Source organism: Triturus cristatus, chromosome 1_2, assembly GCF_964204655.1.
Source record: "Triturus cristatus chromosome 1_2, aTriCri1.1, whole genome shotgun sequence".
NCBI lineage: Eukaryota > Metazoa > Chordata > Amphibia > Caudata > Salamandridae > Triturus > Triturus cristatus.
Window position 1 is genome coordinate 200,392,733 of NC_140580.1, and position 72,089 is coordinate 200,464,821.

Below are 72,089 nucleotides of genomic sequence, written 5' to 3' on the forward strand. Positions count from 1 at the left end.
CCCCAAATGCCCTGCCAGAGGCACATCACGAGCCAGACCCAGTAGGAAGGCTCTGAAGCGCCGGGTACCACCAGCACATGGGCTGACCCAGGCTCACTATACAGGAGACCATTCTCCCATCAAATCCAATGTGACCCAGACTGATCACCTGCTGCCTGGCTCGTTGTCTGCTGCCACAAACCAACAAGAGAGGGGTATTCCTGCTGCTCCTTGGAGAATTCCTCCCGGGAGGGGCCCCCTTCCTGCTGCCAATGGCTCAGTTCAATCAGGCCCCCAGTTTGACCACTTGCTCCCCTGTGGGCTCCAGGGCATCCCCCTCAAGGTCTGCCTCATCCTGGACAGTGGGAATTTGGGGCCAGTTTCCCGCACCCCGTCTCCTCTCTTTTTGGCAGGCAGCTGGGCCATTCTTCCAGGCTCCAGGTCCTCTTGATTGACCTTACTGGCTGTCATAGACCGAGACGCCCACTCAAGCAGACCCAAAATCTCCAAATGAGACTTACGCTCTACCTTCTCCCAAGGGGAACTCTCCAGATCATTTCCTAGCAGACAGTCAGCAAGCATGGCTGGCCTCACAACTACTTTCACGGTACCGTAGACTTTCCTCACTCAAAGGGAACCTGTGCCAATTTGCAGAGGCACTCTGAGTTGTCAGCTGCAACTACTGGGTAAAGTACGTTGGGACAACCTGCACTTCAGACACTAGCCAACAACTGGCAGCTGTCACACTGGCCCCAGTGTCTCTCAGAGCCTGCACCCTATGGCCATTTATGGTCACCCAACGCCTGTATTTCTTAGTGTTAGCGAACAGATGGGTCCTTGGGACCATCTCACTGTCTCCTAGTGAGACCAGGGTCAATTCTGCTGGCTCCCAACCCTCCTGGAAAACCAACTCTTTCCCCAAGGCTACACTAGTCAACCCACAGGGCGGTGCGCCTGTTGATGCATTGGTGGTCTTTTTAGGATACGTTGGATCCCCTATGAAGTAACCCCCCGATCACAAGCCTTGCACTTACGGGGGCCCTTCTCTGCAGGCTTACCTGAAGAGACCCATTGCTTCTTACCACACGGGGCTGGGAACCTTTCCCTTGGTTCCCTTGGGAATTACTTTGGGGCCCTTTTTTGGAACTCCTTCTGTTTACCCTTGCCCCCCCCACTCTTCTGCTGGGGACCCTGTCCACCTTTGGAGGAGTCTCCCACATGACCTTTGTGGACCCTGGTACTGACCCAGTGGTTCGCCGCCACAGTAAGCTTCCTGGGATCAGTCAGCTTACTCTCAAGCAAATGCTGGTGTAGCTCTGGTACACATCTACCATACACGTGTTCCCATGCAACCAAATCATAGAGCCCCTGAAAATCATTTACCTTCCTACTCTTCACCCACCCATCCAGTGATCTGCAAAAATAGGAAACATACTCCACCCAAGTGCTTGAATCAAGCTTTTTACAGGCCCTCAACCTCTGCCTGTACAGTTCTGGGGTTAAGCCATATCCCCTGATCAAGGCTTCCTTCATAGGAGCATAAGACATCCGCCCCTCACCTGGTCAGGCTAGCAGAGTTTCCCTACTTTCTGTGAGGAAACAGCTCCACAACCCCACTCCCTAGTCTCTCTCAGGGTTTCTATGGGACATCATTGCTACCTCATACCCCTTGAACCACTGACCAATATCCTCACTTTTCACGTAATGCTTGATTACTTCCTTGGGGATGTACACTCTCCCTTCTCCAGACACTAATGGAATTCGTCCACCATTGGAACTGGACTCTGCATTCTTGGCCTTGATGTTCAGCTCCTTCAAAACTCTTTCATGCTCTAAGAGTATCCTCTTTTCCTCTAGAGCCAATTTCTTCCTTTCCAACTCCTATTCCTTATCATCCTTTCCCAGCCTGAGCTTAACAAGCTCCCTCTCATGCACTCTATTTCTCTCTCGGTCTTCCAGCTCCTCCGGAGACAGACCTCTTGAAGACACATTGCTGCCCTCTGTGGAAGGTGCCCTCCCCCCTGGTAGATTAAAAAACCCTTTCCTGCTGCCCATCCAAATTCTCCACTTCCACCAAAGGAACCTCATCCTGCACACTGGCATTTCTGGATTCCTAACAGGCCCTCAGCGCCTTTTGGTATTCCTCCTTTCTGGTGAGGCCTCTCAGAGAGATTTTAAATTTCTTGCAGATGGCTTTCCGTTGAGACATAGAGTAGCTTTCCACCCTATCGTCTTCAAATTTGATGTCAATAGATGCTGGCTTGGTCATGATGAGCAAATTGGCAGTCCTCAAGTTGCAGAAAATTCCAAAAGAAAAGTTCACCAATAGTATGTGGTTGCGTAATGGCCTGCACTATACTAGTAGTGTACACCAATTACTGAAGGTAAATCACAAATGCAAGTCCAGATTCTCACTGCTGACCCCCAATGATAGAAATAGGGGTCTCTAGTTGGCAATGGTTTGCACTGTTGTCCAAGTAGGGACCATTCATCCTAGTCAGGGTAAGGGAGGTACACTTCTAAAACAACCCCTGCTCACCCCCTTGGTAACTTGGCACGAGAAGACAAGCTTATCTCAGATGCAGTGTGTAAAGTATTTGTGCACACATACAGTAGCACAGTGTAAACACTACAAATTGGCACCATACCAGTTTAGAAAAATAACCAATTCTTTATCTAAACTAAACAAGAGCAAAAATGACAAAAATCCACAATACAGTTCTGAAAAATATGCAGTTTGCAAGAAAACCTTAAAATTGTAGAAATATCGCCAAAACACAGTTCGTCTGAGTCTGAAGCTCCGTCCGGGGCTACTGCGATGCTGAAAACAACAGAGTCTAACAGTTCCAGCGGACCGCATCGGTACGGGCAAGCGAAAGCGCTGACAGAACCGCGAACAGTACCTTTCTCGTTGGGGCCGATATGGTGCGAGTCGGTTGGGGCAACCATTGTGGTTGCATTGCAAAATAGAAGCGATACGGGTTGCGGTGCCTTCACAACATGGTGCATCATCCAGATGGTGTCAGTGAGACCAAGGCTTATGGTGTGGGGTGAGGCGGTGTTTGATGAGGTGGTGGCAGGTTGTGGTGCCGGTGATGGAGCTGGTCGCTGTTAGTGTCATGCAGTAATGGTGTCGGTGACGTCCAAGCAGGGTGAGGCAAGGCGGTGCAGAGTGTGGTGCTCACAGGATGTAGTGCAAACAACGGCTCGGTGACAATCGTCCAGACGGCATCGGTGAGACCAAGGATGCGGTGCAAAGAGCGGCGGGCCTTCTGCGGTGCCTTCATGACACAGAACCTGTGATGGACTCAGTGACAGAGTCAGCTGCTCCTTTCTTCTGCAGCAGCTGAAACCAGCGGTTCCAGAGACGGTGCCCAGAAGAATGGTGAGGTCTTTGCTGTTCCTGAGACCTCTTGAACAAGGGGCAAGCTCCACTTCAAGCTCTTGGAGACACTTTACAAGTAGGATACGCACACAGTCCTCTCCTTGGCAGCAAACAGCCACAGCAAGCCCACCCCAGACAGCACACAGCAAAGGGGCAGTACTTCTCCTTCAACGTTTCCCAGCTCTTCTCCATGGCAGAGGTTCCTCTTGAATTCCAGAAGTAGTCTAAAAGTCTGTGGTCTGGGCCCACTTTTTACAGCACAAATTCCTTTGTTCTCTGGAGGTATAGAAGCTCTTTGCACAGCCAAACCAGTTATATCTTCTCTGGTGCAGCTTCCTAGAAGGAGGTGGAGACAGCATCATCCAAAGCAGACCAGGCCCATTCAGGTGTGAAAGAAATCTCCTCCCCCTACTCTGAATGCAGCCCAGGTCTTTTCAGCTCAGCCCTGACTCACCCTGGAAAGGCAGGACACACCTCACCCACCCAAGTGGCTGTCTGAGCAGAATGCACATCCCCAGCCCCTGTCACTCTAAAGCCAGACAGTGAATACATAAACCTAGCAGGGGTACACAGGATGGCTAAGCAACAAACTACCTACTTTCTAAAAGTGGTATTTTCAAACACAGAATGTAAAAATCACCCTTTCTAAAAGATGCATCTTTATATTCTGAGTTCAGGCATACTAAACTTTATTTTCCAATCGTGTCCCCATGGAAAGTTATATTTATAAGATGTTATAAATAAACTCCCATTCTATCCTATGGGACAGATAGCCTTTGAATAGTGAAAAACGAAATTAGCAGTATTTCACAATAAGGATATGCAACACACACATCAGGGCATGTAGTACCTTTCACATACACTGCAACCTGCCCAGATGGGTATCTTGGGCCTACCTTAGAGGTGACTCACATGTAAGAAAAGAGAAGGTTAGGGCCTGGGTAGTGAGTGCACTTGCCAGGTCGACATGGCAGTACCAAACTGCGCACAGACACTGCAGTGTTAGTTCTGAGTTACATTTACAGGCTGCTCATGTGGGTGGCACAATCAGTGCTGAAGGCCCACTATCAGCATTTGATTTACAGGCCCTGGGCACACACAGTGCGCTGTACTAGGGATTTACCGGTAAATCAAATATTGCCAATTATGGAATCACCAATCCAGAACATCAATTTAAAGAGGGAGCACTTCCACTTTGGCACTGAACAGCAATGGCAAAGTGCCCAAAGCATCTAGACCAGCAAAAACGAATCCCAACACACAGTAAAAACACAGGAGGCAAAGGCACAAATACAGGGGAAACCCACACCAAGGATGGCAGGTCTAATTGGCAGAATTACAAGAAGAGTATGTAGCTTAATTAAAGCTTGGCGGACCAGATTCCATCATATTTAGAGATCTTCACCATGGCGGTAAAGATGACACAGCCTTTGGAGGAGAGCTGGCATGGCTGCTCCGTTGAAAGCACTGAAGATTTGCAGGCACCATATTCAATGCTTCTGCATAGCATTTTATTTTTCAAACACAAACTCCCTAAGCAGGAGTCTGTCACTAAAAGATTTAAAAAAATCCATTAGCCCTTCTACCCTGATTGTTTCCTCTAAACGTAGGGAGGCCATTTCTGTTTTTCAGAAAGTCCTCCCTCAACAGGGCTAACAGTCTGACATATATTGACGACAACCGATTTTCCAAGTAGCCATCGGTCAAGGGTTTCCACACGCAAAGCCAATGGAGGCTCCTTTGACAGAAGCATGGCAGTTCCCCTGACTCTAAATAGCACGAGGGCAGCACAAGTTGTGGGACATGGTACTCTGCCACGTTTAAGGCATCCCCCCCTGTCCACCAGATTGAGGGCAGCACAAGTTGTGGGACATGGTACTCTGCCACGTTTAAGGCATCCCCCCCGTCCACCAGATTTTAATAAGCCCCTTATGTATTTTTAAAAGAAACAATGTGCATGGAAATTGTGATAGCGTAAATACAGCTAGTTTTATTGTTTACATTATATTGACAGATTATATATTGACAGATTAATGTTTAAAGAAAGTGTCCCATTTTTTAAGTCAGCTGTATCCATACACCCTAACTTCTACACGTTCCTTTTGGCGTTCAAGCAGACATCTATTGAAATTCAGTCCCAGGGTCTCCTTAAGGGAATACTAAGTTAGTACATACAGCTCAAGGTCTTAAAAATATATATTTTCTTCCATTCTTCTTCCCCGAACTGGCAAACCGACTGGAAGTGACAAACCATTCCAGAGCCACCCTGAGGCAGGGAGCCGCTGCAGTAATGTCTGTAGGAGGACAAAATAAACTTCAATTAGAGCCTAAATCACATAGTCCGACTCATTACCTTAAAGAGCCTCATATATCAAACTCTAGGACCTAAATGAACTGCACAGTTGCAAATTGATTGAAAATATAAAAGCAATCTGGAGAAAGCTGTATTTACGGGTATTTTTTCCCTCCGTTCAGACATGCAAATTTCATATTGAAAATGGTACTCAGATTTCGTTGCAAGACATACAGGCGTGGAACACGACGATGATGACTATTTTTGTTTAATAAAGTTCTCTTTTGCTATCATTAAATTACGGCTGATTGGCTCTCAGTAAGTAAAGGCTTTACATTAAAGCTTCATTATTTCTGAAGGCGCGGAGCTGACCTTCATCAAAAGATCTATACTCCATGTGGAAACCGTGATTGTGAACACTGAGCGAGGCCGTTAACTTTACAAGTCTATATTTTCACATCTTTTCATTAAAGCAGCCATGGAGCCAAAGTGACGAATGCAAAGAGCAATCTAGAAGGGCTAATGACTATGCAGCTATCCTGCCCTTTTCCTGAAGTACAGTCACAGAAATGGATGTCAAAAAGAGCCCAATTTGTGCGATCTTATAATATGTGCCCTGGTGTCACCAACCCATGGCTAGAACCCATTCCAGTTCACGTCCAGCCAGCCCAACACCATCCAACGTTCCCTAAAGTCTGTCTCGGTGGCAACGCTTTTCCAATTTGTTCACATCAAAATGATGCACTATTTTCTTACGATTATTGCGTAACAGGTTAATTACTGTGAAACAGCTGAAGAAAATCTCCTGTACCCTTACACCTACTCACTTCCTCCTTCTTTCAATCCCATCTTTATCATTTCTTAACTATCCTCCCGCCTCATCCAGAAGTTTAGTTTTCCCTCGTTCTTCTGGCACTAGCTGTATGCTCATCTGTATTTCCTCCACCGGCTCGGACTCTACCAATCTTTCACCCCCTCTCTACACATGCTCCACCTACTCCCAGCAACCTTATTTCCTCCCCACATTTCTCTCCTGTTTATGTAAATCTCACACATTCATACATACATAGGAGCTGAAGTAATGTAGTTGTTTTGAATGTATTTTCTCCTAGAAGCTTAGGCAAAATCTCAAATTGGTACATCTTAAAAGTAAAGTCCATAAATTGATCACATAAATATAAAATACATTGTAAACCAGATAGATGCAGAGGTCTATTCTTAAACTGCACTTTTTAGTACATTAAGTAGTATTACAGTAGTAGTACTCATGTACTACAAAATTATGTTCACAAGCCTACATGCGAGACATCCGAGTCTGCCTCCCCTATCTTTTCTATGTGGAGAACTGCAAATTTGGCATAGACCTCAGCATATGCAAGTATACTATTTTGGTATAAATAAGGGAGGGGCCAGAAAAAGATGTAGAAACATTTAAAATGTTTACTCAAAAATAATGGGAGGGAATGTAAGGAGTAGTTTAGGGAGGAACATGCTAGTACACACACACACACTAACAAAAGTGTAAGACCATTGCTATTCACACAGTACACTTCCAAAGTTACCACATCACTAAGTGACACAAATAGGTATAAATATGCTACAGCCCAGCCTTTGGGGTGAGAAAGTCTAGCATCATATACGACCACTGACAGTTACTAAAAACACACACCCAGAGAAAATAATGGAGGCAGCGAATTTTATATGTATGATGAAAAAAAGTGTAAAGTAACTTTATAGCTAGGTGATAGGTGCTGAAATAACACAAAAACTAAAAAACTGAAATTCATGAGTTATAATTTACTGAGCTGACTATAATTTTCATCCACAACATGAACTGATTATCACCTAACATATTATATTACTCATGACATGTTAAATTACATAATTTGAAATAATATCTCAAATTACATCATTTATGACATCACTGAAAACACCATAGTGACATACAGCATAGAGTTACTGTGAAAACTAATGGATGTATAGTGGAACTAGTGTAGGTCCTGGAGGCAAGTGTGGTTGTGCATGTTGAAAGTTATAGGGCGCACCGTTTACAAATCACTAACGTTTGTGGTGCAAGTATCACTCCATGTTAAACAAGATAAAGGTTGAGCGGTCCGGCTGTGGGTTGTAGAGGTATCTTTCAAGGTACGTTGTGGCTTAAAGTCAAATCCTGTACTAAAAAATTGAGGGAAAGTTCAAAACGTCTGTTAAAAACATATTATCCACAAGTGGACATCCCAATAGGAGCCCATTTTAAATAGTTGTAAAACAGTGTTTTTAGACAAGTTCTAAAAGCAAGGATGTTTATTAGCTGTGGATACTTATTTCCAGCACTTCACTGCAGATTTTGAAGCATTGCAGATTGTTGAATAATGTAAAATGTAGTGGTGTTCCACTTAAAGGTAGTTTATCTTACACTGGCATCATAAGCATTGCTTTATGGCTGTATGCCATTGTGCCCATTTCATGAATGTGTGTGTTGTGTATTTAATCAAACTATGGAATGCAGTCCATAGGGCCTGACAGAAAGTGTCTTTTTAGTGGAAAATACAGGCCTGTCCATCTCTTGACTTAAAGCTGCACATCATGTGAAGCCTTTAAGAGGGTAATTCCCTTAAGGACAGTAGAAAAATGGCCATGGGTGTAGCATGTTGAATTACTTCAAGTGTTCAAATCTGATAGGTTGGTAAATAAATATTGGATGATGTAATCAGTGATGGTGCCAATGATGTCATTTGAGATGTCATCACGGATGTTGTTATTGATGTAATTTAAGATGTCATGAGTGATGTAATACGTGATGTGATAAGGAGTGCTAGGCAGGGGTGCAAGTTATATTTAACTCAGCAGATTATAACTTGCACATTTTCGTTTTCTTTGTTCTTTAAACCTTAATTTTTGGGGTGCACCCCAGCCCACTGCAAACACCCTACACCCCTCTATGTACAGCTTTTGGCTATGTGCAGCAGAGTATTGGATGTAGGGCAGGGCTTAGGCTTAACCTCCCCCACAGATGAACAACCTCTCACTGTCCCTGGCCTACCACCATGCTCAGCAGTGGGTTGGTAGTAGGGGCTGGCCTCTGGCCAGGCCCAGTGCCCAACACCTTATGAGCAGCCAACCCACCTTCTGTGCACAGCCTTTAGCTGTGAGCAGCAGGGGGTTGGCAGTAGGGGCTGCACTCAACCTCCAGGGATGCCAACACCCCCCTGCCTACTGTTCAGGGCCTTACTCTGTGCACAGTAGGTGGTTAGATGCAGGGCCTACACCCAACCGTCTGCTTACTGCCATCCACCTGCAGACCCCAAATCACATTTCATATATTATTATTTTTTTTTAAATTGTAGGTACTGTGTTACCCCTCAAATAATGGCACTCAAGCTTCATCCAAATTTGTCAAAATTCTCCGCCTTTGTTAGGTAAGTCCATTGCTGCACGAACCTCACTTTCTATACAGTCGTAGTATGAGGATCACTTTTTAAAAATCACACCTCACTTGTGCAGCTTTCACTTGCCATCGATTTCTGATCACTACTGTAAAACCAGGGGTACCGTTCAGGTGGAAGAAGCACACAGAAAGAGACACGATGATGATGCTGTCACGTACCTAACAAAGGCGGAGAATCAAGATAAACCGTCATACGACCTGCCTACGTGAATGAGCGTTTTTTAAGTACTTCTTCAAGTACTGACGGATAAAACACAGTGGACCCTGGTTGCAGGTACAAGTGATCCATTCCCTTTGATTTTGACTGACTAATTGGAAGCTGAATGGATCACAGCTTCTTCTAATTCCCCCTTCCCTGATTTGAATAAATAAAATAAATACTCAAGCTTCACCTCCATGGTCCCGTGGTACTGTGCACGCAACCCCCTCAGAAAGACTTCCACACTACTGCGGTACCATGGATGTGAAACTTGAGCAGCGGCCCCCGCTGCAGTATCGAAGTTCCTCATGGAAGGGCTATGCTGGGTCCCCTGAGAGTATTTTGGTACCTACAATAGAAAGTTTTTGTTTTTGTTTTTGACCCCTGAGGTAGGTCCTGCTGGGTCCTCCCTACACAGTGTCAGGAGGTCGGAGTGTCCATTCCCTGCCCCCTTATACTACTTTTTAGAAACAAATTCAGGAAACAGGGACCAAGTCCCAGAGTCCTGTAATGGTGGTTGCAGCATTTTTCTCGGAGTAGCATCCCACCAATCAGATCACTCTGGACAATGGACTGGTACAGGCCCCAGGTGCCAAAATGGCCAATGGGAGAAAATGCTTATGGTAATCATTAATTGTGGAGATGTGTTGTGCTGTGTCATTCTATTTTATTAATTATAGGGTCAAAATAATTCTGTTAATTTCTTTCTCATTTATATTTTACATCTATCTATCTATCTATCTATCTATCTATCTATCTATCTATCTATCTATCTATCTATCTATCTATCTATCTATCTATCTATCTATCTATCTATCTATCTATCTATCTATCTATCTATCTATCTATCTATCTACAGAGAGATAGATATATGTATGTATATATTCAATAAGAAACTTTATTAGTTTTCCCTATACCTACCGATATCTAGGGAGATCCACACCTACATGTGGAAAGTTATTTCCAGTAACCTTACACTCATAAATTCAGCCATATATTACCCCAGCCCCTGAACTGATGGGGTGAAGATAAGTATGTCTGTCTACCCTTAGGAGTAAATCTATACTCAGAACTAGATGGTGAATAGAGAGAAAGCGTTGATTTACACACGCAGGAGTAGATTATCACATGATTATCTACACGTGTACATTAACCTATGTGAGCAGGGCCGATGAATTTCAATGTACTACTGACAAATACTTTGTCAAAGCAAGGCAGATTTTCAGAAATCATCAGGGAATTTATTGTGTTGTGTCTTCCAAACAGGCATCCGTGTTACATTCTTAAATTACTTCTTTCCCCTCTATAGTAAAACCAATACGCTTTTTAGAGAAGCAATTGCAAATTGAGATTTCAGAAAAGAGGAGCAAAACACCCTTTGTTTAATTGTCTTCTGACATAGTAGCCATTCTGAAATCGGCAGATGTCTAATGTGTATGTTCGGCGAGGCATATACACACTATAATAGCTTTGCATGCATGATAATGGGTATGTAATGTTGACAGAATCCTGACAATTGGTCTTGTTGAATGCCTCACTGCATTTTGCTTGATCACAATTTGTTTCTAACTGAAATTGGAATAGAATAGCCAAAGAGATTACAAATTAAAGAGAGACAATTAAATAATAAGGCCATTGATTAAGCGTTCTATAGCAAAAACATACAAATGTATGATTCTCCTTGCCAACACTGTAAATGTTCATTGCAATATGAGAATAGTTTGAGAGCCAAAGAAGGTTTCGGATATATGTAATTTATATATGTATTTGCTCAACTAAACCAAAAGAGAGGTTTAACAATAATGATTGGCAAAGCCAACAATTCTGGCCTTTGCAAATCTACATTTTCTAAGTTTATATTGTGATGGCAAAATATGCAATGTGCAAAAAATGGCAAAAATATAAATGCATATAAAAACAAAGAAGTGCACCAGCAGCCAAGGCATCTTCCCCCAAACTGAAGTGCACTCCTTTTCAGGTGACTGGGAATATGTGATGGAGGAACAAAGTTGTCACTCATAGTGCAAGGCAGCCAACACATGCAGTGGGTTGTCCATTGACATGTGCTATGTAATATTGTAGGTGGAAGCGAATTGTGAATGACACTTGAAAAGACCAATGAATGATGAGGGATGACTGGAAGCCCCTGTATGAAAGTATGCATGCTCGAATAAATTTTATTACGTTGTTGGAAAACATGAGGCTCGTAAGACAGCTAAAGCTGCCTCTAAATAAGACCTAAAAAAAGTTTGCTGTCTTTTTAGGAAGTTTCACCCATACTTTATGAAACTAGAATCTAAATTTAGCAACTGCAATGTATTCTGCTACATTAAAGAGGCAGAACGGAATATTTGCAGAAGCTTTCTTTCGGCGATAAATAAAGATATGAAATAGTTTATGTGCAAAAAATTAGCTCATGCTGCCTCAGGTAAATAATCTTAATAAAGCAAAAACCAAAGGAAATGATGGACGGAGTGTTGAACATTGCAAGCACTCACCCCCAGTCAACTTATCTGGTTTTAATCCATCACCATTCTTTAGCCCACTCTGCCACCCCAGTTCAGACATGGCCATATGCAAATCAGTCTGACCCTGTGCCTCATGGAAACAGTCCAGCCCGAACTGCCAAGCCATGTCTTCCCTAGACCGGAAACAAGCTTCCTAGGACCGGTTACTGGCATTTCAGCCATCTTCAGCCAGGCTTGCTTGAATCCAGTGGCAAAGTGAGCAAGGGACTCACGTCTGAGCATACCCTGCCAACTTATGGCGAACAAAGCAAAAACCAAAGGAAATGATGGACGGAGTGTTGAACATTGCAAGCACTCACCCCCAGTCAACTAATCTGGGTTTAATCCATCACCATTCTTTAGCCCACTCTGCCACCCCAGTTCAGACATGGCCATATGCAAATCAGTCTGACCCTGTGCCTCATGGGAACAGTCCAGCCCGAACTGCCAAGCCATGTCTTCCCTAGACCGGAAACAAGCTTCCTAGGACCGGTTTCTGGCATTTCAGCCGTCTTCAGCCAGGCTTGCTTGAATCCAGTGGCAAAGTGAGCAAGGGACTCACGTCTGAGCATACCCTGCCAACTTATGGCGAACAAAGCAAAAACCAAAGGAAATGATGGACGGAGTGTTGAACATTGCAAGCACTCACCCCCAGTCAACTGATCTGGGTTTAATCCATCACCATTCTTTAGCCCACTCTGCCACCCCAGTTCAGACATGGCCATATGCAAATCAGTCTGACCCTGTGCCTCATGGGAACAGTCCAGCTCGAACTGCCAAGCCATGTCTTCCCTAGACCGGAAACAAGCTTCCTAGGACCGGTTTCTGGCATTTCAGCCGTCTTCAGCCAGGCTTGCTTGAATCCAGTGGCAAAGTGAGCAAGGGACTCACGTCTGAGCATACCCTGCCAACTTAATCTTAATAGACAAGTAGCAGCACTGTGTTAGCATTCTTTTGTAACCAAATACATTTAAACGATTTCCCGGCTAAAAGTTAGGGGTCAAATCATTGATTAGGCAGTGGTGGGCCAAGTCCAACCAATTTCACAGCTGTCACTGTCACAGTAACAAAGTTGTAGGCATAAATCAAATAACTGCCTTCTTTTTACTTGACATGGATTTGACTGGCATTTGTGGAGGAATATGGGCACATGCTGGCATATTCAGGAGAACTGGACTGTCATGGTGGGCCTGACATGGGGGGAAGTGCTGCATAGTGTGAGAAGTTGGCACATGGAGGTAACTTACACATTTTTGCATGGCTGTCATGTGGAGTGAAAAACAAGAAGTGCAATTGGTATTGGCGGCAACTCTGTCGGGCAAATGGTAGAACAAGGTCACATGAAAGTGAAAATAGGAATTAATATCATGGCCTACCTGAGGGGAAAACAGACACTTAATTGCAAAGCTGTATTTGGGAATGGGCCCATGGTGTCAAAGCACGGTTGGCCCATGGGCAAAAGGCCACATGGCATGTGTAGTGTCATCCCCAGTCCTAGAGCATGTGAATGAAATATGCCACATGGGAGCTGCTGTCAAATACTTCTTTATTCCTCAACATACACTGACACACTTTGCATTATCTCCAACTCAACATTAACCATACCCTAACACCTCCCAGCATGAGACATAGTTCCTGTTCAGAGTCTGCCCCAGAACCACTGGTTCTAGTGCATATCACATCAATATGCTCCATCTCCCCATTTGTTAAATAAAAAGTGGCAGACATCACTAAAATCACATTTAGTAGTAGACGAAGTGCTCTCACTTGTCCGCTGGCTTGGAGCTATGAGATGATCGAGTTCAACCCTGATTGGACAACAGCAACATAAGCTCAGGCGCTTCAGCCGAACCTGCTGGCCGAATAGACTCACACATGGTTTCAGGGCTCAAAAAGTGTTGCAGTATGTGTTTAAAATATGATGTGTCCCGAGTGATGGATTGTCCAGGACTATGTGCTGTCACCATATGTCCCTTGCACGCTAAAATCTGGAGTTTATCAGCGGCAAAAGAAGTGTCCATTTTCCATCTTCATCTGTGCTCAACCAATAACCAGTCTCAAGTGTCAAAGACTGTCTGCTGGGCATGGCGATATTGATCTGCATGCGCTTTCATTTTTCTTTTCTGAGTGGCATCTCGAACCGTGTCATCATTTACTGATTGATCCGGGGTCCATTGGGGTAGTTTTGTTCTGATCGCTTTCCCAAATAGCAAGGTGGCTAGACTCTCACCAGTTGTGGAGTGAGGGGTTAATCGATAGGCGGGGCACAGGGCATGGTGTAGATTGATTCCCTCCATGGATGCATGTTGAATGACCCTCTTGAGGGTGTCCATGAATCGTTCAGCTACAGCATTGGCCTGGGACTGGAGGGGTGTAAAGGTTAGTTAACTCCACTCCACCAGTGGCGTTTACAGAATTTTAGACCTCCACACTCCGTTTGAAGTTTTCAAAAACTCAGCATTCGCAGCGGAGCGGAGTTTACCAGTGCCGAGGACAGGAGTCTAGGACTTACCTACGGCTCCCAAATGGTGTCCTGCTCCTGCTGCTGGGTGCACTCGGCTTCCTCTGCCCCAGGTCGAAGAATTCAATTAAAAGGAATAACTGCAGTGCGCATGGTGTATTACGTGAAGGCATGCCTGACCTCCCATAATAGCATCAGGCATGCCTTCATGCAATACACCATGTGCACTGCAGTTCTTCCTGTTAATTGAATTCTCGGACCTGGAGCAGCGGAAGCTGAGGGCAGCCAGTAGCAGGAGAAGGAAGGAATCAGGAAGGAAGGCAGTGGCGGGCTGCAGCTAGGAGACTGGCGTCGGCCGGCCTACATTGCCATGGACAGCCGGCGCTGCCATAACCACCCACCAAGGAGGAGGCTCAGGACAGGTAAGGTCAGGCTTTACTTTGAAGGAGGGCATGCGGGGGCAGGGGAGGCAATGCATGATGCAGGTAACTCCCCCAGGCTACGGAACTCCACGGAATTTCTCTGAGTTTTTCAGTAACCCCATGAAATTCCGCAGAGTACAACTCCGTAAGCACCACCCAGGGTTACGCTTTTGGAATTTAACGTAAAGTCGGACAAGAAATTCTTTGAACTCTTTGCTGCTAAAGGGCAGGCTGTTCTCAGATTTGAGGATTTCAGGGATATTCCATGTTGCAAAGATGTCATCAAACCATTCTATGACTTTGTCATGGGCTGTGGAAGATAGGTCTTCCAAAGAAAAACGTGAATACTTGTCCATGACTACTATGAGATGATGTCCATTTTCTAAAGGCCTGAAAAGTAAACGCTCTTCCAAGCATGGTCAGGAAGGTCAGACATTGTCACTGTGTGCTGCATAACCTTGGGAGATAAACAATTGCAAATGTGGTATGCCTTCAGTTTCCCTCTAAACTCGCTCATCTACCCGAGGGAAACACACTCAATCTCTAAAGGCTCTTTTGGTGGCGACAGTACCACAGTATACTTCATGGGCCAGGTCAAAGACCCGCTGTCTTAGGTTTCCAGGATGAGGATTCTGGATCTTCACAGTCTTACACCTTCTTGGGTGAGTGTTAAAACTCATTCTGTACATTTTTGAACTATTGAAATTCAACATCATCTGCAAGATCTCCTCCAAGACTGGGTAGCAGTAAATTCTTTAATGATGATCATGTCTTTATCAGCATTGGTGGCAGCAATGATTTGTTCCTTTGTGCTACTGATAGAGCTGCTGGTGTGCTGGATCTTGCTATAAAGTTGAGATATGGTTTATCCGTTTTGGAAGTAAGACTGTGGCACTATAGCACCTCTCATGAAAAGTAATCTGCTGGGTTTTGATCCTTCCCCGGATTGTTCACAATCTCATAGTCATGTTCTTGTAGTCTCAAACTCCTCCTCTCGATGTGAGGGGGCATCTTAGCCTCCGGGTACCCAAAAATTGGGAGTAACGCCTGGTATTCTGTGAATGCAGTGAATCATTTTCTGTAGAGGAATACATGAAAATGTTCACAGGCCCATACCACACCCAGACTCTGCTTTTCTGGCGGAGAGTTAGCTTGTTCTTTGCCAAGCTCCGACTGGCAAAGGCTACAATGTGTCTCTAAGCATTTGGAATGCTATTGTGTCTAGCAAGGATTGCCCTAGGCCTACCAAGATTGCATCAACTGGTATTTCAGTATGTAAATCGGTATCGAAGTAGGCTATTTCAGTTGCATTTTCAATCACACATGTTTAATGTCTCAGAAACTCATGTTGCATTCTGGACACCATTGAAACAGCAATTTTGCTTTGTCAAGTCTGTTAATGGTGCGCTCATTGTAGCAAAGTTGTGAATGTATCTTAAGCAACCACTGGCCATGGCTAGAAAGAATCTTAGCATGGCAATATCTTGGGTGTGTGGGGGGGGGGGGGCAAGTGGATTTTTTGTTTTGCAGAGTTTTATATAGCGCATACTTGACCTGGTATCGGGCATCAGAGCGCTTTACATAGCACCAGCTGCGTTACATGAGGACACATTCATTTTTGTTAGGCACGGAGAGATTAAGTGATTAATGATAGTTTCTTCAAGCAGGGATATATTTTTAGCCCTGAAGAAGGCCCCAGATCCATGTGGACTCACTGTGAGGGCCAAAACATGTTGGCATTTCCTTTGACCAAGGCTAATTAAGTAATAATTCTCAGTAATAACCTTGTCCTTATATTTGTAACTATACAACCAGTAACCCACCAATAATGGACTTTTTGAGATATACCAGGAGGTATTTTTACTTTTCACTTTTCTGGATCCCTGCACTTTCCCGTTTGAATTTTATCTAAGAACTCCCAAGGGCTTTTCCCTGGTTGAGTCTGTCTCGGTGGTACTATCCTGGCAGGGTGTGGATAGTCACCAATGATGAAGCATGTCACAATAAGTGAGTGAGGCGCCTATTCCAACACCTTTGGGTACCCCAGGAAGACAGTAAGTTTGTGGCTGTCTTTCCTTAGTCCAGTTAATTGTGTGTGAGTGAAAAGTAGGTGCTGAGACAACTCATCTGGAAGAATCCTCTCTCGCTCTCTGAAGTGTGATAAAATGATTTTGCATCAGTCTCTGAAACTTTCTGTAGCACTTCTTTCACTAGATCGTCTGCAAGGCTTTTCAAGTATTTAATGATCTTCTTTTCATCTTCTTCTTCTAGTGCATCTATGAAGTCATGGAATGTTTCGATTCATGCATCTCACCAAGCACCAATGGTATGCTTCTTAGAAGTGTCGAAGGTAAGTGGTGGCCTCAGGTACATGGCTACATTGTATTTCCAGCTCCTTTTTTCTACCATTGAGAGGACGTGCTGTGAGACAGCTTTCGCTGTACCCGGCGGTCACTGCAGCTTCTGCAAGCACAACCCTTGTGCTTGAGCTTGGGTCACCACACCCAATCTGAAGTTGTAGAATGCTTCACTTGTCTTTGATGGTGAGTAAATTCTCTATTACTTGTACCTGGCTGTTGTTGCCATTATATTTCGGCTTTGTTTGAGTAATTGCTCCAAATTTGGGACATTGCACAGCATTTCCATCAGCTGCATCACTGACTGTTTTGAATATGCTCCTCTGCAGGGCTTTCACTTTCTTTTCTGGCTGTGTACGGGCTGGAACAGCTCTTTGACTCTACATGTACCAGTCGCAGACTGCTTTGGCATTGAATCGAGGCACACGTGGCATGCATGAGCAGCTTGCCGTACCGTTGCAAACTCTCAAGGACAGCAGCCTCGTTTTCTTCGGGGCACGTACCCTCTACTCTTTGCAAGATGTAGAATCTACCCCAGACACGGAGCAGGAAAATGAAATACGCAACACAGGAGCTGCAGTCAAATACTTCTGTATTCCTCAGTATACTCTCACACATTGCTCATTATCTCTTACTCAAAATTAACTACACCATAACTTCTTTCATAATGTTTTGTAGTTTCCATTCAGAGCCCTCCCCAGAACTGCAAGGGTCCTAGTGTGTACATCAATACGCTACAGCATGCATAGCGGGGAACAAACACACATCATGGGATTATTAGCATGATGGGTAGCCGACAATTCTTGGCATGGCATGACATGACTGATAGATGGGAAACAAGAACCACAATGTGTAGCTGGCATATGGAGAAACAGGGACAGATCACAAAAAAACAGATTGTGATCAAAATGGGCTCATCAAAGCACAGCTGGCCCGTGGGAACCGAGGTACATCATGGCATTGCTGACAGACAAGTTAAATGCATATGTCAGTACATGGCTTGCATATGGTTTATACAGGAGCGCTGCATGACTGGCAGGTGAGAGATATAGACGCCAAGACCTGAATATTGGGAAACAGTCTCTAAGATCAAAGCAATCTAGCTCTGCTGTCCAATCCCATAAAATATGTCTAATATGCTGTATGTTTGTTTTAACGTTGAAGTGTGAAATTTTGAAATCTGTGTACTTTTTTCATAATCCCAGCCTTCCTGTTACAAGTAGATTATTAATAATCCACATAGAAAGTCAAAAGAAGCGGAAAGTAGAAATAAACGGAGAGTTTTCAACTGTAATTTCACAGAAGGCACCTTAAGACTTTCTAACAATTAACTGTTTTATTTTTCTGGTTCAGTTCTTCTTACACATCGCGTTAAGGTAAGGAAAATGCATGTTTATGGCTCTCTGTTTCAATGCTGCATACATTTTCCCTTACTTACCCCTCTTATCCTCTTCTTTGTTCTTAAGTGTTCCAGTGGACTTACTTCTTAGGTCTTCCAGTTACCATGGTCTCACCAGGCTCGATGATTCCCGGCATGTTAGGATTTAAGCCTCTTGAGTGAACACTCGCAAGGCAAAAATATGGTAAGTGGTTGTGTTTGACTAAAGAGGTTATTCTCTTTCTCTCTCATGCATATCTTTTTATGTGCAGTTTCCGACCCAATAGCGGAGTCTCCTCAGTGATAAACTTACTATTAACTTATAGTTTGTGAACAGAAGAAAATTAGTCAACTGACTCAAAAGTGTAAGTTTACCTTTGTGAATCAGACCCTAAGTATTTTATCTTATTAAATAAGGCTCAAGAAGTTTATCTCTGTTTCCATTTCCCTGTCCAGAATTTCAATCGATAACTGTCAGAGTCCAAGCCTCTCCTTTCTAGAATGGCCCTTTTTATCCACATAAGAAACTCTTCCAGTAGAACGCACAGTCTGATATCCTGTCTGTAAATCACCAGTTAATAAAAAAGCAATATATTCCCCCAAAGTTCAAGAAGCTAAGTTGTTTTGGAGCCAATTTTTCAAAATTAGTAAAAATAAATCATGTGTCTCTCCTGGAATATATTTCTGGATCACGCCTCCTGGCACACTAGGATGTGGCTGAGTATTCACCATTAGATCATCTAGGGGTTTTTTTGGACAAAATTACATTGCAGGGGTAAGAACATTATTCAGTGGTCACCAAGCATAGTACTAGTAAAAGCTAGCAGTCCAAAGTACTGAGTTCTTTTAAAGGAATAAATTGTTCTCGCAGACAGTCTGCCCTTATTCCTCATAGAGTGCAGACAACCCATCACACTTTGAGACTCAACCAATTTCTAGTCTACAGAAAAGGCAGTCAGATAATCTAACAGAATGAATAGGGAAGCAACACAGAGATTAAAATAGCTGCATGGGGACATTGTGCTTTATTGCATGCAGTAGCATGTTATGAGATAGTAGTGAGAAGGAATTGTAGGACCCTTGTGGACAGTTTGATTGCAATCTTCCTGGTATTTTTGTTTACAGAGAAGACACTTCTCTGCTGTAAACAGGAAATTTTATGAGCAAAGGAATGGATGCTTTGTCACAGCTAAACAAATACTTGCTGCTCCACCCTTTCAGCTGATGTCTGTTTAACAGATTATGCAAATCTCATTTAGCAACTGGAACAAAGAGCATCTGCTGCGGTCCAAATAACAGAAGGGACTACAGAAGCGTCTGCGGCCTCTTCTGTAATACAAAACACCAAAGGGTATGAAAAGTGGAGGTGAATGCTCATTGTTCCTGAGGAGCACTTTGTCTAATATTTCACTAATATTTCACTATGTTGCTTTGATGACAAAGGCTTATGATTGGCCATAAAGGAAGCAGATAGTTGTTCTCAAGAAGCTGTCCTATCAAGACAATAAAGGCCAGTAACCAAGGGTAGAATAGCCATGAATTGTTCACCTGTGACATGCTGTTTCATTTGACAATGCATAAATAGCTTTGATTTCAGAATATTTTGACAATAGATCCACCATGATTCTCCTTTCTATGGTGAAATAGTACATTGACAAGTACAATTAAGGTAGAGCGGGTGATCTTTGTAATTGGATTCAAGCATTATCTCTTAGGAGGTGAAAAGCACTGAGGTCCTTCGTGACCTGGACCTTCAGTGAGTATGAGTTTGGTGTGGTTATTTACAGGAATAGTGTGGCCCACTGAAGGACTGCTCAGTGGTTATGAGGTTGCAGCATTTGTTCTGCCATGAAAACCACTAGTCTTTTCATAATAAATTATTGGCTTGTGGGTGGCGTGCTGCCTGATCTTTAGGAGTGATCAGTCAGCCAGTGAGGCATCTGCTGACCTGCATACAAATGCCACATTTCTAACACTCTACGGAATTCTGCTGGGGGAGACTACAATTTACGGACCTTGTGACGGCCGGGCGGGACTGCGAGGACCAGCCTGCCTAGCGCATTGCTGATCCCGAGCGCAGCTGGTGCCCCTTCCCTCCCACCACTCATAGCACTGCAATTACGTCTCGCGGCCCCCGCTTCGCGGGAGCCGCTCGCCGCATTTAAAAACCGGACCAAGGCAGGAACACTGGTGCCACATTTCTAACACTCTACGGAATTCTGCTTGGGGAGACTACAATTTACGGACCTTGTGACGAACGGGCGGGACTGCGAGGACCAGCCTGCCTAGCGCATTGTTAATCCCGAGCGCAGCTGGTGCCTCTTCCCTCCCACCACTCCCAGCACTGCAATTACGTCTCGCGGCCCCCGTTTCGCGGGAACCGCTCGCCGCATTTAAAAACCGGACCAAGGCAGGAACACTGGTGCCACATTTCTAACACTCTACGGAATTCTGCTGGGGGAGACTACAATTTACGGACCTTGTGATGGCCGGGCGGGACTGCAAGGACCAGCCTGCCTAGCGCATTGCTGATCCCGAGCGCAGCTGGTGCCTCTTCCCTCCCACCACTCCCAGCACTGCAATTACGTCTCGCGGCCCCCGCTTCGCGGGAGCCGCTCGCCGCATTTAAAAACCGGACCAAGGCAGGAACACTGGTGCCACATTTCTAACACTCTACGGAATTCTGCTGGGGGAGACTACAGTTTACGGACCTTGTGACGGCCGGGCGGGACTGCGAGGACCAGCCTGCCTAGCAAATTGCTGATCCCGAGCGCAGCTGGTGCCTCTTCCCTCCCACTCACTCGTATTTAAGGGACGCACGCTCCTTCCGCGTTAGCGGAATGTGAGCGGGACGGAAACCCGGGACGAAGACCGGGCAAAGAGCGGGCCCTCTGCGGCCCTCAGAGGCACGAGGAGACCGGACCGGGGCAATCCATTAACTTTACCAACCAGTGGAGGCCATTGTGAGTACTGATACATTCTACTGCTTTGTTAATCATGGCCGAGACTTTGTCTAAAAATCCACCCACGACTTCAGGAGGTATAAACAAGGGTACACTGGATGACTACTTTTCCAGGGCTGCTGTGGCTAATGGGAAGGAGATTGTATTAGCTGAACGTAGGGCTGAGCGACGTCGTTCCATAGAATGTATGAAAAATAGATTGCCCACGGACATCTTGCTATATACTACTCCTTCCGAGCCTAGTCCTCTCACTATTACTCAGGAGTCATTAGCCATTGATAATGTTCCCATATTGCTTCGAGACACCCCCTCTTCACCCAAAAAACCTAATAATTCGCATGTTTCCATCAATTTATCTTCCTCTAGTACATCTATTAAGGAAACTGATATGATCACGGTTTCCTTTCAACCAGAGGTTAAGGTTACTAAAAAGAAGGTTGGGAGGGTAGTTGTGTCCAAAGTTCAAAGACCCCCTCCTACTAAAAGAAGAAAGAGGGCAGGTGACCTTCAAAGGAATAAGATTAATCACTCTGACTTTGGCAAGGGACCAAGGCCTACTCTAGATATTGTATCTATGCCAAAGTCTAGTGTAGCACCTATTTCATCTACAGCGGCCCTCATGGACACAAGCACTATCACTCCAATGGCATTCCCCTCCCCTGACCCAATTAGCTCCCCATATTGTTCGACTAAGAAAGGTTTGCACGTTGCCCCTCTAGAGAGTATCGAGCGATTATGAAGGTCATTCGTTCTGCCTATAATGGAAAGATTAAAAAAGATGGAGCAACGCCTGGGGGACCTTGAACTGGCTATTACTGAACACGTGGGGGCATTTAAAGATCTTGCACATTTAGTGTCACCTCCCCCTGTTGTACCAGTGTCATCCTCCATTCCCATTAGGAAAAATGGTAAGGCTATCTCCGGCAGTCAATCTGTGGTTATATCTCCCAATACAGCCCGACACCAACTAGTACAAAATGATTTGGGTGAAGTGACAAGGGGAGCGTTAGAATCTACTTCAGGAAATATCCAAAATGCGAGGGGAGGTACTCTTTTAGCCAAGGCAGTGTACCACTTAAGGCATCAAGTTGATTTACCTCCAGAAGCGGTCCCTTACGTGGTAGTGCTTACGAGAGTTCCGTTACTGGAAAAGGGCAAAAAGGAAGGGTTTTTTTAGCTCAAAAATAAAACTATGCACTGGCTTACCCTAAACAGGCCTCTTCCCTTCAATGTTAATGGGGAGATATTGCACGTTCGGCGACTCCCCTGGTTGGGTCGTAGAGCTAAGGATATTGAGGGGGATCTAATTATTATTAACTTTAGAGATCCCAGAGCTGTTACTCATATCCTTGACTATACTTTGGGCAAAAGTAGGGGGTCCATTATGCCTTGCGAATTGACATATTTCTATCCAAGATCCTCAGTCTCCCATAGGGCGTACCCCAGGGCCCCGGCTCGAATGCAGACACATCAATCTGTATTATCCATACCCTCTGATAACCAGCACTTTATTCATGCACCCATTCCTGTGGCTTGTGAAAATGTATCCGATTGGGCCACTGTGCCTTTTGGGAGCCACCGAAATGGTTCTAGGAGGACATACTATTGGCCACCATTTACCCCGCTGGAAGTCGCAAATAGATTCGATGCCCTCTCAGGCTTCGACGATTGCGATTGACAGGGGGGATCTCTAACTAGTAGGCCTATTATTATGGAGCAACAGGCTGAGAACATTGAGCCGACTTCCCTACCGCAGACCTTCTCCCTGCAACATCCTACTCTCTCTGGAACAGCTTCACCTTCTCCCGACCAATATGCATTGCCTCATGAGCGTGTCTCTGCACCAGAAGAGGGATCTGATATGATTAACGACCCTTGTGGTTCTCTGCCCCATGACCAAGTTAACCAAGATCTATTGACTGGCCATGTAAAAATTATTTCTTGGAACGTGGCGGGCCTTAAGAGCAAATTGACCATTCTTGAATGGGGCTCTTTTATGGCCCTCCACGATATTTGTATGCTACAAGAAACCTGGGCATTAAAAAGTAGTCAATCTCAGGGATTTGCTACATTTGATATCGTGGCCAGCAAGGGTGAGAGGGGTAGACCTGCAGGGGGTCTGTCTATATGGGTTGGTACGCACTTGGGAGTAACTGCATCACAAATAAGTACTAATTCGCAGGACGTTCAGTGTGTACTGTTGACCACACTAAATGGGCCAAATATCGCCCTGTTTAACGTATACTCAAGGCCAGTTAGGCGGGGTCTTGTCTCAGAGGCCATTGATATTCTGTTGACCCTTACCCAGACAATGGACCCCTCTACTGTGTTAATCGTGGGCGGTGAATTCAACTGTCATTTTGAGCCACTCATGGACTCGACCATGGGTGGCCCAGATGACGTTGATTCACTGTGGGCGGTTCCCCATCCATTGACCCCTTGGGTCAAGGTTTGGACCCCGTTAGTCCTACAACTGCAGTCATTTGTGCTCACAACCTCATTACGAGCCTGCAACGGGAGGGTGGAACCTGACAGACCGGGGAATGGAACACTTAATCGGCATAACCAGTCCTCGATAATTGACTACATCTTCTTAGAGGCTAGGCACTGGGACAAGGTGCATGAATTTAGAGTTATTGAAAGAACTGATAGTGACCATAATGCCCTGGTACTCTCACTTAGGATCGGGAGCTTTGGGCTCAAATGCCAAACTTTGGCTGAACACTCTACCACTGTGCCTTTAACTATATCAAACTGTAGACGAAGAGTTAAATGGCTAGACTTCCAGATGTCCGATCCTAAGCTAGCTGCTTTATATAAGATCATTATCCCCTTTATTGAAGAAATGGGAAAAGTTGGACATTTAGGCAGGGCATCAGAAATCCATGTCAACTTGGTAGCAGCAATTAAGGATATTCTTTGCCCTGAGAGAAGGGCCAATCGCCCACGGACTTCGTCCCCTCAGTGGTACAACGCTTTCTGTCGGGTCACCAGGAAGGCTCTTTTTAGAGCCTTAAAAACTAGTATTATATTTCATAAGAAGGCTCAGACGAGATGAAGATATTCAAAAGGTTTAATCCTTAAAGAAAGATCCTATCCACCAGTAAGCAGAACAACAGCACAACTCCAACTGTCTTCTACAAGAACTTTCTCCTCCCAACCTTCCACCCAATAGATTCTACATCTCCTGTATATGTCATACATAGCAACATAGAATTAAAGAATCCAAATATGTCATCCCTTGCAACCACATAGAGAACGAAGATACCACACATCTCCTTTCCTTATAACAAAAAAAAACAAAATACATTGGCACAAAACACTTATAAAAAAAAACAAAAAAAAATATATGTACAAAGTTAAACATAGTCTTTCAGATAACCAGGATATGAAGCAATTCTCGACGAACGTCAGAGCACCCCTGCAGGAGTGCATGGATTCATACTTGAAGAATTCTCCACATTTCTTTTCTCCACAGACCCATCCAATTTATGATGAGCACCCTTGAAAAGAACAACTCTGTTCAGATTCTATACACGGTGATCTTGCGTCTTGACAGCATTCCTAAAAACCTTAAAAACGGTCATAGGATCAAAATACTTTAGATTTGAATTACCAGTTTGACCAGGTTTCTTTACAGCAACTAAATCACCAACCTTCACCTTCAATGCTTTGACACCTTCCCTAGTATCAAACATAGTTTTCCTCTCACCAGCTTTAAAATCCTCTCTTACTTTGAGTTTTCCTTCATCACACACATCCTCTTTACCTCTGTTCACACCATACTCATTGACCCAACTGGGATCCAAAAAAGTATTGGGAATTCTTCTACGAAATAAAAAAAATGGAGTTTTCCCTGTAGTGGAATGAGGAGTTCTTCTATATTCCTCAACCTTCTTTAAAACCTCACCCCTCCAATCCAAAGAAAGAGACTTCGCAAGAGTAATTGTCTCCTTTAACACCCTATTGAATCTCTCCACCATTCCATTTGCCTCTGGATGGTAGAGAGAACACCTCTTGTGCACAATCCCACAAGAGCTCAAAAATTCCTCCATTTCTTTCGATACAAATTGTACCCCATTATCAGACAGCATAGATTTGGGGAAACCTTCTCTACCAAACAAATTCTTCAAACATTTGATGATATTCATAGAATCAATATGAACCAAAAAAAACACCTCTGGCCAGCGAGAGTACATATCCATCACAACCAAAAGATAAACCTGAGAACCACTAACATTAATAGGGCCCAAAATATCCAATGAAATCTCATCCCAAGGAGCCTTAGGACGGGATCTCACAATCATTGGTTGTACCCTAGGAATCTTAGATTTGTCACTCAGATTACACAAGACACATTCACGAATCTCTCTTTCAATAAACTTGTCCATACCTGGCCACCAATAAGATGACCGCAACCTCTCTTTGGTTTTAGTAATCCCAGGATGACTAACATGACCAAGGCCCACTAATTCCTTCCTTAGTTTTACCGGAGGAATAAGTTTAGAACCTCTAAATAGAATACCTCCATCAACCGCCAATTCATTCCTCACATACCAAAAAGGTCTCGTCATATCAGACCCACACTTTGCACTCAACCAATTACCATGAATTAGCTTCATTACCTCACAGAGTGTACCATCCTGTGCTACTTCCTCAGACCATTTTTCTTCTGAAATATGATGCGGTTCAACCATACAAACACATTCATCACCTTCTTCAACCTCATCACCATCAACACAATTCTGAGGGACCAACCTCGAAAACACATCCGCAACCATATTGTCCACACCAGGAATATATCTGACAGAAAAAGAATACTCCTGAAGTCCGATCACCCATTTGGTAATCCTACTTGATATCAAATCCAAACCCTTCTCCTCAAATATTTCCACCAACGGCTTATGGTCTGTTCTTACTTCAAAATCAATTCCCCACAAGAACTTCTTTAGCTTTTTCACAGCCCAAAAAATTGCTAGGGACTCCCGCTCAACAACCGAATACCGTGATTCCGGTTCCCTCAAAGCACGAAAAAGAAACATAATAGTTCTCACACCTTCTGAACCCACCTGCTGCAGCACAGCACCAAGACCCTTCAAACTGGCATCCGTAGTCAAGATGGTTCTCAACCTAGTGTCATAACTTTGCAAAAATGGAGCAGACGCCAATTTTTCCCTAATACTCAGAAATTCCCTTTGACACTCACTTGACCACACAAAGGTAGCACCCTTCTTAAGTAACGATCTCATTTCTGACGTGTGTTCAGAAAACCCTTTAACAAACTTTGCATAATATTCGATCATGCCAAGAAAACTCATAAGTTCATCCTTAGAAGTAGGTGGAGATAGCTTGTGAATCGAACTAAGCAAATCTTCTTTTGGTCTAACACCCTTCCCAGAGATGTTATGACCTAGGTAATTCAATGAATCTGACCTAAATTTACATTTTTCAATTTTCACAGATAAATTGCCACTACTCAACTTTGTTAACACAGCTTCAAGACGAGCATCATGTTGCTCCGCATCATCACCAAACACCAGTATGGCGTCTTGATAAACACATACGCCCTTCACACCTCTAAGTAAACTGTCCATCACCCTCTGGAAAACCGAGGACGCAGAAACAAGACCAAAAGGCATCCTGATGAAACGGAAAGTTCCAAATGGAGTAATAAATGCCGTAAGATCTCGACAAGATGGTTCCAATTCAATTTGGTGGTATGCCGACGTAAGATCGATTGTACTAAAAACCTTAGCACCACCCAGCAAAACCAACAACTCATTTATGTTAGGTAAAGGATACCTATCCACAATCACACATTTGTTCAATTGGCGCAAGTCTACACATAGACGCAAATCCCCATTGGCCTTCCTAGCTGCGACCACCGGAGAAAGCCACTCAGTTCCTTCAACCTCTTCAATTATTCCATTTTTTTTTAACTTCTCTAATTCCTTCTCTACTTCATCCTTAACGGACAAAGGTACGCCCCTAACCTTTGACGTAAAAGGAATCGAATTGTTCTTAAGCTTAATCCTATGCTGATACCCTTTCAAACAACCCAAAGTATCATTGAACACATTGGGAAATCGCAACTTCAATTTCCTTGTAAACTCACACACATCACCTTTACCAACTGCACACACAGGATCCTTCAGCAATATCTGCGGATCTGAATTGGGATCCAAATACACGCCAAGATCGCCCTGATGTAACCAACTTATTAAACTATCGCCTTTTTTCGATACATACACCTTTCCTGAAGTCATCCTTCCTTGATACTCAATCATGCCCAAAAAATACCCATGTAATTTTATTGGTTCGCCCCCATAAGCAACTGGCGTTATGTCAGGTTTGAACAATTTCACTTTGTTTCTCAACTGGTTCACATATAAGTCATTGGACACAATTGTTATCTTTGCACCAGAATCAAACAAGACACGAGTCGAAATCCCATCCACAAGGATATCATCAAAAGGACATGATTTCTTATTACCACTACAAATTACCTCCGAAACAATCTGTCCACACTCATACTCATCTGCACTCGTAGATTCAACAACTTCCTCACATACATCCACTTTTTTAACCCTTGCAGTAGGTTTGGTTCTACAAACAGAAGGATAATGCCCCTTCTTTTTACACTTAATACAAGTATTATTAAGAGCAGGACAATTTCGATCATTTGCAAGATGACCAGACTTATCACATCTAAAACACCTAAAAGAGGAAGGCATGTTATTCGTATACTTTTCCTTTGTATCTTGCACCCTAGGAATCACCTTCTTTTCAATCACAGGTCGCAACTTTTTCTCTCCTATAGCTTGTACCTTTGTGCCATCAGTCTTATCCTTACTAATTATCGCTACACACTTCAAAGAATGCTCAATTCTTTTGGCTACCGCAATGACCTCATCCAACGTTGGTTCATCCCTTGCCCATAACTCCTCTCTAACCTTATCCATATTGCAACCCAACATGAATTGATCACGTAAGTGCTCACCCAACAAAGCATCAAATTTGCATGAAGACGCTAATTTCCTCAAGTCCGTTAAATAACTTTCAACCGTTTCTTCCTCCCGCTGCATCCTCTTACCAAAGTGATACCTATCCAAAATTGTGCTTACTTTGGGAAGGTAATGTTTATCCAGTTTAGATATGCAGATCTCATAATCATTTAAACCAGCAGCTTCATTAAAAGGCAAATCTGGTAAATGATCAAAAACATCTTGCCCTTCTGATCCTAGACAGTGAAGTAGTAAAGCTGTTTTACTTTCCGCACTTAATGATGCACCACATACCCTCGCATACCTTTCAAAAACTTTTTTCCATTTTTTCCATTTAATGGTAGGCTCACCTGGAGAACTCAAAAAAAATGGAGCAGCAGTAACATTTTGCATTGCTCCAAACATCTAATGTCCCCTTTTAATATAAAACTTGACTTATGTATACTACTCTTTCAAAGTGACCTTTTAACTATAACCTTGTCACACATAGAATACCTTGGATAGCACCCTAATTTAACATGAAATGTGACGTAAACCACATTAATTTCAATTGCACGCTAAAAAGTTAAAGACATAATACGCAAATATAGCATATAGCAGTGTACATATTTGCAAAACAAGCACCAGAGAAGCGTGCGTGTCGAATTAGAAAATATGCAAAGTACCAAGCAAGCGTGCACATCGCAGAATAAGCACGTAAATGTTATTCACACCGGCAGCAAAACGCTCACCAGAAAAGCGTGCTTATCGCTGACGAAATGTAGAAGTCTACTCGACGATAAACAAAAGCTTGAAGCGTCTTTGATAATGCACAGCCGTAAGACTGAGAAATCACGCAGCTACATGCGCGCTCTAGAATGAAAACAATGTGCTGCGTTACCAGGCAAAAACGAGGACAAGCGCACGTTCGATCATGACATCACACGTAGGTACGCTTCGCATTTCCAGACTGCGCTTGCGTGATGAAAGGCTCCAACAAAGACGACAGAAGACTCCAACAATGACGATAGAATCTTGCACGCGCCTGTGAGTAGAACTTCCAGCAAACTGTTCGTGTACGTATTTTTTTTTTTAAATAAAGCTGCTTAATGCCGCTCACGACGTAAAACGATTTAAAAGTTTACAAAGTTGACAAAACATAGCCCAGAGATTGTTCCAAACTGAAGCAGCATAAAAACAAGTGAGCAAAGTGACATTAGCTCTCCAACTCGTGCGATTTTAAAATATGCCGTTAACAGTTTCTGAGCTCCTCATGAGTAGCGCTGATCAGAACAGAGACGTTGCAGAGAGAACTTAATCCCTTAAAAAGCACGATGATCTTAAATTCTGCAGCCTGAGCAAAACACCAATCGCTCCTCAAACTAACGTATAGCTTCCCACATGGGTACGAGTGAGCGTTAACAATGACAGCAAGCCCAACACACCGATCGCTCCCAACTCAAACACCCAGCTTCCCACGCAGATATGAGTGAGCGTTGTGTGTCGAAGAGAGCAAGTGCGTAGAGTAATAAGAGATTTGTAAAGGAAAGATCTCACCATCCACCATTACACAGCGTTGAGAGTCTTTTTATGTCCTTCAGTCTCGTGTTAGGATCTTCCTTGGTGATCAGCTGCTGACTACGCCAGTATTATATTTCATAAGAAGGCTCAGACGAGATGAAGATATTGAAAAAGGTTTAATCCTTAAAGAAAGATCCTATCCACCAGTAAGCAGAACAACAGCACAACTCCAACTGTCTTCTACAAGAACTTTCTCCTCCCAACCTTCCACCCAATAGATTCTACATCTCCTGTATATGTCATACATAGCAACATTAGAATTAAAGAATCCAAATATGTCATCCCTTGCAACCACATAGAGAACGAAGATACCACAACAGGCAATAGGGAAGCCATAAAGCTACACCGTTCTGCATATAAGAAGGCGCTTAGTGACGCCAAAAAGGATTGGGAAGTTGCTAAGTGGGAGAATCTGGGCTCTGCACTTGGTAACAATAACTCTAAACTATTTTGGACTATAGTAGCCTCTGGACTTAGTGGCCATAGTCTGGCCCCTGCCCCTAACATTGCCCCCTCCATTTGGGAAAGCCATTTCTGTGCCCTTTATGGCACTTCTGAGTGTGGTGATATGGTTATCAATGTCACTGAACCTCAGCAACTCCATAGTTTTAATGTACTTGAAGAATCTGCCCGGTTAACTGTTGTTAGCCAATGCCCCTTATTAGATGAATTAATCACTTTGCGTGAGGTTGAGATTGCTTTAGGAAATCTGCTCCCAGAAAAAGCTCCCGGTCTGGATAAACTGCCTGGGGACCTCTTTGGGACACAACCAAAAATCTGGGCTCCTTATCTAGTCACCCTATTTAACGGCATTTTGCTGGGCGACTACTTGCCGCCTACTTGGTTAGGAGCCGAAATTGTGCCGATTCTTAAAAAGGGTTGCCCTTTAATCCCCTCAAATTATAGACCCATCAGCTTAATTGATACATCACAAAAACAGATGGGGAGGGTTATTTTGGATAGGATCCTCGGGTGGATCGAGGAAAAGGGGACACTATCTACGCTCCAGGCAGGATTCAGGTCTGGTATTTCTACCTTAGACCAGATATTCCGCCTGCAGGTCCTGTACTGGAAAACAGCTAAGGTGGAGGGTGGCAGCCTCTACCTTGTATTTGTGGACCTGCGGGCGGCTTTTGACCTGGTCCCACGTGGGAAACTCTGGAAAGTCCTTGCGGAGATGGGTCTCCCGTCCTATTTGTTAGCCATTCTCACAAGACTACACCTAAACAATTTTGCACAGGTTAGGTCTGGAAGGAACGGAGAACTCACAGACCAATTTCCAGTACTGAAAGGAGTTCGCCAAGGGTGCGTCTTGGCACCTACCCTTTTTAGTCTTTATATTAACGGCCTTATTGAATATTTGAATGGTGTACCCAATATTGATGCCCCTAGACTGGCCACAGGTAGAGTGCCCGCTCTGATGTTCGCGGACGACACACTTTTGTTGTCTAGAACATCATCGGGCATTCAAAAAACCCTTGATGGTTTTGTAGAGTTTTGCCATCTCCGGGGGTTGGAAATCAACATAGGAAAAATAAAGTTTATGATTTTCAACCCCCCAAAACGTACTCGCCCCAATCCTGTGCTTCTTGGTAGCCCCTTGGAAAGGGTCAAAACGTTCATATATTTGGGTGTTACCCTCACAGAGAAATTTGATTGGCATAAACATATTGCTAGATCAACGCTTAGGCTCACTCAGCTAGCAGGGGACTAACTAAAGTTTTTAAGGAATCTACATTTAGGCCGGTTTCCCCTGCACTTACAATATACAGTCGTCAAGCGAGAATGTCAGCTACTTACGGGGCTGAACTCTGGGGGCATATGCAGACCCAGACTCTTGATCTTAAAAGGGTGGAGCAGTCTTTTGCCAGAAACTTAATTGGTCCACCGCCTAGTACACCGCTGATCCCTCTTAGATTCGATCTTGGGTTAACCCCAATAGAGGAGATAATAGGCGCTAGACCAATTATGTACTGGAAGAGGCTGTGGTCTGTCCCTGAACTGGCCGACTATAGAACTGAATTCTTTGAGATTTGGCCCATCCTAAGATCCAAAGTGATCCCTTGGCTTCGGCACATTAGTGCAGTTTGTACTCGGCTTGGTCTCCCTGGATTATGGGACACACCGGAGACCAATTGTGCTGGGATATCTAGGAAGACACTCCTTTCTCACATCCACACGTCAAACCTTCATACGTTAATGAGTTCATCTTCCTTGGGTAGGTTATCATCTGAGTTCCTTCAAATAAAAACAGAGCCTAGGCCCGAGGATTTCATGGACTTAATTGAACCCCCAGCTGCCCGTAAGCTGTATATTCAGCTGCGCTATGGCACCCTTCCCATAAGATCTTTTACCTCTAAGTGGACTAAATCAAACACTCTAGTTTTGTCAAGAATTCCTGTCATACAAGGGAAACACGCCCTTATGTAAACAGGAGAGCTGTTACATAACTCAAGGGAAACACGCCCTTATGTAAACAGGAGAGCTGTTACATAACTCAAGGGAAACACGCCCTTATGTAAACAGGAGAGCTGTTACATAACTCAAGGAAAACACGCCCTATAAAGGGAGGAACCGGGAGGTACAAGGCTGTCGGATATTGTGTTTACACCGACGTACCTGCTTCGTGAAGAGCAGTGTTCCGGAGTGGTGCTCCAGTAAGGCAAGAACGGAGGTAGGTCGAGTCGTTACTCCCTGGGCCGTGTCTTGCCCCATCGTCACCTGTGAAGGACCCGGAAGCTCTACCGGTCAACCATTGAGCTTCGCTTTTTGACTCGGCTGAGTCCAAGCGCAGTGGCGCTTTTGCTGGTTGGAGTCGTAACTCCCAGCCCGACCAGAGACACAGGGACTGCCAGCTGTAACGCACACCAGGAGGTGTTTGCTTTACAGACTCGGAAGTCCACAGGATCGATCGAGCGGCTGCTCTCGGTTCAGTCTTCTTGCTTGTGATTGGGGTATCGGTGACGCATCACCAGGAGGTGACTCCGCGTCCCGGTGCAGTCTGAGGAAGAGGTTGAGCGGCTGCTCCCTTCAGGTAGAGACCCCGGCTGGGTGTTTCCCTGACTCCTCGATTCTCCCCAACACTCTTCGTGCCCCTCACAGCCTACCGATTGGCATTGTCGACCATTTCATTTCTGCCCTCTGTTGGCATACGCCGGGATCGGCGTATATGCAGAGGACGGTTAGGACCATCCGTGCTGTGGGCTGGTAACGTACTTAGCCTGGAGGATTCCAGTGACTATAACTTTTGTTTGTTCTTTGTATTTTATTTGCCTTCATTAAAAGAACTAACCCTTCACAAGTGGTTGCGTCCTCATTGTCTTGTCTGTTAAACGATCCTGAGACGTTCAGGGCGTTACAAAATATCCGACCTTAATAACACTAACTGTCTCCCGGTCGATAACAGACATGGCAACACTTGATGATGTGCTGGCTGCTTTAGCGGCCATGCAAGTTGAAGTGGCTGCCTCTAGGCAAGAAACAGCCGATGTAAAAGCCAGACTGGATGCTATCCAATTGGACCCGCTCACGCCCAGCACCTCCCTCACGAACCAGACCCCTGCGGTAGTAGTGGAAATGCCGGTAGCCATCCCCTTGGCAACACCAGAGAGGTACAGTGGGGATCCTAACACAGTGCAGGTATTCCTCACACAAGTGGCGCTACATTTATCGTGCAAACCAAAGGCGTTCCCCACGAGTCAGGCTCGTGTGGCTTTCCTTATATCCTATTTGGCTGGAAACGCGGCACAATGGGCCGTACCTCTGGTGAGCAGGGACGACCCCCTCTTATGTGATTGGGGTGCTTTTCGCGAGGAATTCCTGAAGGTATTCGACAGAAGGGCTGACTCGTACACGGCGGACCGTGAAATGCTTGAGTTGAGACAGGGATCCAACGACCTGGTGCAGTATCTCAACGCGTTCCGAAGGCTGGTTGCGGAAACCAAGTGGCCTGTTGCTAAACAGACGGCGCTCTTCCATCAAGGGCTGTGCGATGAGCTCAAGGACGCCGTGGCTCATATTGACCATCAACCCAAGACATGTGAGGGCCTTATCAACCTGGTATTACGGCTGGAACATAGGCTAAGTGAAAGAAAGGGGGATCATGGGAGAAAAGGAAAATCCCTTCCATACTATGTGACGGTGGGAAGTCCTGAAACTTCCACCGCATCCAAGGGAGAACCCATGGACATCAGCGCAATACGAGCGAGCCTCACAGCCACGGAGAAAGAGTCACGCCGTAAACAAGGATTGTGCCTATATTGTGGCAAAAAAGGCCACTACGTACGTGAATGCCCTGCCAAACCGAAGACGTCACGTTATCGGGCCAACCGGTCGGTAACAGCCGTGGTGGACATACCGGCGGAAAACTAGAGGACTCCAAGACCAGAGAAGGGGCATCTCGGAGTCACTCATCCATCCCTTCACTTTCCAACTCGGTCACTAAGGGACAACGACACCTGTTTATCACGGTGCACGTGGGAGTGCATGACCAGTGGATACCCGTTGTGGCCATGGTGGATTCAGGGGCCACTGGCATGTTTATGGACCACAACGAGGCATGCAGGCTAGGGCTAGTGCTTCTTCCCAAAGCAGTACCCGAAGACGTCTATGCGGTAGACGGAAGGCGATTGGTGACGGGGCCCATCGGACAGCACACGGGGGTCCTTCCGATGAGATATGGGAGGAACCATTTGGAACAAATCGATTTTAACATCATCCGAGCGCCCCAATATGGCGTCATATTGGGATTGCCGTGGCTACAGAAACACAACCCCTTTGTGGATTGGCCAACACATCGCATCGAAATGACGTCACCGTATTGCATCCTGCATTGTGGAATAAGAACGGAATCCCTTGACGCAGATGAGAGCGGGAGTCAGACGGTGGCTACAGCGGCAGAAAAAGATGTGGCTCTCCCCCAGGCTTATCACAGTTTTGAGGATGTATTTGATGAGGTGAAGGCGGAAGTGCTACCACCACATAGACAGTTTGACTGCCAGATCGACCTGGTGCCAGGGGCCAGCGTTCCCAGCGGCAGGCTGTATGCCCTGACGGAGCCTGAAAACGTGCATCTCCGGGGGTACCTGGATAAACTCCTCAGGCTAGGATTCATCCGCCCGTCCAAGTCTCCGGCCGCCTCGCCACTCTTCTTCATCCCGAAGGCTAATGGGGAGCTGAGAGCCTGTGTGGACTTTAGGGCATTGAATGCGATAACCATAAAAAATCGGTACCCCTTGCCTCTCATCAGTGTACTTCTGGAACAGGTCAAGAAAGCTCGTATCTACACCAAGTTGGATTTGAAAGGGGCATACCATCTGGTGCGCATGAGGGACGGAGACGAGTGGAAGACCGCCTTTAAGACCAGGTTCGGCCTTTTTGAGTACCTCGTCATGCCGTTCGGTCTGTGCAACGCCCCGGCAGCCTTTCAGTACTTTTTGAATGAGGTATTCAGAGAGGAGTTGGATATCTACGTGGTCGTATATATCGACGACATCCTCATCTATTCGTCCAGTGTGGAGGAGCACGTACACCACGTCAAAGCTGTGCTCCAAAAGCTGAGGGAAAACATGCTGTTTTGTAAACTCAGCAAGTGTGACTTCCACGTCACATCCGTGGAATTCCTCGGAGTGATGCTGAGTCCAGAGGGACAGGAGATGGCAGAACGAAAGATCAAGGCGGTGAAAGAATGGCCGGTGCCCCAAAGCGTGAAGGACGTCCAAAGTTTCATTGGCTTCGCCAACTTTTACAGGCGGTTTATAGATGGATTTTCAGGAGTGGTGGCCCCAATCACACAGCTACTGAGGAAGTCCAAGGAGTTTGTCTGGTCCCCTGAAGCGAACAAAGCCTTTGAGGCCCTGAAAAGCGCCTTTGGTAAGGCGCCGGTGTTGGCTCACCCCGATCCGGATCTCCCCTACGTGGTGGAAGCGGACGCGTCGGATGTGGCGCTGGGGGCTATCTTGTCCCAACGCAACCACGACACAGGGGTGCTTCATCCCGTTGCGTACATGTCCCGCAAACTCAACGACGCCGAACGCAACTACCATATTGCGGAGAAGGAGCTTCTCGCAATCAAGGACGCCTTCACCGAATGGAGGCATTGGTTGATGGGGGCAAGACATGTGGTATCGGTGTACACGGACCATCGGAACCTACAGTTCATGACGGCCACTAGACACCTTTCTCCCAGGCAGCTGCGGTGGATGATCTTCTTTGCGGGGTTCAACTTCCGCATCACATATCGGCCGGGGACTGAAAACCGGAAGGCGGACGCCCTGTCCCGTCAATCTGCAGTTAAGGAACCATTGCCTGCAACCGAGCGTTCCATCATTTCCCCGAGGATGGTATTGGGGGTTATCCAACCGGATACTTTCCTGAGGGGAATAAAGAGAGGGATCAGGTCATTCGCATGGCGGAGGTGGCTCCTCAGTCACAGAGAATGGCAGCTGAAGGACGGGATACCCCTGAAGGGCAGGTGCCTATTGATACCCACGCCTAGGCTAAGGAAACAAGCATTCATCTGGTGCCATGACTCTCCATGCGCAGGTCATTTGGGCTTTGAAAAAACGGTGGCTAGCATGGGACGGCATTTCTGGTGGCCAACCATGAGAGTGGATGTCAGGAGGTGGGGACAGGAGTGTCCTACGTGTGCTACCATGAAGGCCGACCATGGCCGAACCCAAGGGCTCTTACATCCACTTCCGACCCCGGATAGACCATGGGATAGCATATCACTGGACTTCGTGGTGGGCCTACCAGTAGACCAGGGGATGACGGCAATACTGGTGGTGGTGGATTACTTGACGAAAATGGGGCACTTCATCCCCTGCAAGAGAGTCCCTACGGCCGGGGAATTGGCGTCACTACTCCTAAAGAATGTGGTACGACTGCATGGATTACCTGGGGTGATCGTGTCGGACCGGGGGTCGCAGTTTACTGCGCAATTCTGGAAGACTTGGTGCACTGCGCTGCATGTTAAGACCGCCCTGTCCACCAGCTACCACCCTCAAACGGACGGCCAAACCGAGCGCCTGAACCAAACGCTCAAACAGTATCTGCGATGTTTTGTGGACCAGGGCAGGGAAGAATGGGTCGACTTGCTATGGGTTGCAGAGATAGCCTATAACAACGCCACTCACAGCTCCACACAGTCATCTCCGTTCTATAGCAACTATGGCCAACATCCCAGGTTCTTGCCATTTCTACATCCGTTCAGAGAGGACAGGATTCCCGCCACAGCGGACAGGGTGGCACACATAAAAGACACGTTGATGCGCTCAAGGGCTGTCCTAATAGAGGCCAAGAGAAGATACAAGGCTGCGGCAGATAGGAAGAGAAGGCCCGGGCCACTGTACCGCACTGGAGACTACGTCTGGATATCCACAAGAAACATGAGGTTTCGAAAGAACAGTGTGTTCCATCCCAAGTACATGGGCCCCTATCGAATTACCAAGTGTATGGGTCCCGTGAACGTGAAGGTGTGCTTGCCCCAGTCATTGCGGATACACCCTGTCTTTCATGTATCATTGCTCAAACCAGCACCCTCCAAGCCGTCTGGGACACCTAGGCCGGTATGCGTGGAGTCGGAGGTGGAGTATGAAGTGTCGGGCATACGGGCGTCCAAATGGCGCAGGGGGAAGCTGTGGTACCTGGTTGCGTGGAAAGGCTATGGCCCGGAGGAGCATTCATGGGAACCGGCTGAAGGGGTTCATGCTCCGCGCTTGGTCTCCTTGTTCCATCGGCGTTTTCCTGCCAGCGCTGGACCCGTGGGGAGCCGCTGAGAGGGAGGATGTACTGTCAAGAATTCCTGTCATACAAGGGAAACACGCCCTTATGTAAACAGGAGAGCTGTTACATAACTCAAGGGAAACACGCCCTTATGTAAACAGGAGAGCTGTTACATAACTCAAGGGAAACACGCCCTTATGTAAACAGGAGAGCTGTTACATAACTCAAGGAAAACACGCCCTATAAAGGGAGGAACCGGGAGGTACAAGGCTGTCGGATATTGTGTTTACACCGACGTACCTGCTTCGTGAAGAGCAGTGTTCCGGAGTGGTGCTCCAGTAAGGCAAGAACGGAGGTAGGTCGAGTCGTTACTCCCTGGGCCGTGTCTTGCCCCATCGTCACCTGTGAAGGACCCGGAAGCTCTACCGGTCAACCATTGAGCTTCGCTTTTTGACTCGGCTGAGTCCAAGCGCAGTGGCGCTTTTGCTGGTTGGAGTCGTAACTCCCAGCCCGACCAGAGACACAGGGACTGCCAGCTGTAACGCACACCAGGAGGTGTTTGCCGCGTTACAGACTCGGAAGTCCACAGGATCGATCGAGCGGCTGCTCTCGGTTCAGTCTTCTTGCTTGTGATTGGGGTATCGGTGACGCATCACCAGGAGGTGACTCCGCGTCCCGGTGCAGTCTGAGGAAGAGGTTGAGCGGCTGCTCCCTTCAGGTAGAGACCCCGGCTGGGTGTTTCCCTGACTCCTCGATTCTCCCCAACACTCTTCGTGCCCCTCACAGCCTACCGATTGGCATTGTCGACCATTTCATTTCTGCCCTCTGTTGGCATACGCCGGGATCGGCGTATATGCAGAGGACGGTTAGGACCATCCGTGCTGTGGGCTGGTAACGTACTTAGCCTGGAGGATTCCAGTGACTATAACTTTTGTTTGTTCTTTGTATTTTATTTGCCTTCATTAAAAGAACTAACCCTTCACAAGTGGTTGCGTCCTCATTGTCTTGTCTGTTAAACGATCCTGAGACGTTCAGGGCGTTACAAGTTTGCCCTGCATGCACCTACCATACTGAGAATATTTCTCATGTCTTGTTTTTTTGTCCTGCCTATTCTGTATCCAGAAAACGCTGGTTGATTCCTATTTGTAGGAATCTGGGATTTTTGCACTACACACAGGCTTGCAGGATATTGACTTATGACACTCATCCTCCTATTGTGTTTGCTGTTTCTCGCTATTTGTTGTATATGTGGCGTATTAGGCAGAACTTTTTAACCCAATTATTTTAAAATGTCTTTTTGTTGTTTCTTTTTATGCTTTTGTACTTTTTATGGTCTGTTGACCGAAATAAAGTTACTACAACAGCATACAAATATTTGTGAGTAGACCGCTGCAGGCAGGTCTTGAAAAGGGACACCTTGATATCCAGGCCCCGGGGTAGATGGAGTTCACTGTTTGGGCAGGATTAAATCAAACTAAAAGTGCTGGATGACAGGACACAGAATGGAGTTTGTGACTACTAAGTCTTAGTCAGGCCTGATAGGAAATAGTGGATGGGCCTGATGAAGCGGAAAGCTGGGCAGAATTTCACTTGGTATATAATTCATCTAACATCTATTTCCTCTCTGGGTCAATGACAAAACACTAAACTGCCATTGGTCTTCTAATGGATCATTTACGTGAGCTAACAGGGGCTTGGATATTAGAGAACGTGAGGCAAATTCTTATGAGGACCTGGAATAAGAAAATGCCACAAATCATGCCAACAACATATAACCGTTTCTTCAAAGACTTTTATTCATGATACTTAAGACAGAAAGGTTCACACCAAGAATGACTCAAATACGATATATTTGCTCAGGTAAACCATATATCTAAACCTCAATTTGGATGGTTGGGAACATAAATCACATTATAATCAGATTTAATAAAAACCATTTAGTACAATTAGTTACACAATGTCATACAGATTCAACAGGATAAACATTTGCTGGTTACCTAGGACAGAGATGAGAGAGAGAACATTGAGAAAAATCAAGTTTCAGCATTTAGGTTAAACAAACCAAATATGCAGAGTCGAAGCGCACTGAGTCACGGGAATTAGTCCATAAACTCTTCAGCCAAAGAGTTGTACCTGAACACTTTACCATCCAGCAAAGTACAGGTTTAAGTCAGTTTGGAAAGTTCAGTTCAAATGGGTTTGGCATAAGGAAGGAAATCCGAGTTCAGTCCGACAGCATGCCAGGCAGAAATTTGGAAATGAGAATTAGCCCCTGACTTCTCCCCCAAGGTGGCAATTATACTTCCAAAAGTTCTCAGTTTACTCCCACAACGTATCCTTTCCATCATACGATATGGTCTCCATTGGTTGTCTACAGTGGGCTGCTCATGGTGTGATCAATACCTCACGAAGAAATCCGTAAGCATTAAGAAATCCTTTTGCAAAATCATCAAATTCAATAACTTTATATTTCCATCTTTTCTTCAGAAGTAAGAAAATTCACTTTGTTCACTGTCCGTTCATTACCAGACGCTCTCTCTGGGTCTGCAATTGTATTGATACATTTCTGTCAAAAGTGTTGCTGATTCAAGAGAGAATCTATTGTTTGAAAGGCTAAGAAAGAAACTTCATTAAAAGTTCCCACAGCATTAAAAATTATTACTGGAGCTAGATTCTGCTTTTCGAACGAGGAAAAGAAAGCATTTGAGGCCTCTATGAAATCTTGCGGAATCACTAATACTTTATGATTAATATAAAACACTCATTAATATGAATAGTTCATTTTCCTAGTTAATTCGCTCATCAATCTTCTCTTAAAGGTTACACATCAATATTAGGTACTATTAAAAAAATATTTTGCATGTTTATATTTTCAAACAGATTAATATACATGTTACTTTTGATGTGCAACGTTTGTACCACACAATACTAAATAAAACTGTGAACCTTCATATGGTCAAGCATCTTTAAACTCAGCATTTTTATAATTTTCCAGTGTTTGACTACATAAGCATTAGTTTCATTTCTCACGTTTAGAGGTCTTCAGCAGCAGGTTTTCTAGGTTAACTTTGTTTGAATTCTTAATCACGTGATTACAGTGTATAAGTAAATAACCTTTTCTCTCTCTTTATTTACATCTTTGACATTTTCACGTTTCAAAACATTTCTGCATGCTTTTACGATGCACAAGAAAATCTAAATGTTTTCTTCTTTTACTGTTTTACACTTTTTATCAAAATGATTGTTGTAAATCTCATTTGAAGGTGAGTATTGATATGGGCAGAGTGAAACAGACCTCACAAGTAAAGAACGCATTTGGATGACCCTGGGATGTATGGTGGCTAAGCATAACATCTCCAGATTATGGGGTGTCCTAGTGACCCTGGAGTTGACCAAATGAAAAAGGTATATGGATTGGTGCATGGTAGCTGAAAAAAAATGTATATGAAAGTAGAGGCTGCCCAGATAAATGGACTAAATTATGGGTGAATTGGAATGAATACCGAGGCATGTGCACCAATACCACCGCATTTTGCGATGCAGCGCGCGCAAAGGAATTTGTTTTATTTATTTAAATGTGTACTTACCTCCGTTCATCCATATTTCGGTGTTAACATTTCCCCACCCTGCCCCTCCCCCGGCCCACCTCACTGCCCCACCGAACTCCCTCCACGGACCGCTACTGCATAAGAGTAAATATGTGCAGAGATGTATGTATGTCAGAAATAGTAAATACGTCCACCCGAAATCTTCACACATGTTTACCCTTAACTCATAATCGGGCCCTTAATGGGAAACAGGTTGCGCTTGCGTGATGTTCTGTGTTGCGATTCGGAGGCACAGGGAAGTAATAGGGTCAGACTGTGCCAGATTGCCCTGTCCCAGCACAATTCACATGCAAATCAAAAATCTGTTTGAATTATAATAATTAACAAAACTCCTACCTAGTGCTTTACCTGAATGCCTTCAAGTTAAACATAATAAAGACAGTGGTTTGCCACGATCACACAATGTGTCAAGTAATTGATTTTAACCTGCACTCCTGGCTTTAAAATCTTATATTTTTTCTGGATCCTTATCTAGAGCGAAGTCCTGATCTATAACTTAGTTGTTTCACCATTCTCCCCTAAAAATATGTTCCATAGACTTGTACGTCAGTTACATTTTAACATGTGCACCAGTATAAAATAATAGTTTCTTAAACTCAACGAAGGACACATTGGTGGGTATAACTAGGTTTTCCTTTTTCAGTCAAATTGCTGTTTCACCGTTTAATTTGGCCTTACCAACATAAATAAACATGAACACTTGAACTTTAGCGTTGAGGTTAAATGCTCTACCATTATCAAATCAAAAATGCTACTTGCTAAATAGAAATGCAAAGACCCATTTGGATTATCCACGCTCAGATTCCTGCTGTGATTGGTGTGTAATTGCGCACAAGCAACGCTCAATCTCTCAAAATTAGAGCTTGTCAGAAAGATCTATATTGCCTCAGGCAGCCATGGCTTATGTTGTTAACTGTGATTCATGGAAATCCACTGCCTGTTTAAATCAAAACATTCATTTTCCTAGGACAACTTTCGCAACCGCACCATTCAAATGCACAATTAGTTTGTACAACATAAAAATAGCAAGTGTTATCTGCAGTGTTTAATTTGTTCCAGTGGCTGACAGAGATCCCCCTCACTTATTTTTGGGGGGACCGGGACTCTTGCCAGTTCTGCTAGCAGCAGTCCCAATCCTCTTAGAAAAATCTCCCATGGCTGCCTGTCCTCGAACACTGCCCCGTCCCAGTCAGTCGTGGCATTAGAGTGATGAGCATTAGATGCTTCTCCGTGGGGGGAGGCGGTGTCATGAGCTGTGAGGCAGCACGTATGGCGAAGTTACTAATTTCACTGCACTGTGGATTCCTCCCCACACCCACAGAGGCCGGCATTCCTTTGGGCTCCATTAAGCCAGCAGCGGCAACTGCAGGTAAGAGCGGTGGGACCAGGTGGGGCGGGGGGGGGGTTCGAGAGACGACCACAAGCGAAAATTAAATAATGATTAAGCCCCATTAGCCCTGGTATCCTGTTCTGTCTTCTCATGCCACATTGGTTGTCTATACCTCAGTACCGCGGCCAGTGATGTACCTGCTTTAGTGTAGCTGACAAACCATTCACGTTGGTTTTACTACCTCTTTGGTGCGGCTAAAGTGAATAGTTTGTCAGCAGTATCCTCAAGAAAGTCTGTCTGGTGCTTACATCAGAAGGATTTTTGTTTCTAAAATCAAAGGCAGGACTCTAGGGAAAAGCTGACCTTGTGTCCTGAGTTTGATTTTTTTGTTTACTGCACCCCGCAGAGCACACAATGCACTGCCATCACAGTAAACAAAAGTGAAAACAAACCTCGCCATTAGACAAGGTCTGCTTTCTCTTTGATCAGTGCTTGTGGGTGATTGCCCTGTCCCCTACCACTGAACTCTATGGGTCAGGTACCCAGGAAAACAGGCAAACACAAGGACATGATGGACTGAGCGCTGAAACCTTTCAGCTACTCACTCCCAGTCACAGATTTGGGTTGAATCCATCTTCGTTCTTTAGATCTCTTCGCCACTCCAGGTCAGACCAAGACATATACAAACCAGTCTTGACCCCTTGACTCATGGGAACAGTCCAGCTTAAACAGCCAAGCCAGGTCTTCTCTTGACCAGAAACATGCATCCTGTGTCCTGCTTTGGGGTAACACCCCTCATCAGCCAGGCTAGCTTGAATCCAGTGGCAAAGTGAGCAAGGGACCCAAATCTGGGCATATTCCGTGCCAACCTAGGGTGAACAAAGCAAACACAAGGAGATGATGGACGGAGTGCTGAAACTTTTCAGACACTCACCCCCAGTCACAGATCTGGGTAACATCCATCATCGTTCTTTAGCTCACTTTGCCACCCCAGTTCAGATCCAGCCATATGCTAATCAGTCTTGACCCTGTGCCTCATGGGAACAGTCCAGCCCGAACTGCCAAGCCAGGTCTTCCGTGGACTGAAACTAGCATCCTGGGACCAGTTTCGGGATAACACCCCTTATCAGCCAGGCTAGCTGGAATCCGGTGGCAAAGTGATCAAGATACCCATGTCTGGGCATACCCGGTCAACTTAGGGCAAACAAATAAACACAAGGAGGTGATGGACAGAGCACTGAACCTTTTCAGACCCCCAGTCACAATTCTGGGTTGAATTCATCATCGTTCTTTAGCTCACTTTGCTACCCCAGTTCAGACCCAGCCATATAAAAATCAGTCTTGAACCTGTCCCCACACGTTCAGTGACTGAAAATATTCAGCCTTCCGTGCTTTGTTCATCCTTGGAAACTGGACAATGTTTGCTTTCCAAATGCACAACAGTATTACCCCGGAAGGAGCAATACAGTATTTCTTCCGCCTGCGGGGCAGATTGGGGGATTTTACTCCCAGTCTGCCCCGGATGCGATGCACTGGAATAACTGGCAGATTTGTACTAAGAAGAGCAGACACTCCACACAGCATGATGCATAGCAGCTCACAGGATGCATAGCAGGGCTAGATCCAGTGTCAGGGTGGCTTCAAATGCAGAAAGCAGCTCTTGCTAGGGTGGTGGAGATCCCCAAGCATCTGAAATTAAAGGTGCAGCATGGAGAAGAGTAGTGAGATGAGCACCAGTGAAAGCTGAGACTCTTCTGTGAGGACCGGAGGAGGCAATTCTGTAATCTTCCCTTAGTTGCGGATACATCGCTCACACAATGTGGTGACCACTCCGGACTCCAAAGGTTCATAAGGTGCCTGACTCTGTGTATGTCCAAATCAGTCATGAAGACTCGAATTGCTGTGTCTCTCCTACACGTTTTGTGTTTGGAAGAGACGGTTGCACTATGCAGACCTTGATCTGTTTCTAATTGGGTCTGACATTGCTGCTGTCTGTGCTGTGTAGTGGTTAATTTGTAAAAATAAAATAAGTGCCAGGGCTCTCGTCAGGAGGCAGCTTGCACCAGCCCATATCTCCTGTTAGCACCACCTAAAACAGAACCAACTACCACGAAAGTGGGAGAGGATGTGGCGTAACAGATTTCAATTTCGGAGCTGAGGAACCAGGTTCGAGTCTCGGTGTCGGCACACCATTCTGTGATTCCGGGCAAATCACTTTAATCTCCTTGTGCCTACCATAAAGGAATGTGTCCTTAACTGGTGCTCATGAAAAGCGCCTGTGTTGATGATTAACCACGGGCTCAAATTAAGAACTGGTGCTGTGACTTTTTTGTGCGTGAAAGGGACTTGTGCTTTAATGGCTTGGATGGCACTGTGCTTCAAACTTTGGGTTTGCATATGTTGTGCTTTACTGCGTACTACTTCAGTGCTGGATCGTCAAATATTTTTGACTGGTGCTGTTTCATGTCCTCTTACCAAGTCAATGCTTGTTTCATACACCTTTAACATCAAGTTATGAAAACAGGATTCTTGAAGTGGTAGTGTGATGAGAACAGTTTTGATCAAATGTTGGATATCATTTGGTTGTGTTGATGGTGTGTTCTGTTGTTTTTTGTGCAGCAGTATTTTTGTACTATTTTATTTCAGTGTGATTTTGTTGTTTGCACTGAAGTTGTGTTTTAAGTGTTTTGTTGTGATATGCCTTGTTAGGTTTAACTGTGTTATCATGTTGCTTTTTGTGTCATTGTTTACTTTAGATATGTCAACAAGGGCTGCTATATTTCCAACTAAAAGCAGCACATTCCTATACATTTCCTTTCACAAACAACCATTTACCACTGTCTATGGTAATAAAATAGCACAGCTCGAGCTTCTAAACTAGTTAAGACACCAGCTAGCCCAAAACTTTAGCAGAAACTGTGTCTGAACTTAGTTTTTCCAGTGTCCACTTTTTGTAAAACAGCCCTTAATCTGCTTCACTTATCGCATCAGTGCATTGTTTTTTGCCGCGCTGGCTTTTGTTTTGATAAATTGGCTATGCAGTTTTTTCCTTTGTAAGGTAGTTTTGCAGTGGTTTTCAGATCTTTGCTGGGCAGTGTTTTCTTACGCTGTGCTTTGAATGCTACGTTTAGACTGGCTCCCCTTTTCTCTGATTAGCTTGTTTCTGTTGTATTGTTCTGTAGTTTTTAGGTCTCGCCTGGCGTAGACTGTGCAGACATGCGCAGTCTCGCTGGCGAGATTTAATGAGTTAGGGTAGATTTCTCTAGTTGGATTTAAGCCCCGCCCCTCTTTTACATTGGCTGGCGTCACTGTTTATGCTAAAAAGAGCGTCTAGTGACGTGCACTTTTCTCTTTTAGAGCCGTCCCAGTTGGACTGGCTCGGTTGCTTTATGTTTGTAGTAAAGGCTTTTCTTATCTTTATGGAGCCATGTGTTTCAAACATATGGCCCCATAAAGACAAGAGATCGGCTGCAGCGCAGTCCTCTTTCACTTTCGGGACCGAGTTGCTCTGCCTTGTTTATTTACCAAGCCTGTTTCTCTAAACATACTAATAGATTTACAATTGCACGCTCTGATTTTGTGTTAAAATAGAGTCCGAGTTTAACATGTCACAACTCTGCTTGTCTTATAAAAGTGAATCATTTAATTTACCTAAATGTCATTGAATATCTCAACGCATTACAAATATATGACGTGGAGAAGACTAGCAACCAAAGTAGTAAAAAAGCTTACTGTGCACGTCACTGCTGTCAAATAAATCAGGACGAGTCAAACGCGTTTCTCAGCTGTGCATTGTTAAATTAACTATTGCCCAGGGAGCGTTTATTTGCTCAGGGGACCGGCGCGAGATCGCGTTGGCAGCGAGCTGAACTCTGGCAGGCACTTCCTGGATTGCTGCGCGTAGGGGCGAACGTTGGCTGCTGGGGCAGAGGAGGAATCAGAGCTGCTGAGACAGGAGAGGAACGCCGAAGTAGCGGGCGGAGACACAACTCGCCTTGGGTGCGGTGTGAGCTTACCTGTCGCTGGCCGAGAGGTTGAGGAAGGGAAAGCACTGCTCCCGGGGAACATGGCCACTTTCTACCAGTGCCTACGAGGCGACTCCAGGTTAGATCAACAGCGCGGCTGGGTGGAGCGGGGGTCGCGCCCGTGCAGGGTAGAGCCGGGAGTGCAGCTGGAGTTTGAGACCGCACAGGTTTCTCTTGGCCTTACGCAACGCCGAGTGCTCGCGCTGCTCGACATCAAGCTCAAGTTTGCATTTTATCTTTTCAAATACCAAGTGAATGTATTTTTTACAGTACTGAACTGCGTATACGGTTACTTTTCACATTCTTGTGGGGCACAGCTACAGCCTTACATTTTTTTCTACTTTTGAGTTCGTATCTTTTGTAATGATATTGGAGGATTCCAGTAAATCGTACCAAAATACGTTTTTGTGTTCTCTGTAGAAATACCTTTAAAATGGATTGCGAGATATGTAGTTTCGTGGAGTCGGTTCACTGCAGCTCAAGGCGTCAGTTTTATCTAGCAAATATACAATAGTTTTACTTAAATATCCCTACTGGAATACAAAGATGTAACCAGGTCAGGGCTACATTGTTTGCAGAAGAAACCGGTCAAGCAATGATGAGGATGTACTAGCCAGAGACCCTTGCTCAGATATCTCACTGAATGTGAAGTTAGTTTTCCTGGGGTGCTTCCTTGTTCTTATTTCCTCACTCAGTTTTAATGTGGTTATTTCATGTATTTTACACTCCTAGTGTAGTGTTTTAACGCTGTCTTGCTTTTGTTGAATATTTTGCATGCTCGCACCCGGCTGTTGAAATTGGATATTGGACGTGTGGCGGAAAGGTGCAATCAGGCCAGACTGTTTCTCCACCTGTTCTTTATTGCCTGGGGCAGTCCTCTTATGATGTGTGTTGTGATGGGTATGACAAATAGCAAGTGTCTTGTTGACCGAAATATGAAATTACTTTGGTGGAGAAGAACTTCATAAATAGCTTTAGCTTGGATGAAATCAGCATACATTTCAAATATGTTATGTGGCTGATAAAACAATATGAACTAGAAGTCAGATCTTTTTCTTATTTAACCCTGCTCAAACCCTGACTGTTGTATTTATTCAAAGCACAAAGCAGCAAAGATGCCTATGGACTTAGGGGTGGTCATGGCAATTGCGGTTAGTTTGCCCAAGACTGGCTATGACTTTGCTTACTTTTGTGGGACGGTTTAGAGCCAGGCCCAGATTTTCTACAAGGAGTGCTTCTAAAAGTAATTTCAGCACAGCACATGATGGTGGAGCTGATAGGAACAATCTTTTCTATTGAAATAGAATAGGCACGAGTTCCTATAACCTCTATTTGATGCATATTTATTTTCATAGTTGCACTTAAAAAACGCTTTTGTTAAAATGAAACAAAGACTGGGTCAGCTTGTGTTTAGCTCTCCTGAACAAAGCTGAATCTTTGGCTTAGCTGTAGTTCCAGTTGCCTCCAAATTGTTTGTATTGCTGGTCCACTGGTATGTGGATCCATGAATGTGTGTTTCTGTGAACCGAGAACAACTACAGAAGGAAAGTGGGCTGCAGAGATCTCTCGTGCTCACTAGTACCCTCATTCAACAATAGTGAAGTATTCTTGCAAGGAAGTGTTAGTTAGTGTACACTCCATAACCCTCACACTCGGCCCACTCCAATTACTACACATTCCACATATACATTCATGAATAAACTAACACCAGCCGTGTGTGTGCATTTTTCTGTGGGAATACTTGGCTGCAGTTTTATTACATGCACGGATCCTACGTTACATCATTGAAAATGCAATAGGTCTCGCCTTTGGTTAAGTTAAAGCCATTTGCTTTGCTAATGGTATTATATAGCAAAGCAAATGTCTTTAACTTAATAAAAGGCGAGGCCTATTGCATTTTTAATGCTTGTTACTTGTGCAATGCTTCACCATGAGGCCTAGACTGCAGTTTTATCTTTCTGCAGTGGATATGTTTATTGTGTTAGTGAGTGTGACCACAAAGCAAGGGGAGCCTTGCTATATGCTGTTCAATTTTCTTCCACTGATTTGACCGTTTATGTGCAGTGCTTTAAATGTTAATTTGTAATCAGTGAAGAAAATAATTTTGACCAGAGATGGTACTTCCCCAACCCTATGAACAACAGGACCAAGGAGAGGAAAGAGGTGAATTATGGCACTTGCGTAGCAAACAAGTGTCTTATAGGACATGTTCTGCAGCTCCTGGAACAGATGCACATTTTTGATAGATGGTTCTGGGATCAGAAGAGAACCTCTTACCATTACCTGTTTTCAGGACAGGAAAATTAAGGTACAAACACAATTGCAATATTTTCATGTTAGAAGCGTCTTTCCACCAGTGCTGGAATGAAGGGGATCCAGCCGGATCCCAGATCCAGCAGCTATTATTGAACCGGATCAGGGATCCGACTTGCCAGAGTGGAATATGCTGAATTTGTCCTGGTATAATTTGTCAAAACTGGGACAAAATTCAGCAGCAGCTGTTCGGAGCAGCAACATGCAGGCAGTGTGGAGGGTTTCTTATTTTAGATTACAAACTGAGCCCAAACCAGAGGTTAAATTTGAAGGGCCATCAACCCTCCTTTTGTTCGGGTGTGATCCTGGAGGGGAGCAATCTGAAGCCTAACACCTAGATGCCAATGCAATTAAGTGGAAACAATGGAACACAGCTTATCACTTAACAAGTACTTTAGAAAAACTACAATTTGGAGGCAAGCTTTTGACTTTGTTCAATCCCTGGATATGTACTTTCATGCACTGTAAAAATGTCAGATGTATTGCAATTTACACATATAAGAATTTAGACAGCACTGATTTTATTTTAATTTAATTATTTTATAGCCCTAATAATCCCAATGTAGGTTCTCAGTGTGCTATGCTTCAAAGACACGTGTTGTACAGTGACAATAAATCATAAGTTTGCAAGTCAATGCACCGAATGTTATGTTATTTAAGACATTGAAGGTTTCAAAGTGTAGGAGTCGCGCATGGATTTACTGGTAGGGATTATATTTTAAGAGTTCACGGCCGGGAGAAACTCAAAGTCAGGATTTAAAAAGTAACATAGTTTGTGAAGTTGTCTCTACTAACAAGATGTTATTCCTACCTACCGAAATAAACACATTTTAGCAGCTTTATAATAGCGGCAGTTTTAAAAAAAAACATTAAGGTTCTAACTCCACATCTTGCAGTTTGCATAAAGGTTATTGATGCTGATTCATAGCTCACTGTGCTATTAGAAGGATTCCAATTCATGAACTGGAAGTAATACAAGGATCTCTGTGTCAAAAGCAGTAGCCCACTTATTGATCTACATACAATAAAAATGTGTCATTTGTATGTTACACAAGGTGCTTTGCAGGAGGAATGTTAAGCCTTTGTGTTACTTTATGAGTCAAAGCCATGACCAGACAAAACACAGGCCCGTAAGTGCATTAACCCCCGGAGTTATCTTAGCATTATTGTTATTCCCTGAGAATTACTCGGCACACAAAGCTCTCTGCAACAGGTGCATAATAATAGGTTCATTGCCATGGTGGAAGCCATTGATACGTTCCAAATTGGACCATGCCAATTCTTACAATTTACTAAAATAACGACTACATCACTTGGGATAGACCAGACAGGACTACGTGTATCCTGCTACCAGGATCTTAAACGCAGTTTATACCTCACAGACGCACCCGTCTCGTGCCTTTACATCCAATAACCTGTGGACGCAGGAAGAGGTTGATTTTCCATTTTTCCGCTTGTGTCATTTTCACACCCGTGTCGTATACCGGGTCGGAATTATAACCGGTACCGCGATCTGCCATGTTATTGCCATTTATACAGTCCTGAAGAGTCACAATTGTACCACGTTGTGACAAAACACGTGTCAGCTGGTTTTGTTTCATTTGGTATTGATCTGGATTGATATTAAAATCCCCATCTAAGATACTTCTGATGTCGATGTTCATAATTTCAGCAACAAGAAAGTTCCAATTTTGGTTTTAACACGAAAACCACTATCTATATACGTGTGTACAGGACTTTGTTCTATATCACTTGGGATATGGCCATCACTCCAGGAATCCATACTGCTCTCCCATACCATGGAAACCCCATTGGTTATGTCGGGGGCAAGAGGCTGATTTCGCATATCTATTGGGCTCTGAGAGAGGACACTCCCCTGGCTGAACTCCTGGGCCAATATAAATGGCATTCCACCTTAGAGACACCCCTGATGCCAACAGCATGGGAGGGGATCAATGAAGGAGTAAAAACCACTTCCAGTAATGCACGATTTAAATTGCTGCAGTACAACGTCATACACCAGGTATACCTTTCCCCCAATAGACTACATGCAAAAAAACCTAGAACTCAGCAGAGTGCCCCCATTGCAAATGGCAATCTTCATACGTGTACTCTGGGGGTGCCCAAAGACAGATGGCCTCTAGCAGTGAGTACTGGTGAGCTTAATACAGCCACGGGATGGGAGATATCTATGGAGTTGGGCCCCTGCCTGGTGGGATACATCCCTTTTCGGAAAAAGAAGAAGCTGAGCAGGAAATTTCTTGTTTTGGTGGTGGCAAAACATCAAAACATAGATTAATAATCGGGTGGTTGTCACTGAATGTGCTGGCAGTGGTAGATTGGTTGAGAGATATGGCTGAATGGGCGACTGCTGTGAGTCGGCACAAGAGTAAGTCGCGTAGGGATGAGAAATTATAGGACAACCTACGAGCTTGGGCTGCGAGGCTATCACCAGCAGATGAGTTGCCCCTGTAGATCTGCGGGGCATTCTGACATGGGGGCAGATGGAAGTGTGGTAGTTGATGGGGGAGGGCCCTCGAGTGGTCCGACACTTTGCTAAGCTATGCTAGTATTTGTCAACATCCAATGTGTGAATATATGAATAATATTATAGTATGTATTCAACCTGCACTGTACATGATAGCCTGAGGGGGTGGAGGGAGGGAAGGGGGGGGGTTGAAATGAAATGAAGATGTTCATGTAATCAAATCGTGACGAGATAATCCTATTTAATACTATTGTTGTAACTTAAAAATCTAATAAAAATCGCAAAATATTCATTACTGAATCTTTCCTGGCATGCACCTATGTTTTTTTCTAACTGAACATGGGTAAGTATTTGTACGTATGGCATTGTTGAATTATGTAGTTTCACTAAGCATATATTTAAATCTACTGTTCCTGTGACAAACATTTTGAGCGTGGAGGCACCCCTGCCTGCCCGCCTGCAGTAAGCATGTGAACTGCCTGGCCTCCAGGCCAGGGCCCCATGTGATACCGTACCCAGTGTCATACTACCATAACACCAACCTTATCCACGCCTTGCGACTATCTTTCTCTGGTGGCAGCAATTCTGTCCTTGCTGGTGCATTCCTAAGAAATATTTACCCAAGTTCAGGACACCTTCCTACTGGTCCCTACGCAAAAGTTGACCTCCAGCATGCTCCTGGGTTACTCCCTGCAGCCGTGCTGTCGTCTCATAGGTTCTCTCTCGAGGTCTTAAGAGACTGCAATGGGATCTTGGGATCTCGCTAGACCGCGCATCCGTCTAGTGTATAAACTGTACCTAGAGTGTGAAGGTTCTCTAGAAACTACAAAGTGTACCAGTTGTAGATATATATTCCACACAGAGTGTGTCAGTTCTATGTAAACTGCAGAGTGTGCCGGTTTCATATAGATTCCACCCAGAGTGTGTCAGTTCTATGTAAACTGCAGAGTGTGCCGGTTTCATATAGATTCCACCCAGAGTGTGTCAGTTCTATGTAAACTGCAGAGTGTGCCGGTTTCACATAGATTCCACCCAGAGTGTGTCAGTTCTATGTAAACTGCAGAGTGTGACAGTTCTGTATACACTTCATCCAGAGTGTGGTGGTTCTATATAAACAGCAGAATGTTCCGGTTCCATACAAATTCTACCCAGTCTGTGTCGGTTCTATCTAAACTGTAGAGTGTGATGTTTCTAAATAAACTGCACCCAGAGTCTGATGTTTCTATATAAACTGCAGAGTGTGACGGTTCTACATAAATTCCACCCAGAGTGTGTTGGTTCTATGTAAACTGCAGAGTGTGACGGTTCTACATAAATTCCACCCAGAGTGTGTTGGTTCTATGTAAACTGCAGAGTGTGACGGTTCTACATAAATTCCACCCAGAGTGTGTTGGTTCTATGTAAACTGGAGAGTGTGAGAGTTCTATAGAAACTGCACCCAGAGTGTGTTGGTTCTATGTAAACTGCAGAGTGTGACGGTTCTACATAAATCCCACCCAGAGTGTGTTGGTTCTATGTACACTGGAGAGTGTGATGGTTCTATATAAACTGCGCCCAGAGTGTGTTGGTTCTATGTAAACTGCAGAGTGTGACGGTTCTACATAAATTCCACCCAGAGTGTGTTGGTTCTATGTAAACTGGAGAGTGTGAGAGTTCTATAGAAACTGCACCCAGAGTGTGTTGGTTCTATGTAAACTGCAGAGTGTGACGGTTCTACATAAATCCCACCCAGAGTGTGTTGGTTCTATGTACACTGGAGAGTGTGATGGTTCTATATAAACTGCGCCCAGAGTGTGTTGGTTCTATGTAAACTGCAGAGTGTGACGGTTCTACATAAATTCCACCCAGAGTGTGTTGGTTCTATGTACACTGGGGAGTGTGACAGTTCTATAGAAACTGCACCCAGAGTGTGTCGGGTCTCTACAAGCTGCACTCAGATTGTGATATTCATTCTCAGTTAGAAACAGCCTTTGCTGTCACTCTGCGCTTCCCTGCTCATCAAAGTTCATGTTTTGAACCTGCATTCTTCTTGGATCCTGGCTCGATCCTGGATTCTTCTTCACCCTTACTGCTGTCTTCTTGTTATTTTGTAATTGCATTTGCTCCATGCAAAAAAAGACTAATGAACAAGGTCAGTGCACTACCATTGTCAGTATCACTCCAAAATCATTTTGAAAAAAAGGCGCAGCATTTATCGAAACTAGTTGAGATAACTAACTGAACTACAGTTAAAGCAGAAGTCGGCATTTTTCAACCATTTTATTTCTCGGGTTACTTTATGTCAGAATCCCCCTTGACTTTTTCATGCTCAGCCCCTCTCAGGAACAGAAAGCATAAAGTGATAAGAGACAGCGCCCTGACTATTAAACCCTGACGTTTAGGCTTTGTTGATTTTTTATCATTCTACCTGGGCCACTCATCCTCTTTTATTATCTTTACGGGTCACTATGGAACGCCATCTTCAATGACAGGGAGGCGCACCGTTGACTGAGTCAGACAGATGCAGAAATCAATATAGGAAACCTTCATCTCAACTCTGTTTCTTCCCCTCATCCTCACAAGCCATTTCCTATGTTCCCACCTTCAACGCCAGAGCAGATCATGTCTCACCAATGCTTAGACCTGGCAGTGAGACAAGGATTCGTGAGCCTCGCAGCCTTCCTGCGGCAGCCTGGTGGAATGCAATGTAGTGCCATTGACAAATGGAGGTGTTCTACACACTTTTCACACGTTCGACACCACTAATTCCTGGCTCATTGCCTATATGTTTTGAGGTACAGTAAATGATGGAAAAGGATCTCAAGATGTTTATGAATAATCTCAAAGTGTTAACTCTATGGATGTTGAATGGATGGGCTCCCCTAACAGCCATAAGAGAACACGACTGAGAAAGTGCCATTGAAGTTTAAGGCAATGCTGCAGCACTGGAGTACCGGCAATCACGTGGTAAATTAACCCTTGCTGATCAATGAACATTGACACTAGTGCCTCCTGGGGTCGCGTTCTTCTCTCACCAGTGCACAACACCACTCCCAACAAGATCCTGATGAACCACTTCTCCACCAAAATGTGATTCAGCGGCACTGTGCTACAGTGGTTCACCTTCTCCCTAACATGGACGTGAGTGTGTACAGGCTAATCGAGCAAAGACAGAATTCAAACTCATCACTTATGAGAACATCAAAGCCTTGACTTGGCCTGTCTCACAAACATGAATCTGAACAGATTTACAGCCCATTTCTCGAGGAAATGACAGATTGCTCTGCTGTTTCATCCACAATAAATTCATCTTAAAGATAATAAAGCAAGAAGGGCCGTACAATATGGTACTAGCTGTCACTCTTCTGAAAGATAAAACAGTGTCTCCCTGAAACAGACTTCAGAAGCACATCTAAAACCATGAAAAATGGGATAAAGTACCCCTGCTAAACATTATAAGTCTATAGCAAGTCACTGAGGAGTTCCATGATCATATAGAGGAAGAAGGCCCGATGCAGAATTCATTTATAATGTTATGGAACTCCAAGGTGACTTGCAATATCCTAATCGTGGAAGGCAAGGGGTACCATTATTCATTATAATACCTGGTCACACCCTCACCTTTCATAAAAAAAGACTTAAATACCTTGGTGCTTAACTCTTTCATATGAAAAAAGAGAGAGCCTGTGTGTAAACATGAAGAACAAAAATAGAATTTCTGGTACAAAGTTAAATACATCAAAAAGGCTGTTAGATATTTGTTGCAAAAAGGTATTAGAATCAATTTTTTTTAAAAAAAGTGCAATAGCTCGGAATGAATAGAGAGTTTTTAACTTTTCTATAAGTTCCTAAGGAGTGAAGAGAATAAACATGTTACCATAAGCACAGCATTTCTGATTGTCACCATACAGCTAGAAAAACAGAACACAAAAAAGAAAAAGCACTGTTTCATTTTCTTTCTTTAAACAGCTGCTTTTATTATGCTCCGAGATCTGACATGCCCTTCCCCTCAGCACCAGGCATTGTAAATTCAGAACCCAACTGTAATAAGCTGTAATAAGCTATTGCAGTTGGGTTCTGACTTAATTTCTTTATAATAGGCGACTGGGTGCATCAGAAGTCACCCATTATATTTGGGATAAAGGACCCCATGCCGTCCATTCTGAGGATATTGGAAGTTACCAAGAAGTTCCATGAAACTAGGCTGAAGGTCGAATTACTGAATAAGGGTATGGCACTCTGAGGTAACGTGCAAAATCTTTATCATGTATGGCAGGCGGCACTTTATCCCTTATAACACATAATCACACCATCACCTTTCCCACAAACCACTTAAATATTTGGTGCAAAGCTCTTTCATATGAAAGAGAGAGTTTGCAAACATGAGAGATAAAAAAGAATCACTAGTACAAAATAATTAAATACACCAAAAAGCTGTTAGGTATTTGTTGCAAAAAGGTATTAGAATCAGTTCTTTTAAAAAATGTATAGAGAGATTTTAACTTTTCTATAATTACCTAAAGAGTGAAGAAAGTAAATTTTGCCATATATACAGCCTTTCTGATTGTCACCATACAGCTTGAAAAACAAAGAAGAAAAAAGAAAAGCAATGTTTCATTTTCTTTCTTTAAGCAGCTGCTTTAATTATGTTGGGTGATATGACCTGCCTTTACCCTCAGTGATCAAAAGATACACAATTGATGGACGGAATGCAGAACAAATCAAAACATTCACCCCCAGTCAAGAGATCTGGGTTAAATCCATCATTCTTTTGATCACCATGCCCCCCCAGTTTAGACCTGGCCACATGCAAATCAGTCTTGACCCTGTGCCTCATGGGAACAGTCCAGCCCGAACTGCCAAGCCAGGTCCTCCCTGGACCGGAAACAAGCATCCTAGGACCGGTTTCGGAAGAGGGGTGAAACCCCGAAACCGGTCCTAGGATGCTTGTTACAGTCCAGGGAGGACCTGGCTTGGCAGTTCGGGTTGGACTGTTCCCATGAGGCACAGGGTCAAGATTGATTTGCATATGGCTGGGTTCAAACTGGAATGGCATGGTGAGCAAAACAATGATAGATTTAGGCCCAGATCTCTGTACTGGGGTGAATGTATGACATTGTTCTGCATTTTGTCCATCAACTGTTGTTTTTGCATTTACCCTCAGTGATGTCAGAACCCAACTGTGATCAGCTACTACAGTTGGATTCTGATGTAATGTCTTTATAATAGGCGACTGGGTGCATCAGAAGTATGATTATATATGGGTTATAGTATCCCCTGCCATATATTATGAAGATATTGCAAGCTACAGAGGAGCTCAATGGCCATATAGAGGTTATGAAACTTCGAGGTGACTTGCAATATTCTTGTCATGTACAGCAGGGAGTACTTTATGAGGATATTGCAAGTTACCAAGGAGTACCATGACAATATAAAAGGTATGGAAGTCCGAGGTGACAATATCCTTGTCATGTACGGCAGGGGGAACTTTATCCTTTATAATATGTGGGAACACCAGCACCTTTCCCATAAATGACTTAAACCCTTGGTGCTTAGCTCTTTCATATTAAACAGAGAGCATGTTTGCAAATATGAAGGATAAACTAGAATATCTAGTGTTAAATTAAACAAATATTTGTTTAAAAATATATTAGAATGAGATTAATCCAAGGCAGTTTAAAAAACAAAAAAAGTGCAGTAACTCAGAATGTATAGAAGCATGTAGAAATATTTTAACATTCTATAATTATCTAAGGAGTGCAAAAAAATAATCATGTGTAATTAAGATGCAGGATCAAGATTTGTAGAATAATCCTTTAATCAGTCGAAGAGCTGACCAGCATACAAACAGTTCTCCTCCACGCAAATAACTAACTGTCATCCTCAAAAGATACATTCTACATTGACCTAACCACATTCTAATCAGAACACCTAACTTGCATCATACAGAATTAAGCACGAGCACAAAACTAAGAATGTAAACATAACACATCCCCCTTTCTCCAAAACAATAAATACAAGAGAACAAATACCCCAAAAAAAGAAATTATATACACAACTAAAAACAACTTAAAAAAAATAATTCTAAAAGTTAACACCATAATGCAATACCTAAATGTTATTAGACATTCAATAACATAAAACAGTCAATAACATAAAAGTTATTAACCTAATGTAATATTTCTATTTATTGGTAACAATGTAATCTTTTAGCCACGAAGGCACCACCCTCCTTCTTAACGAATGACGAAGAGAATCTGACTCCTCATTTGAAGAGGAGGAGGAGGAAGTTGAATCCAAGGTCACCGAAGTACCAATAGAATCTTGTGAAGAAACACCAGTACTTACATTAGAATTTGACATAGTCATATTAGAGCTATTGTCTGGAGTTTGAATAGAAGGAACATCCATAGAGACATCATCCTCAAAATCATCCGGCATCCAATTATAATGAGCAAGGTTATTCTGGCACTTTGCAACTCTATTTAAATTCCAAACTCTACCATCACTAACCCTCACTGAATTAAGTAAAATTTCAATTACTCTAATTGGCTCTGAAAATTGAGAAACACCTTTCTGAACCTTGTAAGGTTTCTTGATACGTACCCAGTCACCTACATTTAAAACAACTTCTTTAGTACTGTGTTTCATGTCATAGTAAGCTTTACTTTTATCATGCACCAGTTCCATACGTGTACACACCTCTTCTTTAGACCAAGGTTGTACCTCACTTGAAAATAACCACGTGGGAATAGATTTAGACCTAGGATTCCTCCCTTTCATGAGTATAAAAGGGGAAATTCCTGTAGACTCATTTACAGTGATGCGATAACTCCACACGGTTTTACCAACTTGAGTAGGCCAATCAAGATTACTGTTCAATGATAATTGAATGGTGTTCTTTAAAACTCTATTGAATCTTTCCACCATTCCATTGCCACTTGGGTTGTAAAGTGAAGTGGTTTTGTGTGTAATCCCTAATTTTTTAAAATACAACCTAGCTTTTGAAGATAGAAACTGTACCCCATTATCTGTGAGTACATATGAAGGAATACCCTCAGCCACAAATGTTTCATCTAAAAATAGTAAGACAGAGTCAGTGTCCGCACTTTTAACAATTTTAACAACCGGCCACCTAGAAAATAGGTCAATGAGAACAAGTAGGTAACAATGAGAACCATCCTTTTCACTAATAGGTCCCATAATGTCAATTGCAATACATTCCCAAGAATTTTTAGGAATGAAGCCTCTTGTCATCGGAGGACGGAAGGTATGCAGAGTTTTATCCGAGGAGGATCAAGGAATACAATTCCTTACTACTCTCTCAACATGGGAGTCCAAGTTTGGCCACCAAAACAATCTTTTAACTAAAGACTTAGTCCTAACAATTCCTGGATGACCCTCATGACATAAATCCACAATTCCTCCTCGTAAATTTTCTGGAGGAATTATTCTCTCACCCCTCAAGAGGGTATTATGAGAAATAGACAATTCAGATCTAATCTCCCAATAAGGTCTATGATTTGCATTTAATAATTCTTTTTTTTAAGCCAGCCATTAATGCTAAAGGGAATGACAGCTTAGAGAATATTGTCATCCAAATATTCCTTGTCCCACTCCTCTCTACTGAATGCGGAAAAACCCTGATCTTGTACAAAGGCAATTTGTAACTCATCCCATTCATTAGTTTCACAGTGTTCCAACATCAAAGGCATTCTTGATAAGAAATCTGCTACCACATTATTTTTACCAGGAACATAAATAACTTTATACAAAAAATGTTGCATTCTCATTGAGATCCTAGCCAATCTCGCTGAAGCTGTAATTGCACCCTCAGTAGTTAAAATCTTAACCAAAGGCTTGTGGTCAAAACGAAGAATACATGGTTTCCCCCAAATAAAAGATTTGAAATGCTCTAATGCCCATGCACAAGCTAAAGCTTCCCTTTCAATTTTTGGGTACTTTTCCTCACAAGGAGACAAGGACCTGGATGCGAAAGCTATAATATTTTCCTTGCCCTGGCCATCAACTTGTGACAAAACTGCACCAAGACCTTTATTGCTAGCATCCGTGGTAACTATACTATTCAATGAAGGATCAAAACTACGAAGAGCAGTTGCTTTTGCAATAGCTTCCATGATGACCTTAAAATCTGAATTACAAGCTTGTGACCACATAAATGTACAATTTTTTTTTAGAAGTTGGCAAATATTGTATGTTTTAGTGGCAAAATTTGGCACATATTTTGAACAAAATTCTACCATGCCTAAAAAAGATCTAACATCATCCTTATTTGAAGGTATAGGTGCTTCAAAAATAGCAGAAACTAACGAAGGTTTCGGTTTCACACCCTGCTCATCAATAACATGACCCAAATATGTTCACTCTTTTGTGCAAATTTACATTTAGAATGCTCCACAGTAAGGCCATTGCTCTGCAAAATACTTAGAACTTTTTTAAGTCTAGACATATGTTCTTCCTCATCACAGCCAAAAACTAGTATGTCATCTTGAAAAAACATCACACCTTGCTCCTCTTTGAAAAGATGGAACATCAACCGCTGAAAAACAGCAGCGGCTGAAGCCAACCCGAAGGGCATAGGTTTAAATTGGAAACACCCAAAAGGAGTGATAAAGGATGTGAATTTGATTGATTCAGGCGACAATGAGATCTGATGATCCGCAGATGACAGATCTATGGTGGAAAACCATTTTGCATTGTTTAAATTTGAGACCATCTCATTAATTTTTGGTAATGGGAACTTATCCACCACAATATTGTTGTTCAGGTACCTTAAATCTACACAGAGCCAAATTTTTCTGTTACTACGTCTTGCTATGACGATCGGAGAAACCCAATCTGAGGCATCAATAGGTTCAATAATGTCGTTAGACACCAATTTATCTAACTCTTTGCTAACTTCCTCCCTTACCAAAATGGGAATATTTCTGCATTTGTGTACTTTAGGAGACGCATCTTGTTTAAGAACAATTTTGTGTTCGAACCTTTTAATGTTACCCAGGACACTACTAAAAACATTTGGAAATTCTTTTAAAATTTCATTACTAATTGCCTTACTGTCATCAACGACCAACACTTGTTCTTTACTGTTGGGGTCTAAAATAATGTGTAACTGTTTTTGGTCAAACCAGCCAAGAACTGGTGGTCCTTTTTTTGCAATATACAACTTCACTCTGCACTCTCTTCCTTTGAACTTGAATACAAACCAACGATAACCAAGAAGATCAATGGTTTCACCCCCATAGCCTTCAGGGTGAATGTCTGGTTCTAGTAATTGTGCACCCATCTTTTGTATAAAGGAAGATTTCCACATTTCTTCATTTATAATTGTGTAAGGTGAGCCTGAATCTGCGTAAATTCTGATATCTACACCACCAATATCCATTAAACAGATTGGTTTGTTAACCATAGCTCCCTCATCAATATTTAGTACTAATTTAGCTCCCTCATCAATATTTAGTACTAATTTATCATGTAAATTCATAACTAAACCACCATCATCTCCCATTTCCTCATTCTAACTTGTACAATGAATGTTTTCATCCATGTTATTTACAAACCTAACGCTATTTTTACGTCTTCTACACGCTTTGGCAAAATGACCCTTGATGCCACAATTAGTACATTTGAACTTAAGTGCAGGACAAGTCTTGTTATCCGCTAAATGTTCCAAACTGTTGCATCTGTAACATTTTGGTTTAGATCCTGTAGAAGTAGGTGTGTATCTAGTAAAAGACTGTTTAAAATTTGAATTATCTTTTAAGTTCAAAGTACCTTTTTTTTTTCATTCACATTGACTTTACTCACAACTTCAGTAGTACTATTATCTTGCTTGAGGACATTAGCACATCTGCCAGAAATTTCTGCTTTGCGTACAATGGCAAGAATATCATCAAGAGGTGCATCACCATTTATCCAAAGTCTATCCTGTATAGCGGGGTTAAAGGCATGCATTACTATCTGGTCTCTAATTAAATCATCTTGCAACACACCAAATTTGCAGTCTAAAACCAGTTTCCTAAGGTCTGCCAAGTAATGATCGATACTTTCGTCCTTATTTTGTTTCCTGGAAAAGAATTTATACCTTGTAACGCCAATACAGACTTTAGGCGCAAAATAAGTATCCAAATGAAGCAAAGTCAAGGCATAAACATTTAAGTCACCTGGAAAACAAGGTTTGGACATTCCTTCATAAGCTTTTAACCCAGCTGGACCCAAAGCATATATCAGTAATCTCTTCTTTTGTGCGTGAGACATTTTTCCCTCTTCATCCAATGCGTCAATATAGTTGCAAAAATAAGGTTTCCATTCCAACCATTTCAAAGGAGGTTCCGTTCCAGAAATCCAAAATGCTTGTGGAGGAGTAATATTATAATTAGGTTGACTCATAATGTATATTTTTTTTTTTTTTTTTTTTTTTGTTGCTTTAGCAGAGATTGTTCGAGTAATTTCTATTTAACTTATTAAACGTATTCTTCTGAAGGCAAATGTTAATCAAATTAACAGTAAGGGGCCGATTCCGATCCTGGAAAAATATTCCCCGTACGAATCGTATCTGGATTTTTTACCGTACGAATCTTACAAGTCCCGTACAAACTGGCAAGTACGATTCGTATGTGAAAAAGTCCATACGAATCGCATTGGGTAAATTCCCCGACACCTCCTCGGGTCGGAAAAGGTGTCCGACACATCCCTGGACATTTTTACGTACGAATCTGAAAACTGAAGTCCGAGCGCGCAAGTACGATTCGTACCGTCCGTCCGATTGTACAACCGTATGGTAAAAAGACCATCCGGAGCGAACTCCTATAGCAACCATGGAGACGTCCAAACAGGTGCCCGGTACTTGCCAAACACTACCCCAAAGCCCCCCGTATGTACACGCCGTCCCCCCCAGCCCCACGGATGGAGGCGCCGTACCCCCCCAGCCCCCGTATGTACGCGCCGTCCTCCCCCCAGCCCCGCGGATGGACGCGCCGTCCCCCCCCAGCCCCGTGGATGGACGCGCCGTACCCCCCCAGCCCCCGTATGTACGCGCCGTCCCCCCCAGCCCCGCGGGTGGACGCGCCGTCCCCCCCTCAGCCCCGTGGATGGATGCGCCGTACCCCCCCAGCCCCCGTATGTACACGCTGTCCCCCCCAGCCCCGCGGATGGACGCGCCGTACCCCCCCAGCCCCACCCATGTATGTACGGCACGTACCCCCACCCGTTTATGTACGGCGCGGACCCCCACCCGTGTATGTACGGCGTGGACCCCCACCCCCATAGGTACGGCGCGGACCCCCACCCCTGTAGGTACGGTGCAGACCCCCACCCGTGTATGTACGGCGTGGACCACCACCCCCGTAGGTACGGCACGGACCCCCACCCGTGGGTGGGGGTCCGCACCGTACCTACGGGGGTGGGGGTCCGCGCCGTACATACACGGGTGGGGGTCCGCGCCGTACCTACGGGGGTGGGGGTCCGCGCCGTACATACACGGGTGGGGGTCCGTGCCGTACATACATGGGTGGGGCTGGGGGGGTACGGCGCATCCATCCGCGGGGCTGGGGGGGACAGCGCGTACATACGGGGGCTGTGGGGGGGTACGGTGCGTCCATCCGTGGGGCTGGGGGGGACAGCGCATACATACGGGGGCTGGGGGGGTATGGCGCGTCCGTCCGCGGGGCTGGGGGGGGGACAGCGCGTACCGGGCCCCCTATTCCGCTCGCATCGCGGCGTACTTTGCTTTTCCGCCACTTTTTGGGTGCCGTAAAAACATTGCCGTCCGGACTGCTGTTGGTACGAATCGTACTTGCTGGGACGTAAAATCATGCCTAACTCCGTCCGGACGTCACGTCCGCGGTGTCCCGGATCACATTCGTATGTATTTTGCTGTCGGTCGGTGTTTTTTCCGACTTGTACGGAAATGGGGTTTCCGTACGAATCGTACTTGCAAGTTTGTATGGTGTTTTTACCGGGTAGGAGTCGGACGGAGAAAACGCTCCGACCAACGGTTCGTACTCGGTTTTTCCAGGATCGGAATCGGCCCCTTTATGTAAATACAATGTTTGTGCTGGAAGTGCGATTAAAACAAACACCGCATGCTTGAAGTAGAAGACTCTTAACAGGATCCGACGCGCTGTTGGATTAGTGAAATATACGTGTTAACAGCGTTGGGATGTTAAGTCAAATCGTAGCGTTGACTTTTGAAAACTGCAAACCCCAACAAATATGGCGCTGCGTTGGCTACGTCGGTAGGCTTATGCGCGTAATACTCTTGTCAATAAAAACTGCTCATCAGATCGCTGCTGTTTATTGATTTCCTTCATAATTTTCAGTAATAGGATTCATATCGAGTTTGTGTAAGTGCAGAGTCTCGAAAGGAGTGTTTTTTTATAAGCCACTTGTGCCACCAGTGCATCACTTTTTGTGACCCCCAGTGGTGCTGGAGTTTGCTCCATATTTACCAGGCAGCAGTAAGCCACTTTTTTGGAATTAATGCTGCCTTGTAAGTATTGTTCCCTTTAACGCAGTTTTCTGTGTTAAAGGGGCGTGCAATAGGTGTTGCTGGGGGCGTTCCCAGCAACATCAATGTCTTTTTGACACTTCCCCAGAATTTTGAGAAATCATAACTCTGAGGCAGCGCCAAAAACGTACGCCTGGGAGGCACAACGACCAGAAATATCTTTATCTCTCCTCATGTTTCTGCAGCACACATATAAAGAGGAAAAAGGCTCTTTTGTGAAAGGGATATATGATCACCATAATGTAAATCAGCTAAAACGGTTTACCAAGGAAAATTGCTTATGCATAGAAAGGGGTTAGAGAATAGGAGGTACTGCAATCAGTGAACTAAACAGATCCCCCAAAGAAACCAAATCAAACAGAGAGCAGTGTGTGAACGAATACCATAAAACTTACCTTGAGGTAGAATCGGAAATTGAGAGCGTAATATATGAAGAAAAAAAGGAAATTACCACTTGCAGGTTTTCACATTACTGCCTTGTCTGTAATGAGTAATGAATATCACCTGTAGGTAATCAGGGCATATCCACTCCACCTGCAAATAGGTTCACCAGCACTCAATTCAATTATGGCTCTTCAGCATTTAAACAAGGGCACCACTCGTATTTATATGGCTGCTGAAATCAGACAGTCATAGGTCTGCGTTGGGAGTCTGCAAAACGCCAACCCTATTAACCCACAGGAAAGAAGCAGCACTTTTGTCTAAATTATGACTTATCCAATTTGCATCTGCGACCGCATTATCCAAGTTCTAAAATGTGTTCATTTTAACCAATCAGCTGTCAGCTCTGAACACGCTAGATATCCTGTGCTCCAATTAACTACACATCAGGACCTATGACTGTCTACTTATCTTCACACGAACATTTCAGTCCTGAAGATAGTCTTGTGGATACTTTCCATTGGAGACTGAAACGTTGATGTATATAACCTATCTCTCTATTTGATCCTTCATGGCACCACAACAAGTCTTGTCCTAAATGTGAAGATGGTCGTTGTTTTGTTGTAGTGTGGGTTATTAGTACATTGTCATATAGAGTCTAGATCTAAGCTGTGCTGTAGATAACACATTGTCAATGTACTACTTGTTTTCATTTGTTGAACCCCTTTTCCTGAATTGTTTCATTGTTAATACAATTTTGAAAAAGCATATACACCTGCCTATGAGATTTATTTATCATTTTCCTAATATTTTGTGTTATCTTGTATAAAATACAATCAATTAGGTTGAGCTGTCACTTTTGGACATCAGAAAACAATCTAAATATTATCACTCTGTATCCAAATGAATCCCTTGTTGGAATACTTGGTTGCCCTTGATTCTACTTTGAGGTAGTAGAAGGAGGCTCCTCCACAGTGGCTTAGATGCAGCGAATGTGAGTGAAGGTGAGGGAGGCAGAGCGCATGCGTCTGGATGGTTGGTGGTTGTTCAGGCGGTGTTTGATGTATGGTGGTATTGGTCATTGAGGGCCTTGCAGGCGTGTATCAGCAGCTTAAATTGGCATCTCTTCTGGATGGAGAGCGAGCGGAGGGTCCTGAGATAGGGGGTGATGTGGGTCTGTTTAGTGAGGTTGAGGATCAGTCTGGTGGCTGAGTTCTGAATGGTCTGGAGTCTCTTCAGGAGTTGAGTGGTGATTCCTGAGTACAGCGTGATGCCATAATCGAGTTGGCTGGTGACTAGGGTTTAGGCAACGACTTTCCTGGTGAAATGGGAATACATCTGAAGATCTTTGGTAGCATGCAAAGGGTGTGGAAGCAGGCGGAGGAGACTGTATTGATTTGGTGTTTTGTGGTGAATTTGTTGTCCAGGATGAGGCTGAGGTTGTCGGCATGGTCTGTTAGTTTGGGCGTGGCTTCGAGTTCAGGAGGCCGCCAGGTGTCATCCTACGGGGAGGTGTTGTTTCCAAATATCAGCATTTTGGGCTTATCCGTGTTGAGCTTCAGGCAGTTGGTCTTCATCCAGTAGACAATGGTCATCATGCAGTTTTTGAAGTTGGTCCTAGTGGTGGTAGGGTTTTCTGAGAGTCAGAGGATGAACTGGGTGTTGTCTGCGTAGGAGATGATGTTGAGGCTGTGGGTTCTGACGATGTTGGCCAGGGGCATCATGTAGGTGTTGAACAGGGTGGGGCTCAGAAATCAACCTTGCTGGATACTGCAGATGATGCTCTTGGGTTCCGACGTGAAGGTTGGTTGGTGAATTATCTGAGTGCGTCCTTTGAGGAAGGATGCAAACCACTTGAAGATATCACCCTGAATTTTGTTGTGGTTGAGTCTATTGAAAAGTATGTGGTGGGATACGGTGTTGAACACTGCTAAGAGGTCGAGGAGGAATAGGGCCACTGTGTCTCCTTGACAAAGGAGGGTTTTGATGGCATCTGTGGTGACATTCAGGTCCATCTTTGTGCTGTAGTTTGTGCTGGTCTGGGAGGTGTCCAGCAAGTTGTTGCTCTCCAGGTGTAGGGTGAGTTGCCAGTTGATGACCTCCTCTAGGACTTTGGTGGTGAAGGGGAGCAGAGGGATAGGGTGGTAATTTTAGAGTTTGCTGGAGTCAGCGAAGGGTTTCTTGAGGAGGGCTCTGACCTCTGTGTGTTTCCATTGCTCAGAGAAGACGGCTGTGGTGATGGATGTGTTCAGAATGGAAGTTATGTTATGTTATGTTAAATCCTTTTATAACGCGCAATAGCTACTCCAAAAAGTGTCCCAGCGTGGAGCCAAGAGGAAATTCAACATAGGGCCAACAACTACGGAAACAGGTGAGTTTTTAATAGTTTCTTAAATAGGAGTGGGTCTTGAGCCTGAGAGGCTCTAACAGCAAGAGAGCAACCACCCAATTTGGAGCGGGAGAAACAAGGCACTGTCGCCAGCAAAAGGGCCGAAGAACGCAATAGTCTAGGCGGGACATAAAAGGAGAACCGTTTCTGTAAGTAGATGGGTCCATGATCATACAGTGCCTGGTGAGCAATTACCAATGATTTAAATTTGACCCTCTCCGCCACGGGCAACCAGTGCAGGGCGCGGAGATGAACACGCACACTGCTCCTCCTAGCGATTCCCAGAAGCAGCCTGGCGGACGCATTCTGGATCACCTGCAGTTTATTCATAGAGTAGCCAGGGATGCCAATATACAGGGCATTAGCATAATCCAAACGAGACAAGACAATGCCTGAATAACCGTCTCTTTGGCAGACCTAGGGAGGAGATGGAGAAAACTCCTGAGTGTTTTGAGGAGGCCAAAACAGCAACCTAAAATCTTGTTAACCTGAACAGAAAAGGAGAGGTTATCCTCAAACCATACTCCTAGATTTTTTGCGGATTTCCCATTAGAGGAAGGAAGCGGAAATCATATTTCTAAAGTCAAGGGGAAAGTTGCCGTAGAGAAGGATCTCAGATTTGTCTTCGTTACACTTGAGTTGAGCCCTAGCAAGCCACCCAAATACCGAAGACAAGCACTTCTGTACAGGCAGTACTGAGACTGCATCCTTACCCCATGTGAAGAAGAGCTGGGTGTCGTCAGCATATGCAATCACCTTAGCCCCCAACTCCTCGGCCAAAAAGACCAAAAGAGTAACATAGATATTAAAAAGAAGGGGGCTAAGGGAAGACCCCTGAGGAACACCCGTAGTGACCTCCTGCAAAGAAGAGGCAGCCGGTGGCAACCAAACCTGTTGGACCCGCCCTTCCAAGAAAGACCTCAGCCAAGCCAAAGCTAGACCAGAGACACCAATCTCTGTGAGGCGGATGAGCAGGTTGGAGTGCAGGACAGTGTCGAAAGCAGCCGACAGATCGAGCATATCAAAGCTGCTCTACCACCAGCATCTAAGCAGTCACGGATGGCTTCAGAGATCTCAACCAGATTTATCCACAAACTCAATGAGTTGTCTGGTAACCACCTTCTCACAGACTTTGGCTAGGCTGGGGAGAAGAGAAATCGGGCACTAGTTTCCAAGAGTCAGGGGGTCGAGAGTAGGATTCCTCAGCAAAGGAAGAATTTTGACCTGTTTCCACTCCAACGGAACCCGGGACTCACCAAGGTAAGCGTTAATAATAGCATTAACCTCAGGGTTAATGATCTCCGTTACTGCTGCCAACAGTCTCGCCATGCAGGGATCCGTAGGAGAACCGGACTTCAGACCCTTTAGGATCTTCAGAGAACTGACCAAATCCATAGGGGCAAAAGCTGACAATACATGTTTTAAAGCACCCTGCGGTGACACAGCCGGCCCCGCGACAACAGGAGAACCAGGGCAAGAAGTGAAAGTCTTCTGAATCAGACAGATTTTATGTAAGAAAAAATTTGATAACGTATTGCACCAATCCTCCGTGGCCGGGAGAGCACACGTTTGAGCTGAAGGAGACGTAAAACTCTGAACTATATGAAAAATCTCCTTGGCGTTGTTACGGGCCTGCTCAATGTGGGCTGTAAAATTTTGTTTTTTGGCCTGAAAAATGGCAGAATAGTACATTTTTTGTCTGCCCCTAAGGGCGGCCTTGGCCAAGGGACAGTACCCGCTACGGCGCCAAATCCGTTCAAGTTTTTTTACATTCCTGCTTAAGCAGGCTCAAATCTGAGGAAAACCAGGGATTAGACGGCGAGGCCCTCGAAAATCTAGATGAAGTTGGAGTAGCAAGCAGAGACATAGATTTGGCTAACCAATTCGTGAAGCCCGCAGGACTCCCATCAAGGACTGGGGTAAGGGCAGGTCTAGAGGCCTTCAGAACCACTGCCAAAGTAGCGAGATCAACTTTTTTAAAAGTTGGTTTCCTAGAGATAGATCCCATCCCACGGGTCGGAGCTAGCTTCCAGGAAAAAAAGGTGATAAAATGATCAGACCATGAGACAGGTAGAGGGTCCTCAACCGAAATGCTAAAATTAGAGCATATAGGGTCAAGGATATGACCGCCCTGATGAGTTGGATGGACGACCCATTGCGACAATTGAGCACGCTGAAAAATATCCCCCAGGGCAATGGCATCTTTTGACTCCACCTGATCGAGGTGGATATTCAAATCCCCTGAGAACAAAAACTGCGAAAAACGGAGAGCCCTAGTGATCAACGCATCACCCGAAGACTGCAAGAAAGAACGAGCAGAACCAGGGGGGCGATAGATCAAAGTTCCTCCTAACAGAGAATGGGGAGAGAACCTGATGCTAAAGTCCAGCGCCTCCCCATCATCCCAAGCATGAGTATCACCCCTGATAAAATCCCACTTCTCTCTGAATATAATTGCCACTCCTCCACCCCTCCCCTCCAGGCGATCTGCCCTGGCAATTTTATATCCCAAAGGGATGGCCAAAGTAGCAAACGGGTCGGAAGTTACATCCAGCCACGTTTCCGTGATGAACAAATGGTCAACCGGACGGTCAGAGAGAAGTTCAAACACTTCACAATTATGTTTTTTCTGGGAGCGCACATTAATCAAAGCCGCTGAGATGGAATGCGGCATAGAGGGCTTAGGCCGAGGACCTGGGGGAAGCGGGGAAACGGGAGGTGCTGGATGTAAACAAAAACCACAGGCAGCGCATGTATGATCCTGGGCTGCCTGCAGGTCAAACTGGGAATGGATATGACCTGTGGACTTACGAAGAGCTTCAAGTACCTCCCTGCAGTAGGACAGCCTAGCCTGAACGCCCTTAGGCCACCGGGCAGAGTAACTGACCCAAGCCTCTTCAGGGACGCTGACAGGCACAGACGGGCTTGCCTTAGGCATGCCTTCGGCGCGCCAACAGCATGCCCGCTGCACTCATCCGCTGCGCCTCCGCCCCGCGTGCATATTTATGAGCCGGTGGCTGAAAAAAACTAGAGAGCACACTGCCAAAAAATTGCGTCTCTAGGTGGCTGGCCGGCAATACAGGAAGTAAGTGTAGCCCCCCCGAGGAAAACGATATTCAATTCACCACAGGCAATTTTCTTAAAAGAACAAGACTTTTTGTCAGATTAGCAGCAAAACAGTCACATAACATTCCTACAGAAATTAAAATAAATTAAAAATTCGGACAACTAGAAAATGTGCAAAGAGCAAATGCTAGTACGAGGCAATCATGACTGTTTCAGAAACCCCTCAAGGCATGTGCGACCACCCTGCATGCATATTTATGAGCCGGCAGCCGAAAAAAACTAGAGAGCGCACTGCCAAAAAATTGCGTCTCTAGGTGGCTGGCCGGCATTGCAGGAAGTAAGTGTAGCCCCCCGAGGAAAACGACATTCAATTCCCCACAAACAATTTTCTTAAAAGAACAAGACTTTGTGTCAGATTAGCAGCAAAACAGTCACATAACATTCCTACAGAAATTAAAATAAATAAAAAATTCGTACAACTAGAAAATGTGCAAAGAGCAAATGCTAGTACGAGGTAATCATGACCGTGTCAGAAACCCCTCAAGTGAGGTTATCACTGATTTCCTGGCTTCTGAGGTCTAAGACATGGTGGGGGCATGAGTCCATAGGTGCTTCAGAGTGGATGGAGTTCATGATGGTCATGGTGCTTTATGTGGTAAGCTGTTCCCTTGTGGTGAGCTGAGGGTTGTGGGTGGTGTCAGTTGGCTTGAGGAGGCTGAAGAGATCAGCGGTTTGGGGTTTGAAGTTATGTTAGATGGTGGAAATTCTGTTGTGGAAGTAATACGTCAGGGTGTTGGAGGGCTGCAGAATTCCTAGGATGGGGCTTGTGTTCTTAGTGGTGGATGGGCAGGCTTCGATGTAGTCTGCTAGAGTGTGTTTTTTCATGTCTTTTAGGTGTTAGTGGTATTTGCTGAGGGCTGATTTGAAGGTTGCTCAGTCTTTAGGACCGTTGCTGGTGCACCATTGTCTCTCTAGGCATTTGCAGTTGCGTTTCATGTTCAGAGTTCTGGTTTGTACAGTTGGCTTGTTTGGTGGATCTGCAGCTCTTGAAGGGCTTGTTAGGGACGACTATGTTGGCACATGTGGCGATTCAGCCGGAGAAGTTCTTGACAGGCCTTGAGGGTGGTTGCAGAGTTGTGACGGGTGGTGTTAAGGGTGTCTGTCCGTTGGGTCTCTGTCACTTTGTTCCAGCTATTGTGGGAGGAGCTTCGGGTCTTGGTGGTGGTGCTGGGTGCTCCTGCAATGGTAAAGTGGATGATGGCGTGTTCAGTTCAGGTGAGTTCAGTGACATAGCAGTACTTGACTCTGTCTCTCTGTTAACATTGGAGATACCTTATTACATTTATTAAGCAATAATTTCCAAATGGGGGAAGGTAAACAGATCATATTTGGTGTCTTTAGAATTGTAAAGAAAAATCCTCTCTTGGTGAAATCGGATTTTAAATTACAATTTTGACAATGCCACTTTTAGAAAGTTGCAGAAAGAACAATTGATGGGCAGAATGCTGAACAGTGTCAAACTTTCACACCTCATACAGAGATATGACCCTAAATTCATTGTTTTTTGCACACTATGCCATTCCAGTTTAGACCCAGCCATATGCAAATCAATCTTTACCCTACTCCCCTTGGGAACAGTCCAGCCCAAACTGCCAGTCCAGGTCCTGCCTGGACTGGAAACAAGCTTCCTGGGACCGGTTTCTGCGTATCACCCCTTATCAGCCAGGCTAGCTTGACTTCAGTGGCATGGTAAGCACAGGACCCACTTTTAGAAAGTTGGCATTTTCCTGATATAGCCATTTTGTGACTGTAACCTGTCTCAGGGTCATATGTCTGGGTGTAGCTGACAGTTGAGCTTCATGTATTCCTCATAGAGACAAGAGAGAGCTTTGGTGTGCCTGGATGGACCATCACTGGCAGGATGGGAGGGCAGAGCTGGGCATAGCCCTACTAACACGTGAATAGGCTGTGTCCTGGCTCCACACAAAAGGCTGCATGCCCCCTGCTTTAGCCTGTAGTCAGGATATGGAAGATAGGACACCTGGGGACTTCAAATGGAAACCTCTAGAAGCTTCGGCCACTTCAAAAGAAGGCCCAGGTTTAAATATTGGACCCCAAACACACTTCTGGACCTGTGGATATTCTGCCAGCAAAAAATGACTGCTGTGCTGCTGAAAAGACTGCCACTCTGTTGGACTGCTGCTCTGAAGGACTGAGGCTGCCTGATGCCTTCTTGCCTGGGTGAGAAGGACTGATCCTGCATCTGTCGAGTCAAGGATCCCAGAGTGACTCCAAGGGCT